The 61,289-nt window shown below is 47.1% G+C and overlaps 16 pseudogenes; 6 read left to right on the top strand and 10 right to left on the bottom strand.

Annotated features, from left to right (window-relative positions):
* Positions 1 to 12,590: 12,590 nt before the first annotated feature.
* Positions 12,591 to 12,709, bottom strand: LOC143932092 (5S ribosomal RNA; annotated as a pseudogene).
* A 58-nt stretch (positions 12,710 to 12,767) lies between these two features.
* LOC143931514 (5S ribosomal RNA) lies at positions 12,768 to 12,887 on the bottom strand (annotated as a pseudogene).
* A 95-nt stretch (positions 12,888 to 12,982) lies between these two features.
* On the bottom strand, positions 12,983 to 13,101 carry LOC143931386 (5S ribosomal RNA; annotated as a pseudogene).
* Positions 13,102 to 23,609: 10,508 nt separating this feature from the next.
* On the top strand, positions 23,610 to 23,728 carry LOC143931385 (5S ribosomal RNA; annotated as a pseudogene).
* A 92-nt stretch (positions 23,729 to 23,820) lies between these two features.
* Positions 23,821 to 23,940, top strand: LOC143931513 (5S ribosomal RNA; annotated as a pseudogene).
* Positions 23,941 to 43,440: 19,500 nt separating this feature from the next.
* On the top strand, positions 43,441 to 43,559 carry LOC143931619 (5S ribosomal RNA; annotated as a pseudogene).
* Positions 43,560 to 44,228: 669 nt separating this feature from the next.
* Positions 44,229 to 44,347, top strand: LOC143931157 (5S ribosomal RNA; annotated as a pseudogene).
* Positions 44,348 to 44,446: 99 nt separating this feature from the next.
* LOC143932097 (5S ribosomal RNA) lies at positions 44,447 to 44,565 on the top strand (annotated as a pseudogene).
* A 160-nt stretch (positions 44,566 to 44,725) lies between these two features.
* LOC143932636 (5S ribosomal RNA) lies at positions 44,726 to 44,844 on the top strand (annotated as a pseudogene).
* An 11,394-nt stretch (positions 44,845 to 56,238) lies between these two features.
* Positions 56,239 to 56,357, bottom strand: LOC143932591 (5S ribosomal RNA; annotated as a pseudogene).
* Positions 56,358 to 56,457: 100 nt separating this feature from the next.
* On the bottom strand, positions 56,458 to 56,576 carry LOC143931258 (5S ribosomal RNA; annotated as a pseudogene).
* A 321-nt stretch (positions 56,577 to 56,897) lies between these two features.
* LOC143932339 (5S ribosomal RNA) lies at positions 56,898 to 57,016 on the bottom strand (annotated as a pseudogene).
* Positions 57,017 to 57,116: 100 nt separating this feature from the next.
* LOC143931934 (5S ribosomal RNA) lies at positions 57,117 to 57,235 on the bottom strand (annotated as a pseudogene).
* Positions 57,236 to 57,335: 100 nt separating this feature from the next.
* LOC143931442 (5S ribosomal RNA) lies at positions 57,336 to 57,454 on the bottom strand (annotated as a pseudogene).
* Positions 57,455 to 57,774: 320 nt separating this feature from the next.
* On the bottom strand, positions 57,775 to 57,893 carry LOC143931698 (5S ribosomal RNA; annotated as a pseudogene).
* Positions 57,894 to 57,992: 99 nt separating this feature from the next.
* Positions 57,993 to 58,111, bottom strand: LOC143931760 (5S ribosomal RNA; annotated as a pseudogene).
* Between the last annotated feature and the right edge of the window lie 3,178 nt (positions 58,112 to 61,289).

Genomic DNA, 61,289 nt, shown 5'->3' with positions numbered 1-61,289 from the left:
GCTTATCAACTTCGTCACTTTCTTCTGGCCATACAAAGGGCCCCCTACACTCCTAGAGTCCTGACGCCCTATGAATCCATCTGTCACAAAAGGGAACCTGTGCGACACACCCTCTCCCTCCTGTACAACCTATTGAGTAGTCAGGAGGAGGAGTCGACCCCCACCATTTATCCACAAATGGGAGAGGGACTTAGGCATCATATTTACCCCACAACAGATAGGGAAGATCCTGACAATAGTACATAAAGCTTCCATCGCAAACCAATATCAAGAATCAGGATACAAGATAGTCTCACGCTGGTATAGAGTCCCATACCTTCTGAATAAAATGAATAGATCGATTCCGGATGTTTGTTGGAGGTGCAATTCAGATACAGGGAAAAAAGGGGAAACATTTTCTGGGCATGCCCGGCCTTGAGGAACTTTTGGGTGGAGGTGACCGGGACGATAAAAACTCTCAGAAATGTAGATATCGCAGACAACCCAGCAGCGTGCCTTCTACACTTGACCGGACAGCCTGTTCGAAAATACAAAAAAACCCTCACGATGCAACTCCTGAACGCCACCCGGGCCGGCATTCCCACACTGTGGAGGCAGCCTCAGCCCCCATCCAAGGAGCTGTGGTATTCCAAAGTCAATCATATTCTCCGGATGGAAGATTTGACCGCCACCCTTCACAACACTGAAGAGGCATTTAGTGTTACATGGAGGCCCTGGAGGTATTTTACTGGTACTTGAGACTACATTCGGGAGGTGAGCAGCGCCCCTTTTTAGGCTTTTAGGCTCTTTCAGGGTGATTTGGCTGTAGGCACTCTCTTTGGGCACTCTGAAGCCTCTTGACAAGAGCCAAGATGGTCACCTTGGGAAACAAGCTAAAAAAAACAGGTCAAAGCCAACAACATAAAAAGAAGCCTACGGCATCCAGTATTCCCAGGCTATCTCCCAATCAAGACACTAACCAGACCAGATCCTTCTATGGCACCTGGTCTTCCCAGGCAGTCTCCCATCCAGGTACTAACTAGGCCTGACGCTGCTTAGCCTCTGAAATCAGACGAGATTGGGTGCTTTCAGGTTGATGTGGCCATAAGCGTTCTCTTCAAGACACGCCCAACCCTGTTGACAAACGCCAAGATGGTCGCCTTGAGAAACAAGGAAAAAAAACAGGTCAAAGCCAACAACATAAAAAGAAGCCTATGGGCTTACATCGGACCTTAAAAGATGGGACCCACTAGCTCTGTCATGGTTCAGACGCTGTAATGTGTTGAAGATGAACGCAATGCCACGACTTCTGTACCTACTACAAGCCTTACCTATCAAAATACCCCAGACTTTCTTTCATGCGGTTCGCTCAATCTTTATCAAGTTCCTCTGGCGCGGAAAACATATGCGTATTGGTAGGGCAATGCTATTGCGACCGAAATTGCGGGGAGGTATTGGCTTCCCGGACCCTGCTCTATATTAGACAGCGATGCACATGACACCGGTGGTTGACTGGTGCAGGTGTTCTGCCATATACTGTCCGGCCATGATATAGTGTCCGCGATGTACTGCGCATGCGCAATACGGAGCAGACGAAGCTTCGGAAAATCTCCGAAGCTGAACGGCGCCTGCGCGGTGAGTTGAGGTGGTAGCCCCACCATCCAAGCGGACATAGGGTTTTGAATATTAGAGGGCCCCTCGCAGGCGAGCTTGGCTCGCCACGCTTCGGGCTCGGCCTCGCTGCGCTCGGCTCTTTTATATTCTGACTCTATGTCCACTTGGATAGTGGGGATAGAACCTGGACTCAGTGCGCAGGCGCCGTTCATGCTCGGCAATTTTCGGAATCTGTGTTGCTGTGTACTGCGCATGCGGAAGTTAGAGTGGGTGTTGTGTGCCTCCTGCACAGTATACACCTTATTGCTGGTGTTCTGTTTCTGTAATACAGGAACCTAGCACTGTTACAGTGCTAGGGTGTACAGAGAAGCTGGTATATATGGAAGACCACAGCATACAGAAGAAAGGCTAGTGAATACAGAATACAGACTCGTGTATGCAGATAGGCTTGAGTATGCTAGAGTAAACAATGAGGCTGGGGTACACAGAGAGGCTAGTTTAAAGAGAAGCTAGATGTTAGTGTATATAGAGAGGTTAGTGTATAGAGAGAGTCGAGTGTATACAGATAGGACAATGCATATAGAGAGACTAGTGTATACAGAAAACAGGCTTGGGTATATATCCAAGCTGACAGTGTATACAGAAGACTGGGTAGTGTATACAGAGAGTCTAGTGGGTACAGAAGACAGGCTGGTGTATTCTAGCTAGTTTTTACAGTCTAGAGTATACAGAAGACAGGCTGTGGTATACAAAGGGTTTTGTGTATTACAGAGATGCAGGGGTGTACAGAGAAGCTAGTATATATAGAAGACTACAGCATACAGAAGAAAGGCTAGTGAATACAGAATAAAGGCTGGAGGAGAGGCTAGTGAATGCAGAACACTATCTAGGGTATATAGAGAGGCTAGATTATACAGAGAGGCTAGTGCATAGAGTGAAGCTATTGTATATAGAAGCCTGGTTAGTGTATACAGAGAAGCTAGTGTGTACAGAAGAAAGGCTAGACAGGCTATGAAGAGAGACATGTTTTTACAGAAGACAGTTTGGGGTATACAGAGATGCTAGTTTATACAGAGAGACTAATGTATACAGAAGACAGGCTAGGGCATATAGAAGACAGAAGACGGGCTAGTGTATTCAGAACATAGGCTAGTGTATATCGAAGACAGGCTATTGTATGCAGAAGACCGGCTAGTGTAAACATGCTGGTGTATATAGAGAGGCTAGTGAATTTAGAGGGTAGGCTAAGTGATAACAGAAGACAATCTGGGCTATACAGAGACATTTCATCATTTCATCTAGCTCACATCTCTAATGGAGTATGTCTCATTGCCATGTTATGCCTTTTCATTCTTATAGATAACTACACGATTTTAATCATCCACATCAAGCATGCAATAAAACTATCATACATCAAAATAAACCATGTACTCTTTTGCTCTATTTTGCATATTTGTAATTCTCCACATCAACTGTCACATTGAGTATGTGACAGTCCTGACACACCATCCTGACTTATTTTTCTTTATTTCTTATTAGAAATAGAGAGTACTATCTCAAAATCCGGTTAAATCTATTCACTTCGATGAGTTCTACCGCTACTTGTACGTTAATGCAAAATGTTCACAAAACCATCCATTTGCTACCAGACATGCTGCACATACTAAGAGTAATGTAACTATCGCTCGCTAACGATGTAAACAGTTTTATTGCTTTTCTGACATTAACCGAGTATCTCTGACATTAACTGAGTATCTCTCTGCACTATGATCTTAATAATAATAATAGGATTGTGTAATGCAAAGATCAACTAGTCTAATATAAGCTTTCTCATTGGTACCGGCATATCCTTTAAATTTCGACTAACGCAACTATTTCTCGGCAATATACAAGCTAAGCTTTCAATCTCTTACCTTTGAACAGCGATACTTCCTCCCTACAATATTAAGCCATTTAAATGTCCTATTGGTCGCCTATATTATACAACTCTCTGAAAAGCCTATATGTAGAGAATAAAACTAGTCTTACATCTTAATAAAACAGTTTTATTGCTCAACCAGTATCAGCTGTCATGACAAATAAACGCTTCCACTGTTTGACTCTATTTTCTGTATTACTTCTTTTTCTCCACCTTAACTGTCACAGTTAAAACACAGTGACAAAACATTTCTTTTTACCGCAGCAAAATGTGAGAAAAGCAGTGTAAGCCGTCTTTCTGCCATATGCTTCAGAAAATTAATGTACCGCTTTTAAATCCATATCAATTCCACATAACCGTGAACCGTCTTACAATTTTAATATTTACTGATAGCAATTACTGATATTAAATTATGACTATACCAGTGGAAAAGGACCGCGTAATGGAACTGTGAAATTAATCATAATCTCAGCGTTAACTTAGCTGATAAATTTACGATTTACTCAACGATTTACTCAACGATTTAAACTTAGATTTTTTTCATTCTAAGTCTATTTAATCTTAAATAATTTATACTATATTCTACTGTACTCTTAAATTATGTACTGTTGTTCTGTATTTTAGCCGTGCTCAATTTCGTTTTATGTTGCAACCATCGAATCTCATTGCTATTCCGACATTCTGCCTTAAGAGTAATGCAACCATCTCTCGCTACCTCTATGCAATAGGATTCTCTTTCTAAATCTATTTTGTGTATTACTTCCTCTCCACATTAACTGTTAACCATTTGTAACACATAACACTTGCAACACGTTTTTTAACAGCAGCAAAATGTGAGAAAAGCAGTGGGACGGTTTACTTGATTGAGAAGTGGTTGCAGTAGCAAAGCATAGCAATACAGTTTGATTACATTAATAACACATAATGCAACTATTTTACATTCACATCATGCATACATCCTAATGTGAGCTGTCTATCACTATTAATGTTCATGGTTACTGATACATTATGCCAATAACCAGTGGAAACGGAATACAATCATTGTAAGCCGTCTTCGTGCGTAACAAAATTAATGGAACGATTTACACGTTGGAATTTTCAAGCTACGTCAATTTACTCTTAAAATACCCTTTAGCTGCTTAGCTCACACTTTGCTGTATGTAGCCGCGTTTACATGTAAGTAACCAATAGGGATTGACATTTCATGTCCATCTCACATCTCTAATGCAATTTGTCTCCTTGCCATGTCATACTTTGCCAGTTATTATACTTTCTCATCCGATAGAAACCTAGTCGTTGCTGATATTTCATGATTACAGCAATCATCCCATCTAATTGCTATTCCGACATTCTGCCATGGTATTACTTTGCAACGCTCTATTGAACAATGTAAAGGTAAGCTATATATTTTGTGTATTTCCACTTAAACTCGACCTGTAGTTTGCTATGTCTAAATCCAAGTTACCTACTCACCTTTATTACGTATACTGCTAATTTTAGGATAATACAAAACCATCTTATTGCTTCTTTACACGCTGCACATATTAAGAGTAATACAATGCTACCGATGTGAACAGTTTAATTGCTCTTCTCACATTTAGCTGGTATCTCTCTGCTATAGGAAACTGAATTTGTACCACAACGATCACTCATCTAATATCAGTCCACTCAGTGCTGCCGGGATAACTTTTACATTTATAGTACTGAAATTATTTCTCAGTCATTTTGGATCTACTGCAACTAACGCTTCCGATCTCTTTTAAACTGCAATTTTCTAAATTTCTGCAATATTAAGTAATATTTAGCTGCTTAGCTCACACTTTGCTGTATGTAGCCGCGTTAACTGTATTAATGGTTACATGTAAATAACCAATGGGGAATGACATTTCATGTCTACCTCACATCTCTAATGCAATTTGCCTCTTTGCAATTGTCATACTTTGCCAGTTATTATACTTACTCATCCTTAAAGACACGTAAGAATCCTGAAAAACGATAGAAACCTCGTCACGTCGTTGCTGATATTTCATGATTACAGCAATCATCTCATCTAATTGATATTCCAACATTCTTCTTTGGTATTACTTTGCAACGCTCTATTGAACAATGTAAAGGTAAGCTAGATATTTTGTGTATTTCCACTTAAACTCGACTTTTATATACTGTCTCAATATTATCCGTTCTAATTTTGCTAAATTAGATTGTAGAGTTTGCTATGTCTAAATCCAGGTTACCTACTGACCTTTATTACGTATACTGCTAATTTTAGGGTAATACAAAACCATCTTATTGCTTTTTTGCACGCTGCACATATTAAGAGTAATGCAATGCTACCGTGAACAGTTTAATTGCTCGTCTCACATTTAGCTGGTATCTCTCTGCTATAGATAACTTTCGACTGCAATACCTAATCTCTGCTATTGCACAATATTTAGCTGCTTAGCTCACACTTTGCTGTACGTAGCCGTGGGGATTGGCATTTCATCTCTAATTCATATTCACATTTCTAATGCAGTTTGTCTTTTTGCCATGTCATCCTCTGTTAGTTATTATGCTTTCTCATCCTTGTGCTATATTTGGGGTATATTCACTACATGATTGAAGACACGTAATGAACCTGATTGATAAAAACCTACACACGTCGTTGCTGTTATTTCGTGTATTTCCATTTAAACCCGACCTGTATATACTGTCTCAATATTAATTTTAGAGTTATTTTGCTATATTTATTATTAGTATGAACAGATTACTATCTCTAAATCCTGGTAAACCAGCTCACACTAAACCATCTAATTTCTACCTTACACGCAGCACATATTAACATATTAACATTTAGCCGGTATCTCTCTGCAATAGTAAACGAAATGTGTAGATCACTCATCTAATATCGTCTTTTTAGTGCTACCGGAACAACTTTTAAATTTAGAGTAATGCAACGATTTCTCAGTTTTATGAAGCTACTGCAACTAACGTTTTGGATCTCTCTCCTGATAAATTACGCTCTGCATTATTAAGCCATGTAAATTGTCCTATTTGTCTGCTAACAATGTTATGTATAATAATACAAATCTTTCAAAAGCAATATCGTCTCTATCACTTAGCACTCTTTTGCTCTATTTTGTATAGTTGTAGTTCTCCACATTAACTGTCACATTGATATCACCACTGACAACACATCACTTTTTAACAGCACCAAAATATGAAAAAAGCACTTTACATGTTTCAGAAGTAGTTGCATTAGCAAAAAATAAAGTCCTGTCTTCTTTACACGCTAGCTTTTCTGTATACATTAATCTCTCTGTGTACACCAGCCACTCAATATAGACTGTCTTCTGTATACACGTGCCCGTAATCTATATACACTAGCCTGCCTTATTTTTACAATAGTTTCGGTGTCCCAGCCTCTCTGCATACACTAGCCTGTCTTTGGTACAAATTAGCTTCTCTGTAGCCGGTCTTCTGTATACACGAGCTTCACTGTCTACTCTTGGTTGTCTTTTGTATACACTAGCATCTCTTTATACATTAGCTCTCTGTATACCCAAGCTTCTCTGTATACACTAGTCCACCGGTATACACTAGCAAGTCTGCATACACTAGCCTCTCTTTGTAACCCAACTTCTCTCTCTGTATACCTTAGCCTCCATCTCTGCATACCCAGGACGTTCTTCTCTATAATCTAGCCTATGTGTATACACTAGCCAGTCTTCTGTAGACATTAGCCTCCCTGTATAAACTAGCTGGTCTACTGTATACACTAGTCCGTCTGTATACACTAGCAAGCCTGCATACACTAGCCTCACTGTGTAACCCAGCCTCCATCTCTGCATACCCAGGACGTTCTTCTGTATAATCTAGCCTATCTGTATAATCTAGCCGATCTGTATACACTATCCTGTCTTTTGTACACATTTGTCAATCTGTATAAACTATAAACACTAGTCCGCCTGTATACACTAGCAAGTATGCATACTCTAGCCTCTCTCTCTGTATACCCTAGCCTCCACATCTCTGCATACCCAGGACGTTCTTCTGTATAATCTAGCCTATCTGTATACACTAGCCTGTCTTTTGTACACATTAGCCTCTCAGTATAAACTAGCCGGTCCTCTGTATACACTAGTCCGTCTGTATACACTAGCAAGTCTGTGTAACCAAGCCTCTCTCTCTGCATACCCTAGCCTCCATCTCTTGCATAACCAGGACCTTCTTCTGTATAATCTAGCCTATCTGTATACACTAGCCTGTCTTTTGTACACATTAGCCTCTCTGTATAAACTAGCCGGTCTACTGTATACACTAGTCCATCTGTAAACACTAGCAAGTCTGCATACTCCTGCCTCTCTGTGTAACCCAGCCTATCTCTCTCTCTCTCTCTGTATACCCTAGCCTCCATCTCTGCATACCCAGGACGTTCTTCTGTATAATCTAGCCTATCTGTATAAACTAGCCTGTCTTTTGTACACATTAGCCTCTCTGTATAAACTAGCTGGTCTTCTGTATATACTAGTCCGTCTGTATACACTAGCAAGTCTGCATACTCTAGCCTCTCTGTGTAACACAGTCTCTCTCTCTGTATACCCTAGCCTCCATCTCTGCATACCCAGGACGTTCTTCTGTATAATCTAGCCTATCTATATACACTAGCCTGTGTTTTGTACACTTTAGCCTCTCTGTATAAACTAGCCCGTCTTCTGCATACACGAGTTTCTCTGTATACCCTTGGATGTCTTTTGTATACACTAGCTGCTCTTTATACATTAGCTCTCTGTATACCCAAGCCTCTCTGTATACACTCGTCCGTCTGTATACACTAGCAAGTCTGCATACACCAGCCTCTCTGTGTAACCCAGCCTCTCTCTCTGCATACCCAAGATGTTCTTCTCTATAATCTAGCCTATTTGTATACACTAGCCTGTCTTTTGCACACATTAGCCTCCCTATATAAACTAGCCGGTCTTCTGTATACACTAGTCCGTCTGTATACACTAGCAAGTATGCATACTCTAGCCTCTCTCTCTGTATACCATATCCTCCATCTCTGCATACCCAGGACCTTCTTCTGTATAATCTAGCCTATCTGTATACACTAGTGTATACAGACAGACTAGTGTAGGACCAACTAATGTGTACAAAAGACAGGCTAATGTATACAGATAGGCTAGATTATACAGAAGAACGTCCTGGGTATGCAGAGCGCTCAGCTTCAAGGTATGGCCAACGTGAGTAATATGAGGGACACTCCTCACCCCCGCCCCAACTTACCAAATCTGACTTTCATCCCCTTGCCCTCTCTGCCCCGGTCATCTGGTGGCAGTTTTATGCACTCCCTGGCCCCCACCCATTCATAATCCTTACCGACCTTTACTTCCGCTGCTCACAGGAACACACTGGATGACTTGTCTAATTAACCAACTTGTACAAGACACCGCTATCCTCCTGTCTGACACCGGTCCCCCTTGGAGGCTTTACCCCTCACTGTTTGGGTGGTCCCTGCCTCTCCCTGGATGCTCCACATATACCACAACGACATTGTCAGAGGGGCACCACTTGACAGGACACAGGGCTGTCATGCCGGTGGCATCTCCCATTGGAGGAAGGGATGATGGCCCCAACCCCTTGGCAGCAGGTTCTTTCATGTACAGACCAGGGCGGCTCATCTTCCCTTCTGGAGTCTTGACCTTAGATGGGGGAGTTGCACTTTGGGGGGTCTGAGTGATACCTAGTGCACTGTACTGGAAGGGCTAGACATTCCCGCATATGTGTCCCCTCCCCCTGGTTGCGCCCCTCGCCCCCCCCTCTGGCTCCCACCTACTCTTTGCCGACATTGCCTTCTGCAGCTTTCGGGGACCCTGATGACTTATTTATTGAGCCTATTGGTACAAGACACTGCTTCCCTCCAGTGTGACTCTGGACCCCCCTGGAGGATTTACCCCTTACTGGATGCTCTACACAGCCCCCGATGGCGATGCAGGAGAGACACTAATTGGCGGGCCCCAGGACTGCTGCTCGGATGAAGTCTCCCGTTGGATGGAGGGATGGTGGCCCCAGCCATTTGCCTGACGGATTTTCCATGCACCGACCAGGGCTGCTCCTCTTTCATCTTGATGTGGTGACCATGGAGGGGAGGAGTTGAAATTTATGGGGTCCGGGTGTTTGCTGGTGGGAGTGCGCTAAAGGACTTGACATATCCGCATGTTTGTCCCCTCTCCCCTGTTTCCCCCCTCCCTTTCCCCCCCTTCCCACCCTTCCCTCCTTTACCTCCCCCTTTCCCCCCTTTCACTCCCCCTTTCCCCCCTTCCACTCCCCCCTCCCCCCCTTCCCTGCCCCTTTTCCCCCCGGGGCGTGGGCGGGGGAGAGGGGGTAAGGAGCGGACAATCTGCCAAAGGGAGAAATGCATTTGTTCGGTGACTGCATGTACTTTAGGGGTATGGGACGGGGGTCGTGGATCCCATTCTGTGATGCCTTTTCTGTTGCTACGGGCTCCCTCATGCATGCCTATGTTTAGGGCGAGCCGAGGAGACCCCTCAGTGCTGACAGTTATATGCTCTACCTCTGTTTTGGTTATACTATTGTTTTTTGGTTCTATGATGTTACTGATTGTCTTTTATTTGCATACTGGTATCAGACGTGACATTTACCACTGCCGGGACTGGGGGGACTAGGATTCGGGGGCTCCCTCTTGACCTGTCTACCCACCAACCCAAGTAGGACAGCGCTTTAAACCCAGTGTACATCTGGTAAGCGCTATAGCATAATTGTGCTGTTTTAGTATACCCTTCCTGTACTGTTGAGTGCGGACAACCCTTAATTTCCCTCTCCCCCTGGGGTTGAAGTGCCCAGCCTTTTTTTCCCTTTATCTTTCCTTCCATTTGCCCTTCCTTTCTCCCCCTTAGTTCCCGCCATGCATTACCTACCCAAAACCTACCTTGGTTCAACTTTCTTTGCTTTTCTCTGACGTCCCCCTCCCCCTCCCAGAGGAGCGATGGCAGACTCAGTCAAGGTCACCTCTCTAAACGTTAAGGGACTGAACTCCCCTGAAAAACGGTGGATCCTCCTGTGAGAACTGAAGACTTCCTGTACTGATGTGGCCTTTATACAAGAAACACATTTTAAAAATACTAGCCTCCCCTTTCTATGGTCGAGATCCTTCCCTAAGGTCTACCACTCTACTAACCCCTCCTCTAAGACCAAGGGAGTCTCCATTCTGATCTCTAGCAGGCTCCCCTGGGTTCTCCAGGATTCTTTGGTGGACCCTGGGGGCCGATATCTTTTTCTTAGGGGCCACATTGGAGAGCGCCTTTTTACATTTGCCACTGTGTACGCTCCCAATGATCACCAAGACACGTTCCTCAGAACTACCCTGCACAGATTATGTGACTTTCGGGAGGGCCAGTTGATATTAGGTGGGGACTTTAATGTCCCCTTTCGCCATCGGTTGACACTTCTGCCTCTTTCTCCTCGCTCCTCATTTCCTCTAGAAAGCGGATTACTAAGTGTTTACTGAATGACCAATTAGTTGATGTCTGGCGTCTGCAACACTCTGGGGAAAGGGACTACTCTTTTTGCTCTTCCCCTCACAAATCATACTTGAGGATAGACTTCTTCTTGATTCCACATGACCAACTGCACTTGGTGAGCTCTTCCTCCATCGGCCATATTACTTGGTCCGACCACACTCCTGGGGCGCGTATTGGACTGGAATCGAAACAAACTTTCTAAGTTCACTCCCGAATTCCGCTAAGAAGTGCCATGTGGTGCTATAAGTATTTACCCACAGAATTTATGTCACATCCCACTATAGGGGCTTAGTTGAAAGTCAGTCACCTGATCGCTACCCAAAACACACTCACGTCTTTGACTTCCCCCCTATTCCCTATACGTGGCCATCCAACCTTTGAACTGGGGACCCACTTAGAAATTCCAACCTAGACAATGCGTCTAAATTTGTCATTGATGGAAAATCAACCCTAACAGATCCGACAGGGCTTTTCCAACTGCCTTTTTGGAGAGCGGCGCAACGACATCATTTTCTCCATTCCATCCCCAATCCTCAAACGTTCGCGCGCCCTCAGACGGAGTTTGAGACTCTATGCAGGAGCGAAGGCCCTTTGGCCCACATTCTCTCTCAAACAGATTACCCACACTTAACCTGTCTGTCCAACTGGGAAAAGGACCTTAATTGCTCATTTTCCCCAGCACAGAGACAACTCATTATCACTTTGGCTCTCAAAATGTCGCTGTGCACGAAGATACAGAAGACGAATTTTAAACTTCTCACCAGGTGGTATTTGACACCATCAAAGCTGCAGAAATGTTTCCCCTCTTCCTCGAACATATGCTGGAGGTGTGGAGAAGAAGAGGGCACGTTGCTGCACATTTTTTGGTCCTGCCCCAGCTTGGTGGACTTCTGGACAGAGATCCGATGCATAACACAAAAATTCACAGACTTCTCCATCCAGGAAGAGGCTGCATTCTTTTTCTTGCACCATTCACAGATTCCCATTAAGAAGTACAAAAAAATCAATTTCACGGCATGTGATAAATGCGGCGAAATCCTGCATCCCTCTCTATTGGAAAAAATGTTCCCCCCCTTTCATTACTCAAGAAGAATTTTTTAAACAAACCTGAGACATCTGGAATACCTTTATAATCTTGCTGGAAGGATGCGCCTGCTATCGCCTTAGTGCTCTGAGCTTTCCTTGACTGGCCCCTTGGACATCGTGTCTCGTCCCCTCTTCTCCTTTTCTCATCTTTCAATCCTTCTCTTTTCTGCCTTCCTCCCCTATCTCTCACCCCCTCCACCCCCTCTCTCTTTTGGAAAAAGTGGAAAATTGGGAATGACGGCCCCACACCCCCCTCTGGATGGATTATGCTGGAGGGACCTGGGGTTTGTGTGACCCTAGATCTTGGTACAGTACTTTATCCGTGCCTCGAATCATTGTGATTGATGGAAGGCAGACTCACAGTTGCGAATATACCTGTATCAAGTATTGTTCAGCTGCTTTTTGCTCTGTATTTCTCTGTTGCATTATGTACTTCCCTATTGGATAAAAAATTATATTTGAAAAAAAAAAGAAGCCTACGACACCTGGTATTCCCAGGAGGTCTCCCATCCAGGCATTAACCAGGCCCGCCCCTGCTTAGCCTCCAAGATCAGATGAGATGGAACAGATTCAGGGTGATGTGGCTGTAGGCACTCTCAACTCTCTTGACAAACACTAAGATGGTCACCTTGGAAACAAGCGGAAAAAATAGCCTACGGCATCTGGAAATCCCAGGCGGTCTCCCATCCAGGTACTAAACTGGTCCCAACCCTGCTTAGCCTCTGAGATCAGATGAGATTGGGCTCTTTCAGGGTGGTGTGGCCGTAGGAGATTTCTTCAGGCACTCTCAACCTTGACTAACGCCAATATGGTCACCTTGGGAAACAAACAAAAAAATCAAGTCAACGCCAACAACATGAGAAGAAGTCTACAGCACCTAGTATTCCCAGGTGGTCTCCCATCCAGGTATTAACAAGGCCCGACCCTGTTTAGTCTCTGAGATCAGACGAGATCTGGTGCTTTCAGGGTTATGTGGCCATAGGCGAGCTCTTCAGGCACTCTCAACCCTCTTGACAAACACCAAGATGGTCACCTTGGTAAACAAACAAAAAAAAAAAAAAAAGTCAACGCCAACAACATAAAAAGAAGCCTTCAGCACCTAGTATTCCCAGGTGGTCTCCAATCCAGGTACTAGCAAGGCCCGACCCTGTTTAGCCTCTGAGATCAGAGGAGATCGGGCGCTTTCAGGCTTATGTGCCCATAGGCAATCTCTTTGGGCACTCTCAACCCTCTTGACAAATGCCAAGATAGTCACCTTGGGAAACAAGCGAAAAAAAAACAGATCAATGTCAACAACATAAAAAGAAGACTACGGCAGATGGTATTCCAAAGCCATCTCCCATCCAGGGACTAACTAGGCCCAACCCTTCTTAGCCTCAGAGATGAGAAGAGATAGGGCTCTTTCAGGGTGATGCTGCTGTAAGCGAACTCTTTGGGCACTCTCAACCCTCTTGACAAATGCCAAGATGGTCACCTTGGGAAACAAGCGAAAAAAAAAAAAACGAATCTTGGACTGTTTCCCCATCACTAATGGGACGAGGCAGGGGTGCCCTCTGTCTCCCCTAATTTTTATTCTGACACTGGAACCACTTATGTGTCACGTTCGGAATGACCCGAATATTACTGCCATATCCAAACCCTCAGCACACCACAAAATTGCGGCGTGCGCTGACAATCTAATTTTTTTCGTCTCCAATCCACACATTTTGCTTCCCAATATACTCGCGGCTCTCCGGCGATACGGCAGCCTATCAAACAATAAAATCAACTGCACCGTCGGCTGTATTGAATATATCGGTCCCGGATGGTGAGGCCAAGAGGCTACGCTCCGCTTTTCCATTCTACTGAGCTGAAAAATCTATACGTTACCTGGGCGTTGACATTGCAGCGGATTTGGCGCAATTGTACCCGCTTAATTTTGTCCCTCTCCTGAATAGACTGAAATCTGATTTGGGAAACTGGCATGCTTTAAAACTGACCTGGTTCGGGCGCTGTAATGCATTCAAAATGACAGCCCTCCCGCGGATCTTATACTTGTTCCAGACATTACCGATCCGGTTACCCCCAATTTTTTTCAGACAACTGCAGGTGCTGCTCCGGGACTTTATTTGGGCGCGCAAACCGCCCAGAGCCCGTTTGCAATTGCTTGCCAGACCAAAGGACAAGGGGGGTCTGGGTCCCCCAGATCTCAGACAATACTACAGAGTGACTCTGCTAGCGAGAGTCGTTGATTGGCATTGTAATGGCCCACACAAGCAGTGGGTGGAGATGGAGATTGAGGATGGATCCATTCCCCTATTGACCTCCCCGTGGCTCCTGTCCACCCTACCAAAAGACCTCAGAGGTCACCCCGTAGTGGGAGCTATGTTGGCTGTTGTGCGGAGGTTGTTCCGCTGCACACACATTGCTCCCCTGCTGTCACCAATGACTCCGGTTATAGGTAATTCAGACTTCCCACCGGGATTTACCAACAAGAAACTGCAACAGTTGACAGTGGTGGGGAAACAGCGTCTGGGAGAGGTGTGGCCCTCGGGAGGGCTCCCGACCACGCAAACTGTCGCCGAGCTTCTGACCCTCCGCTTGACTTGTTTAGTGCTTATCAACTTCGTCACTTTCTTCTGGCCATACAAAGGGCCCCCTACACTCCTAGAGACCTGACGCCCTATGAATTAATCTGTCACAAAAGGGAACCTGTGCGACACACCCTCTCCCTCCTGTACAACCTATTAAGTAGTCAGGAGGAGGAGTCGACCCCCACCATTTATCCACAAATGGGAGAGGGACTTAGGCATCATATTTACCCCACAACAGATAGGGAAGATCCTGACCTTAGTACATAAAGCTTCCATCGCAAACCAATATCAAGAATAAGGATACAAGATAGTCTCACGCTGGTATAGCCTCTATATACCACAGCCTGTCTTCTGTATACGCTAGACTGTAAAAACCAGCTAGAATACACCAGCCTGTCTTCTGTACCCACTAGAATCTCTGTATACACTACCCAGTCTTCTGTATACACTGTCAACTTGGATGTATACCCAAGCCTGTCTTCTGTATACACTAGTCTCTCTATATGCACTTTCCTTTCTGTATACTCTCGACCCTCTCTATACATTAACCTCTCAATATACACTAACATGTTTGCATATACTAGCCTCTCTTTAAATTAGCCTCTCTGTGTACCCCAGCCTCACTGTTTACTCTAGCATCTCTATATACTCAAGCCTATCTACATAAACGAGTCTGTATTCTGTATTCACTAGCCTTTCTTCTGTATGCTGTAGTCTTCTATATATACCAGCTTCTCTGTACACCCTTGCATCTCTGTAAACACTGTGTAAACTAGCCAGTCTTATGTATACACTCGCCGACTGTATACACTAGACTCTCTGAATACACTAAACTCTCTGTATACCACAACCTGTCTTCTGTATACACTAGACTGTAAAAACTAGCTAGAATACACCAGCCTGTCTTCTGTACCCACTAGACTCTCTGTATACACTACCCAGTCTTCTGTATAGAATGTCAGCTTTGATGTATACCCAAGCCTGTCTTCTGTATACACTAGCTTCTCTATATGCACTGTCCTTTCTGTATACACTCGACTCTCTCTATACACTAACCTCTCTATATACACTAACATCTTTGTATATACTAGCCTCTCTTTAAACTAGCCTCTCTGTGTACCCCAGCCTCACTGTTTACTCTAGCATCTCTGTATACTCAAGCCTATCTACATACACGAGTCTGTATTCTGTATTCACTAGCCTTTCTTCTGTATGGTGTAGTCTTCTATATATACCAGCTTCTCTGTACACCCTAGCACTGTAACAGTGCTAGGTTCCTGTATTACAGAAACAGAACACCAGCAATAAGGTGTATACTGTGCAGGAGGCACACAACACCCACTCTAACTTGTGCACTGCAGATGCATGTATTGCAGAAATTGAACACCAGTAATAAAGGGTAGCTTCAGGTGTGTACTGTGCAGGAGGCACATAACACCCACTGTAACAGTGCTAGGTTCCCAAGCAGTAAAGACACTGTCCCTGCCTATCGTCCTCTTTCCCTGACCACCGCAACACACTATACATGGCCGCCGCGCTGGCGGCCTTATCTAGTGTGGGGTGTGTACTAAACCCCCCTGAGCTATAATTGGCCACAGGAATCCTGCCTGTGGTGAATTGTGGCTCTCCTCACAGAGGATGTCACATCTGTTCTTATTATATAGAACCTATTATGCTCCTTGTAAACTTTTTCAGTTTGGCCGAACGGCCGCACGCAAGTTGCCCCCGGTGCGGGAACATGGGGGGAGACATGATGCACATGTTTTGGAGATGCCCGAAGTTGATCCGCTACTGGACAGAGGTGACAGGAACCATTGATCGGGTGTTTGGAACCTCCACCGGGATGGAGGCGAAGTATTGTCTCCTGGGATTAGTTGAAGGAGTTGGAAACCCAGGAAGCAGCCAGATGGCAGTTCTGAGTTGCCTATTTCAGGCAAGGAAACTGATTGCCCAACCCTGCTTAGCCTCCAATGTTGGCAATGACTTGGTTTTTTTCGCTTGTTTCCCAAGATGACCATGTTGGCGTTTGTCAAGATGGTTGAGAGTGCCCGAAGAGATCGCCTATGGCCCCATCACCTTGAAAGTGCCTGATCTTGTCTGATCCCGGAGGCTAAGCATTGTCGGGCCTGATTAGTAACTGGATGGGAGACCAACTAGGAATACCAGGTGCCGTAGCATTCTTTTTATTTTGTTGGCGTTGACATGTTTTTTTTTTTCCGCTTGTTTCCCAAGGTGATCATCTTGACATTTGTCAAGAGGGCTGAGAGAGCCCAAAGAAATCTCCTACAGCCACATCCCCCTGAAAGCGCCCGATCTCATCTGATCTCAGAGGCTAAGCAGGGTCCGGCCTGGATAGTACCTAATTACAGGTGCCATAGGAATCTTTTTATATTGTTGGCTTTGACTTGTTTTTCTTTCGCTTGTTTCCCAAGGTGACCATTTTAGCATCAGTCAAGAGTTTTGAGTATGTCCCGAAGCGTTCGCCTGAGGTCACATCACCCTGAAAGCGCCCAATCTCAGAGGCTAAGCAGGGTCTGGGTCAGATGGGAGACCGCCAGGGTCTATGTTGTTGGCGTTGACCTGTTTTTTTTCACTTGTTTCCCAAGATGACCATCTTGGTATTTGTCAAGAGGGTTGAGAGTGTCTAAATAGAACACCTATGGCCACATCACCCTGAAAGCGCACAATCTCATCTGATCTCGGAGGCCTAGCAGTGTACGGCCTGGTTGAGAGTGCCCAAAGAGATTGCCTATGGGCACATCACCCTGAAAGCGCCCAATCTCCGCTGATCTCAGAGGCTAGAAAGGGTTGTTAATACCTGTATGGGAGACCATCTGTGAATACCAGGTGCCGTAGGCTTCTTTTTATGTTGTTGGCGTTTACCTGTTTATTTTCGCTTGTTTACCAAGGTGACCATCTTGGCGTTTAACAAGAGGGTTGAGAGTGCCCAAAGAGATCACCTACGGCCCCATCACCCTGAAAGCGCCCAATCTCATCTGATCTCAAAGGCTAAACAGTGTCGGGCCTGGTTAGTACCTGGATGGGAGACTGGGAATACCGGATGCCGTAGGATTCTTTTTATGTTGTTGGCTTTGACCTGTTTTTTTTCCCTTGTTTCCCAAGGTGACCATCTTGGCATTTGTCAAGAGGGTTGAGAGTGCACAAAGAAATTGCCTACGGGCACAACACCCTGAAAGAGCCCAATCTCGTTTGGTCTCAGAGCCTAAGCAGGGTTGGTCCTGGTTTGTACCTGGATGGGAGACCGCCTGGGTTTTCCAAATGCCGCAGGCTTCTTTTTATGTTGTTGGCGTTGACTTGTTTTTTTTGTTTGTTTCCCAAGGTAACCATCTTGGCGTTTGTCAAGAGGGTTGAGCATGCATTTGATCTCAGAGGCTAAGCAGGGTTGGGAGCTGGTTAGTACCTGGATGGGAGACCGCCTGGGATTTCTCGATGCCATAGGCTTTAGTTTTAAGTTGTTGGCATTGACTTATTTTTTTTATTTTTATTATTCTTTTATTAAGTAGAACATAAATATAACAGTCAACCATACAGCATGACCCAGGGTCACAATTACATGGTAACAAAAAATAGGCAGCCAAATAACTCTGGGTTCTCAGAGGGGAGTCCTACAGTTTCATGCAGAAAAGAGAAAAACCCCACCTCCGACATGTAGTACAGTAGTACTGAGTAACGGAGTAGTGCAGCTCCGTTGAGACAAATGTAATCATGGAGAACAACTGGGACCACAGCGAGCCAGCTTATCATGACCTACGTGAACCAGAGTAAAATATGAGCCGGTCATGTCCAGAACCCTGGGGTTCTTCTGGGTCACCGAAGGCTAGTAAGGAGACAAGGCATAGTCAAAAGGGAGGACGGGGGAAGAAGAGAGTGCAAAGACGGAGAGAGAGGAGGTGGGGGGATGGCGGCGGGGAAAAAAAGAAAAATAAAGACAAAAAGGGAGGGGGGGGAATGCCACCCAGGGCAGACATGGCCTACGTAGGTAAACGTTAGATGTTCAGTCGTTTTCTGGGACAGAGGCACTGCTCACCTCCCGAATGTAGTCTCGAGTACCAGTAAAATACCTCCAGGGCCTCCATGTAACACTAAATGCCTCTTCAGTAATGTGAAGGGTGGCGGTCAATTCTTCCATCCGGAGAATATGATTGACTTTGGAATACCACAGCACCTTGGATGGGGGCTGAGGTTGCCTCCACAGTGCGGGAATGCAGGCCCGGGCGGCGTTCAGGAGTTGCATCGTGAGGGTTTGTTTGTATTTTCGAACAGGCTGTTCGGTCAAGTGTAGAAGGCACGCTGCTGGGAACCCAAAAGTTCCTCAAGGCCGGACATGCCCAGAAAAGGTGTCCCATGGTCCCCGTATCTGAATTTCACCTCCAACAAACATTCGGGATCGATCTATCCATTTTATTCAGAAGGTATGGGACTCTATACCAGAGTGATACTATCTTGTATCCTGATTCTTGATATTGGTTTGCGATGGAAGCTTTATGTACAAAGGTCAGGATCTTCCCTATCTGTTGTGGGGTAAATGTGATACCTAAGTCCCTCTCCCATTTGTGGATAAATGGTGGGGGTCGACTCCTCCTCCTGACTACTCAATAGGTTGTACAGGAGGGAGAGGGTGTGTCGCACAGGTTCCCTTTTGTGACCGATGGATTTATAGGGTGTCAGGTCTCTGGGAGTGTAGGGGGCCCTTTGTATGGCCAGAAGAAAGTGACGAAGTTGATAAGCACTAAACAAGTCAAGCGGAGGGTCAGAAAGCTCGGCGACAGTTTGCGTGGTCGGGAGCCCTCCCGAGGGCCACACCTCTCCCAGACGCTGTTTCCCCACCACTATCAACTGTCGCAGTTTCTTGTTGGTAAATCCCGGTGGGAAGTCTGGATTACCTATAACCGGAGTCATTGGTGACGGCAGGGGAGCAATGTGTGTGCAGCGGAACAACCTCCGCACAACAGCCAACGTAGCTCCCACTATGGGGTGACCTCTGAAGTCTTTTGGTAGGGAGGACAGGAGCCACGGGGAGGTCAATAGGGGAATGGAACCATCCTCAATCACCATCTCCACCCACTGCTTGTGTGGGCCATTACAATGCCAATCAACGACTCTCGCTAGCAGAGTCACGCTGTAGTATTGTCTGAGATCTGGGAGACCCAGACCCCCCTTGTCCTTTGGTCTGGCAAGCAATTGCAAAAGGGCTCTGGGCGGTTTACGCGCCTAAATAAAGTCCCGGAGCAGCACCTGCAGTTGTCTGAAAAAAATTGGGGGTAACCGGATCGGTAATGTCTGTAACATGTATAAGATCCGCGGGAGGGCCGTCATTTTGAATGCATTACAGCGCCCGAACCAGGTCAGTGTTAAAGCATGCCAGTTTCCCAAATCAGATTTCAGTCTATCCAGGAGAGGGACAAAATTAAGCGGGTACAATTGCGCTAAATCCGCTGCTATGTCAACGCCCAGGTAACGTATAGATTTTTCAGCCCAGTAGAATGGAAAAGCGGAGCGGAGCCTCTTGGCCTCACCACCTGGGACCAATATATTCAATACAGCTGACTTGGCGCAATTGATTTTATAGTTTGATAGGCTGCCGTATCGCTGTAGAGACACAAGTATATTGGGAAGCAAAATGTGTGGATTGGAGACGGAAAAAATTAGATCGTCAGCGTACGCCGCAATTTTGTGGTGTGCCGAGGGCTTGGATATGCCAGTAATATTCGGGTCATTCCAAACGTGACACATAAGTGGTTCCAGTGTCAGAATAAAAATTAGGGGAGACAGAGGGCACCCCTGCCTCATCCCATTAGTGATGGGGAAAGAGTTCGAGCACCACTCGTTCACCCGTACCGCTGCCGACGGCGTGGAGTAAAGCGACATTACCCAGCTCATCATGTTGGGGCCAAGACCTATATGTTCCAGGGTGGTCTGCATAAAGTGCCAGGCCACCCTGTCAAAGGCCTTCTCCGCATCCGTTGTCAACATAAGCAAGGGCCTTCCCTGTACATGCGCCGCATGGATTAAATTGAGGACTCGGGCCGTATTGTCTCTAGCTTCCGACTTATTTTTATTTTTTTTGCTTGTTTCCCAAGGTGACCATCTTGACGTTTGTCAATAGGGTTGAAAGTGCCTGAAGAGATTGCCTACGGGCACATCACCCTGAAAGCACCCAATCTCGTTTGATGTTGGAGGCTAAAAAGAGTCGGGCCTTGTTAGTACCTGGATGGGAGACTGCCTGGGAATACCAGGTGTCATAGACTTCTTTTTATGTTGTTATGTTGTTGGCGTTGACCTGTTTTTTTTTCGCTTGTTTCCCAAAGTGACCATCTTGGTGTTTGTCAAGAGGGTTGAGAATGCCTAAAGAGATAGTAGTCACACAGGGCTCCAATGGCCTCCCCGCCCAAGGCAGACCAGCCAGTGAATCCCACGCCATCTCCTGCTCTAGCTTGACCCATAGCTTCAGTTCCCCATGCCGGTGTCTTATCACATATGGTCCCCCATCGGATAGTGTCCGCTGTGTACTGCGCATGCGCAGTACACAGCAACACAGATTCCGAAAATTGCCGAGCATGAACGCCACCTGCGCACTGAGTCCAGGTTCTATCCCCACTATCCAAGTGGACATAGAGTAAGAATATAAAAGAGCCGAGCGCAGCGAGGCCGAGCCCGAAGCGCGGCGAGCGAAGCTCGCCTGCGAGGGGCCCTCTAATATTCACAACCCTATGTCCGCTTGGATGGTGGGGCTACCACCTCCACTCACCGCGCAGGCGCCGTTCAGCTTCAGAGATTTTCCGAAGCTTCGTCTGCTCCGTACTGCGCATGCGCAGTACGGCGCGGACACTATATCATGGCCGGACAGTATATGGCAGAACATCGGCACCAGTCAACCACCGGTGTCATGTGCGTCGCTGTGTAATATAGAGCAGGGTCCGGGAAGCCAATACCTCCCCGCAATTTCGGTCGCAATAGCATTGCCCTACCAATACGCATATGTTTTCCGCGCCAGAGGAACTTGATAAAGATTGAGCGAACCGCATGAAAGAAAGTCTGGGGTATTTGAGTAGCTTTATGTACTAATGTCAGGATCTTCCCTATCTGTTGTGGGGTAAATGTGATGCCAAAGTCCCTCTCCCATTTGTGGATAAATGGTGGGGTCGACTCCTCCTCCTGACTACTTAATAGGTTGTAGAGGAGGGAGAGGGTGTGTCGCACAGGTTCCTTTTTGTGACAGATGGATTCATAGGGCGTCAGGTCTCTAGGAGTGTAGGGGGCCCTTTGTATGGCCAGAAGAAAGTGACGAAGTTGATAAGCATTAAACAAGTCAAGCGGAGGGTCAGAAAGCTCGGCGACAGTTTGCGTGGTCGGGAGCCCTCCCGAGGGCCACACGTCTCCCAGACGCTGTTTCCCCACCACTGTCAACTGTCGCAGTTTCTTGTTGGTAAATCCCGGTGGGAAGTCTGGATTACCTATAACCGGAGACATTGGTGACGGCAGGGGAGCAATGTGTGTGCAGCGGAACAACCTCCGCACAACAGCCAACGTAGCTCCCACTACGGGGTGATCTCTGAGATCTCTGTATTGTTTCAGATCTGGGAGACCCAGACCCCCCTTGTCCTTTGGTCTGGCAAGCAATTGCAAACGGGCTCTGGGCGGTTTGCGCACCCAAATAAAGTCCCGGAGCAGCACCTGCAGTTGTCTGAAAAAAATTGGGGGTAACCAGATCGGTAATGTCTGGAACAAGTATAAGATCCACGGGAGGGCCGTCATTTTGAATGCATTACAGTGCCCGAACCAGGTCAGTGTTAAAGCATGCCAGTTTCCCAAATCAGATTTCAGTCTATTCAGGAGAGGGACAAAATTAAGCGGGTACAATTGCGCCAAATCCGCTGCGATGTCAACGCCCAGGTAACGTATAGATTTTTCAGCTCAGTGGAAAAGCGGAGCGTAGCCTCTTGGCCTCACCATCCGGGACCGATATATTCAATACAGCCGACGGTGCAACTGATTTTATAGTTTGATAGGCTGCCGTATCGCCGGAGAGCCGTGAGTATATTGGGAAGCGAAATGTGTGGATTGGAGACGAAAAAAATTAGATCGTCAGCGTACGCCGCAATTTTGTGGTGTGCCGAGGGTTTGGATATGCCAGTAATATTCGGGTCATTCTGAACGTGACACATAAGTGGTTCCAGTGTCAGAATAAAAATTAGGGGAGACAGAGGGCTCCCCTGCCTCGTCCCATTAGTGATGGGGAAAGAGTCCGAGCACTCTGAAAGCACCCAATCTCATCTGATCTTGGAGGCTAAGAAGAGTCAGGCCTAGTTAGTACCTGGATGGGAGACCACCTGGCAATACCAGTTATTGTAGGCTTCTTTTTATGTTGTTGGCGTTGATTCATTTTTTTTTTTTCGCTTGTTTCCCAAGATGACCATCTTGGCATTTGTCAAGAGGGTTGAGAGTGCCCAAAGAGTTCGCTTACAGCAGCATCACCCTGAAAGAGCCCTATCTCTTCTCATCTCTGAGGCTAAGAAGGGTTGGGCCTAGTTAGTTCCTGGATGGGAGATGGCTTTGGAATACCAGGTGCTGTAGTCTTCTTTTTATGTTGTTGACATTGACCTGTTTTTTTTTCGCTTGTTTCCCAAGGTGACTATCTTGGCATTTGTCAAGAGGGTTGAGAGTGCCCAAAGAGATGCCTATGGGCACATAAGCCTGAAAGTGCCCGATCTCCTCTGATCTCAGAGGCTAAACAGGGTCGGGCCTTGCTAGTACCTGGATTGGAGACCACCTGGGAATACTAGGTGCTGAAGGCTTTTTTTTATGTTGTTGACGTTGACTTGTTTTTTTTTTTTTGTTTGTTTACCAAGGTGACCATCTTGGTGTTTGTCAAGAGGGTTGAGAGTGCCTGAAGAGCTCGCCTATGGCCACATAACCCTGAAAGCACCAGATCTCGTCTGATCTCAGAGACTAAACAGGGTCGGGCCTTGTTAATACCTGGATGGGAGACCACCTGGGAATACTAGGTGCTGTAGACTTCTTCTCATGTTGTTGGCGTTGACTTTTTTTTGTTTGTTTCCCAAGGTGATCATATTGGCGTTAGTCAAGGTTGAGAGTGCCTGAAGAAATCTCCTACGGCCACACCACCCTGAAAGAGCCCAATCTCATCTGATCTCAGAGGCTAAGCAGGGTTGGGACCAGTTTAGTACCTGGATGGGAGACCGCCTGGGATTTCCAGATGCCGTAGGCTTCTTTTTATGTTGTTGCCGTTGACCTTTTTTTTTCCGCTTGTTTCCAAGGTGACCATCTTGGTGTTTGTCAAGAGAGTTGAGAGTGCCTGAAGATATTGGCTACGGCCACATCACCCTGAATCTGTTCCATCTCGTCTGATCTTGGAGGCTAAGCAGGGTCGGGCCTGGTAAATGTCTGGAAGGGAGACCGCGTGGGAATACCAGGTGTCATAGGCTTCTTTTTTTTTTAAATATAATTTTTTCTCCAAATAGGGGAAGACGGTCCCCCGAGTACTTGATACAGGTATATTCGCAACTGTGAGTCTGCCTTCCATCAATCACAATGATTCGAGGCATGGATAAAGTACTGTACCAAGATCCAGGGTCACACAAACCCCAGGTCCCTCCGGCATAATCCATCCAGAGGGGGGTGTGGGGCCGTCATTCCCAATTTTCCACTCTTTCCAAAAGAGAGGAGGGGGTGAGAGATAGGGGAGGAAGGCAGAAAAGAGAAGGGTTGAAAGATCAGAAAAGGAGAAGAGGGGGCGAGACACGATGGCAGCCACTGTCCAAGGGGCCAGTCAAGGAAAGCTCAGAGCACTAAGGCGATAGCAGGCGACATCCTTCCAGCGAGAATATAAAGGTATTCCAGATGTCCCAGGTTTGTTTAAAAAATTCTTGTTTACCTTGTGATGTGAGGATCAAGACCTCCATTTTTTTTTATGTCCTCTATTTTCCTAAGCCAGTGAGTAATGAAAGGGGTGGAACATTTTTTCCAATAGAGAGGGATGCAGGATTTCGCCGCATTTATCACATGCCGTAAAATTGATTTTTTTGTACTTCTTAATGGGAATCTGTGAATGGTGCAAGAGAAAGAATGCAGCCTCTTCCTGGATGGAGAAGTCTGTGAATTTTTGTGTTTTGCATCGGATCTCTGTCCAGAAGTCCACCAAGCTGGGGCAGGACCAAAAAATGTGCAGCAACGTGCCCTCTTCTTCGCCACACCTCCAGCATATGTTCGAAGAAGAGGGGAAACATTTCTGCAGCTTTGATGGTGTCAAATACCACCTGGTGAGAAGTTTAAAATTCGTCTCCTGTATCTTCGTGCACAGCGACATTTTGAGAGCCAAAGTGATAATGCGTTGTCTCTGTGCTGGGGAAAATTAGCAATTAAGGTCCTTTTCCCAGTTGGACAGACAGGTTAAGTGTGGGTAATCTGTTCGAGAGAGAATGTGGGCCAAAGGGCCTTCGCTCCTGCATAGAGTCTCAAACTCCGTCTGAGGGCGGGCGAACGTTTGAGGATTGGGGATGGAATGGAGAAAATGATGTTGTTGCGCCGCTCTCCAAAAAGGCAGTTGTAAAAGCCCTGTCGGATCTGTTAGGGTTGAGAAAGAAGGCCATTTTCCTTTAATGACGAATTTAGACGCATTGTCTAGGTTGGAATTTCTAAGTGGGTCCCCAGTTCAAAGGTTGGATGGCCACGTATAGGGAATAGGGGGGAAGCCAAAGACGTGAGTGTGTTTTGGGTAGCGATCAGGTGACTGACTTTAAACTGAGCCCCTATAGTGGGATGTGACATAAATTCTGTGGGTAAATACTTATAGCACCACATGGCGCTTCTTTTTTTTTTTTTTTTAACAGCACAAGTTTATTGAACAACTCAGTTATAACAAGATATTACAGTAGGTACAAACATTAGCCTCTTCATAGGTGACGGACAGTAATACATCTTACATTAAGGAAAATTCCTGACAATGATAGTATAGACTCCAATATAGCTCACTCCACACACGTATGCAGATTTTCCACCCACCTATCCCATATTTTGTGGTATTTGGCTGGACACCCACGATTTCTATACACCAGTTTAATCAAGGGTAGCTTACTATTAATGCCCATTACCCATTCCCGCATAGTAGGCATGGTTGGACGCATCCAGTATTTAGCCACAAGCTTTCGTGCGGTAAACAGCGTAGAGTGCAAAAATGTAGCCAAGTATTGATCAACAGAGGTATCAGGAAATATACTAAGTAGGTCAAGTTGAAGGGGTGAACCCATGTGGTCATGTAGAAACCTGACAATCTGCCCCCAATACTCCTGGACCAATGGGCATTGCCAGAGAAGATGGTAGAAAGTACCAGTCGTACAAGAGCAACGGGGACACTTCGGGTTATAGTCAGGATGATACTTAGCTATCCGGATAGGGGTGGGATAGGACCTGTGTATCACATAGTACTGCGTTAGTCGGTCAGGTAGGCTAAGCGAAGCCTGTTGAACGTTCTCAAGGGCATCCTCCCATTCCCCCCCATCAAAGGGACCTATGTCCTCTTCCCATCTCAACCTGGCCCGTTCAGTGGTTTGCGCCACCAAGCGGGCCCGGAGTAGGCCGTATAGAGTCGAGATCAATTTAGCCGGTTCGTCTCCCATAATTACATCTGTCAAAGCCAGCGACTGTACATTCGGAAAGTCCTGAGCAAATTGCGCGTGTCGCAATTGCAAGTAGCGAAAGTGCATATGAGGGGGTATGTTAAATTCCACTTGTAGGGAGGGAAAATCCCTTACGCCCATAGGAGTCACCACCTTATACAGAAAAAGTATCCCTCTAGAAGCCCACAAGTCTACATCTGGTAAGCCAGACAACTCACGAAGCAGGGGGTTGCGCCATAGCAGTGTATGTGAGTGGTAATAGTCAGCTCCCAGTAATCTAAGGGCTAGTTTCCGAATACTCCGGTGGTGTGGCAGGATCCGGGACCGGGCATCCCTAACCCCACCACCCCGAAAAATCATCTGAAGGGGAGTATCAACAAGGGATTCAGCCCCCCCGCCCACCAAGGCCTGATATCTGTGACTATCCGCTCTATGGAGGTGATAAAAATTGGAAATCTGGGCTGCTATGTAGTATGTGTGGAAATCAGGGAGAGCCAGTCCCCATAGAGGTCGGGTTTTTAAGTGTGTTCCATGCCAATTTATGTCTAGATGGGCCCCAGATAAAGGTGTTTAAGACACCGTCTAATGTTTTAAAGAACGCCACGGGGACCATGACAGGGGAATGCCAAAGTACATAAAGGAGTTTCGGCAGGAGGATAATTTTAGTAATATTGATCCGTCCCATAACCCCAATGGGGAGACGGGACCATGCCTTAGTCTTCTCCCACACATACAGAAGCAGTGGTTCAAGATTAAGATGAATATACTCCCCAGGTTCCCTCGTAACCTGTACTCCCAAATACTGAATGGAGGATACCCTGGAGAGTGGGAGAGAAGCTGCATCCCGGTCCGGGGAGAACAAGTCAATGGGTAGAACCTGCGACTTGGTCCAATTAATACGCAGACCGGAATGACCACCAAACTCCTCTATGACCCCCAGGGCAGACTCCAACGACCGACCCGAGTCCTCTAAATACAGTAAAGTATCATCCGCATAAATACTTACCGATTCCACCAGAGAACCGCGTCAGAGGCCTACTACAGCCGGGTGTGCCCGAAGTGCAGCAGCCAACGGTTCTGCCGCCAAAGCATATAACATAGGAGACAACCCTGACATGTGCCACGGCCCAGCTGAAAGGGGTCCGACACCCATCCGTTAACCGCTACTCTAGCCATTGGGCGATAGTATAGGAGAGTAATCCATTTAACAAAATTGGGGCCAAACCCAAATTTACCCAAGCATTCCCAAAGATAATTCCACTCAATGGAATCAAATGCCTTAGCGGCATCCAGTGACACCACCACCCTCGAGCCTACTCTGTCATGCTCAGCCTGGATATTCATATATAACCGGCGGATATTAATGGCCGTGTTTTTCCTGGGCATAAATCCAGTTTGATCCGGGTGAACAAGTGATAGGATGACTCCACTCAGACGGGTGGCAAGAACTTTAGCCAAAATTTTAATATCTGCTTGGAGCAGCGAGATGGGGCGATAGGAATCCGGGGAGTGGGGATCCTTTCCTGGCTTGGGTATCACTATAATAACTGCCTGCCGTAGAGTATCAGGTAGGGACCCGGAGTCAAATATGTGTGTATATACATTCAACAATTCTGGCACTAGTGTCTCAGAGTAGTGGGCATAGAAATCCAGGGGAATACCATCCAGTCCAGGGGCCTTAGCCGTTGCAAGGGATGCCACCGCTAGCCTAATCTCATCTGCTGATATCGGGGCCTCAAGAGACTCAACCTGAGCCTCAGACAGGTGGGGAAGAGAGATATCTCGGAGGTACGCCCCCGTCTCAGTCCTCGGCCTATGTACCTGCGACTCATAAAGGGCAGCATAGTAAGCACGAAACATGGTGGCCACTGTTGGCGGATCAGTCACCTCCTCACCCCCATTGTCAGTCAACGAAACCACCACCGGGGGCTTGGAGTCCCGATGCGCCAAGTAGGCCAGCAACTTTCCCGCCCTCTCTCCTTGTTCAAACACCCGTTGCTTAACAAAAAACAACTTTTGCTTAGCCTGTTCAATGTGGAGGTGATCTACTAGCCTTGTGTGGTGTCGTAATACCTGGGCCTTAGCAGGTGTGGGGTCAGTAGTGAAGTCAGTGGTCACTGAGTCCAGCTCCCGTTGGGCATTAGATAGCAAAGTCTTGGAGGTACGCTTCAACTGGTTAATCCGGTGTGTTAAAGGGGAGCGTACGTGCAGTTTAAAAGCCTCCCAGGTACAGTCAACCGGAGCCGTCCCCTGATTAGTAGTAAAGAAAAACCCCCATTCATCCCCTAAGTCTTCGCTGTCACTCAAGGCGGTTAAACAGAAGGGGTGAAGCCGCCATGGTTTCCGTCCAGTAGGTCGGGTCAAGGAAAAAGTTGCCCAGCAAGGAGCGTGGTCTGACAATGATCTAGCATAATAGCCCGTGTCTACTAGCCTGGGTAACAACTGGGCGGACACAGCAATATAATCTATACGTGACATGGTGGAGTGAGTTGCAGAGAAACAGGAGTAAACACGTTTAGCCTGATATTTAAATCGCCACAGATCTGTAAGAGAGAATTCCTGAAACGTGCGACCTAGGCCAGTATCTCCCGGTAAATGATCCCCTCGAGTAGAGCCCATTCTATCCACCCCCGGATTCAAAACCATATTAAAATCACCCAGCCAAATTGCTGGGACATTAGGGTGTTGAGCCATAAAAGATAATCCCTCTGTACTTAGTCTATGATCGTAAGGCGGGGGTACATAATAGGCGAGAATAATGTACTGTTCTCCGTGCAATAAGCAGTGTATAAATATATATCTGCCCTGCGGGTCTGTCTGCAAAGAAACCAAGGAAAACTGTGCAGTTTTAGATATCAATACAGACACCCCGCGAGAATAGGACGTATGAGTGGCGTGGTAAGCCCATCCAATCCACGGGCGACGCAAAGCTATTTGCAATCTCCCAGTTACATGCGTCTCCACCAGGACTGTGATATCCGCTCTATACGTTTTGAGACACCCAAACACTGCCGCCCTCTTAATTTTATCCCGAATCCCCCTGACATTCCACGTCAGCAACTTCAGGGTACCCATGGCGTGGTCTCAGCCAATATCACAAGGAGGAAAATAGTATCCAAACCACCCGTCGAAGCAGTATCCATTCCCATATTCATCAGAGTATACATGAAAAAGAGACATTTGTCTGTTCCATAACCAAATAAAGCTTGTGCCATAAACTAAGCATAAAACATGACATACTATAACATAATAACTACAACCCATCCGCACCTTCCCTGCTCTCAGCCACCCCAACTTGGCTGGAGCTCCCTTCCCAAAACAAACCATAGAACACTAGGCAATGTCAATAACAATAAGCCACGGGGGTGGACTTTGCCAGATATGGACCCAGTGACAAGACCAAGTCTTCTCCCGTCATAACCCGGCTTGTAGGCCGGAGCCGGACCATGTGTCCCATTGGTGCGGTGCCCAGTTCAGCAGTGGGACATAACAGTCCAGTAAAGGGCATGTATCAGGAGAAAGTCAAAGTTCTGCAGTCCCATGCAGCAAGTCCAGATGACCCGCGTCCCCCCTACCCCCCCAGGGAAAGGGCCCAATAGAGCCCGCCAAGCGGGTCCCCCAAACTAAGAGGGAGGGGGAGGGGTATTGTGTAACGAACCAGGGGGATGCCCGCAGAGCGTGGCTATAGGCAGCAGTACATGTTCAGTCAACAAGAGCAACGGCCATCCATCTTAGAGAGGGGGAACAGAAGCATCAATTCAGGGACTGAGGATAATGAACCACGCATAGGCAGTCCAACAGCGATCTGCTTGCACACGGGCAAATAGAAAGGGGGGAACAGATAGAGTACTCACAAATCTTCCAACGATTTTAGTCTCGAGGTGGCCGATTTCGAGACGCGTCTCTCTGGTCCAACCAGGAAACCGCCATCTCAGGATCTTCAAAAAAGTAGGCCCTATCTTCCCCCACTACGCGGAGTCTGGCTGGGTACAACATGGCGTACTTGAGGTGATGTGCCCTGAGGCGCCTCTTGACTTCCACGAATCGGGAACGACGTTTTTGAACTTCTGCGGAGCAGTCGGGAAACACTGAGATATGTCCGTTCTGAAACGGGATGTTGCCTTTTTCACGAGTAAGGCGAAGGATGACATCCCTATCCCGGTAATTTAGCAGCTTAGCAATGCACGTGCGAGGAGGTGCCCCCTCCGGCGGCGGGCAGGCAGGCATTCTGTGGGCCCTTTTAATAATAAATGAGGTAGAAAACGCCTCCCTACCGTAGGCCTTAATCAGGAGAGATTCCAAAAATGTCGCCGGGTCAGCCCCCTCGGAGCCCTCCGGCAGGCCGATAAAGCGGAGGTTTGATCTGCGGGCCCTATTCTCAAGGTCGTCCTGTTTCTGGGCCAGCTGCTGGAGCTGCCTTTGCACATCCTCCTGGGCATGCTGCAGAGGGAACAGGACATCTTCGGCCTGACTGATCCGGGTTTCAGTTTCCTTCACTCTGTCACGCAGTTTAGCCATGTCCTGTCGGATAAGTGAGACATCCACCTTAACCTCCTCAAGCTTAGTTGTCAGTGTGGTCTGGCAGGTAGAAATCGCCTCAAGCACCTTCGCCGTGTCTGAGGTAGCAGGTTCTGCAGCCAGAGTGGACTGTCCGCCATGTTGGCCCTCATGGTCCCGCCGGAACTTTTCAAGAGATGCCGCCGCTGCAGACTGCTTCTTTGTCTGAGACATCGTCCCAATGTATGCACGAAAAATAATCGGATATTACACCGGTAAGATCGTAGGTAAAATAGTCAGTGGGCACCCAGGATCACTACAGGAGATCGCGGTAGGAGCGGAGCTCAGGTCACAAGCGTCCTACTCCATTGCTGTCCAGGCCACGCCCCCACCCCACATGGCGCTTCTTAGCGGAATTCGGGAGTGAGCTTAGAAAGATTGTTTCGATTCCAGTCCAATACACGCCCCAGATGGGAGGCCAGGTAGTAGCGTCGCAAGTCAGGGAGAACCAACCCTCCCTGTTGTTTAGACAATGTCAGCTGTGACCGCTAAAGTCTGGGATTTTTGTGGGCCCAGTTAAATTGAGTGAGCAAGGATTAAGCTTGCTTAAAAAACGGGACTGGAATCTGGATCGGGAGAGCTTGGAAAAGATAAGTAAATTTAGGGAGTATGTTCATTTTAATGAGATTGCATCTCCTGAACCAGGAATGGAGGCCAGAATGCCACCCGTGAAGCAAACTGCGGATCTTAGTGACAAGGGGTGGGGGGAAGTTCAACATAAACGTACGCGCGATGTCCGGTGGAATGTAAGTACCTAAGTACTTAAGGGCTGTATGGGTCCATTTAAATCGAAAATTGGACTGCAAGTCTATTAACGTTTGCGGGGGGACTGTAACCCCCCATGGCCTTTGATTTCAAGAAGTATCCCGTATATCTGGAATTCCCGAAAGAGATTTGGCAAGGAAACTCTGGGATTTGTCAGCGAGAACAGCATGTCATCCGCGTAGGCAGATATCTTGCACTCAATAGTACCCATTTGGAGTCCCGTTATGTCTGAGTTTTGTCGAATTGTGGAGAGAAAGGGTTCCAATGACAGTGCGAATAATAGGGGCGACAGGGGGCAACCCTGTCTCGTCCCATTCCCGATGTCAAGGGGAGATGAGAGAACCCCATTCGCTTTGACTTGAGCTGAAGGGCGTGAGTATATCTTACTTATCCATGCCAGCATCCGTTCACTCAGACCTATATGGCGAAGGACCGAGAACATTAATGTCCATTTGACCCGATCAAAAGCCTTCTCGGCATCAGTACTCATGAAAAGACAAGGGGTCCCAGATGACTTTGCTTTATGGATCAGGGTAAGCACCTTAATGGTGTTGTCCCTATCTTCCCTGGTGGGAATAAAACCTAACTGGTCAATATGTATAAGGGACTGCAAGTGATGTGCCAATCACGTGGCGAGGATTTTAGAGAATAGTTTTAGGACCGAATTTAGGAGGGAAATGGGTCTGTAGCTCCCACATAGGCCCGGGTCTTTGCCCTCCTTAGGTATCAACGAGATTTGGGCTCTAAGGGTATCCTCAGGAAAATCCCCATTTGAGCTCAGAGTATTAAATAAATTCACCAAGCGCGGGCCGAGAATAGGGAGGAAGGTCTTAAAGTATTGTGCGGTATATCCGTCAGGGCCCGGAGCCTTACCCACCTTCGGAGGTCCCACGGCTGTCTGGACTTCTTCCAGTGTGATCGGGTCCTCCAAGTACTCCCGTGATTCCGATGAGAGGGTTGGTAGACCAGAACCGGTTACATATTGTCCTGTCCAAACCTTGAATCGGGCAGGTTGTAGAGATCAGAGTAACATTTTTCAAAGACTTCGGCTATTTGGTTTGGGGTAGAGGCCCTCTGGCCATTCTCATCTATCAACTGTGGTATGTAAGAGCCAGATTTCAACTCCTTTACCGACCTGGCTAAGATTTTTCCGCATTTGTCCCCTGACTCCTACGTCAGTTTACGACAAAACTGGAGTGCCGCTTTCGCTTTATAATGGAGTAGGTCAGCAATATGGGTACGGAGTGTCCCCAATTCAATCTCTAAGGTCCGTGAGGGGGCATGTTTATGTTTCGCTTCCACAGAGGCAAGTTCACGAAACAGATTAGCAAGCTGTTCCTTCCGTGTTCAGTTGATGGGCACCCCGTGCCTGATAAGTACCCTGCGGAGTACTGACTTGTGAGCCTTCCAAATTATCCCAGGGTCACAGTCCTGCGTTTAGTTTTCTTGGAAATAAAGGTCCAATTCCCTGGTTACATCTGCTAAAACTTCCGGTATCTGGAGGAGGCTCTCATTAAGGTGCCAGAATAGAGACCTAGGTGAGGGGTTCCTAGAGAGGGTGTAGGTAAGGGCTACAGGAGCGTGGTCGGACCAAGTAATATGGCCGATGGAGGAAGAGCTCACCAAGTGCAGTTGGTCATGTGGAATCAAGAAGAAGTCTATCCTCAAGTATGATTTGTGAGGGGAAGAGCAAAAAGAGTAGTCCCTTTCCCCAGAGTGTTGCAGACGCCAGACATCAACTAATTGGTCATTCATTAAACACTTAGTAATCCGCTTTCTAGAGGAAATGAGGAGCGAGGAGCAAGAGGCAGAAGTGTCAACCGATGGCGAAAGGGGACATTAAAGTCCCCACCTAATATCAACTGGCCCTCCCGAAAGTCACATAATCTGTGCAGGGTAGTTCTGAGGAACATGTCTTGGTGATCATTGGGAGCGTACACAGTGACAAATGTAAAAAGGCGCTCTCCAATGTGGCCCCTAAGAAAAAGATATCGGCCCCCAGGGTCCACCAGAGAATCCTGGAGAACCCAGGGGAGCCTGCTAGAGATCAGAATGGAGACTCCCTTGGTCTTAGAGGAGGGGTTAGTAGAGTGGTAGACCTTAGGGAAGGATCTCGACCATAAAATGGGGAGGTTAGTATTTTTAAAATGTGTTTCTTGTATAAAGGCCACATCAGTACAGGAAGTCTTGAGTTCTCACAGGAGGATCCACCGTTTTTCAGGGGAGTTCAGTCCCTTAACGTTTAGAGAGGTGACCTTGACTGAGTCTGCCATCGCTCCTCGGGGAGGGGGAGGGGGACGTCAGAGAAAAGCAAAGAAAGTTGAACCAAGGTAGGTTTTGGGTAGGTAATGCATGGCGGGAACTAAGGGGGAGAAAGGAAGGGCAAATGGAAGGAAAGGTAAAGGGAAAAAGAGGCCGGGCACCTCAACCCCAGGGGGAGAGGGAAATTAAGGGTTGTCCACACTCAACAGTACAGGAAGGGTATACTAAAACAGCACAATTATGCTATAGTGCTTACCAGATGTACACTGGGTTTAAAGCGCTGTCCTACTTGGGTTGGTGGGTAGACAGGTCGGAGAGGGAGCCCCCGAATCCTAGTCCCCCCAGTCCCGGCAGTGGGGGAAAGGGGAGGGAAAGGAGGGAAGGGAAGGGTGGGAAGGGGGGAAGGGAGGGGGGAAACAGGAGAGAGGGGACAAACATGCGGAAATGTCAAGTCCTTTAGCGCACTCCCACCAGCAAACACCCAGACCCCATAAATTTCAACTCCTCCCCTCCATGGTCACCACATCAAGATGAAAGAGGAGCAGCCCTGGTCGGTGCATGGAAAATCCGGCAGGCAAGGGGCTGGGGCCACCATCCCTCCATCCAACGGGATACTTCACCCGAGCAGCAGTCCTGGGGCCCGCCAATTAGTGTCTCTCCTGCATCGCCATCGGGGGCTGTGTAGAGCATCCAGAGGGAGGCTGGGACTGCCCAAACAGTAAGGGGTAAATCCTCCAGGGGGGTCCAGAGTCACCCTGGAGGGAGGCAGTGTCTCGTACCAATAGGCTCAATAAATAAGTCATCCAGGGTCCCCGAAAGCTGCACAAGGCAATGTCGGCAAAGAGTAGGTGGGAGCCAGAAGGGGGGACGAGGGGAGCAACCAGGGGGAGGGGACACATATGCGGGAATGTCAAGCCCTTCCAATACAGCGCACTAGGTATCACTCAGACCCCCCAAAGTGCAACTCCCCCATCTAAGGTCAAGACTCCAGAAGGGAAGATGAGCCGCCCTGGTCTGTACATGAAAGAACCTGCTGCCAAGGGGTTGGGGCCATCATCCCTTCCTCCAGTGGGAGATGCCACCGGCATGACAGCCCCGTGTCCTGTCAAGTGGTGCCCCTCTGACAATGTCGTTGTGGTATATGTGGAGCATCCAGGGAGAGGCAGGGACCACCCAAACAGTGAGGGGTAAAGCCTCCAAGGGGGACCGGTGTCAGACAGGAGGATAGCGGTGTCTTGTACAAGTTGTTTAATTAGACAAGTCATCCAGTGTGTTCCTGTGAGCAGTGGAAGGAAAGGTCGGTAAGGATTATGAATGGGTGGGGGCCAGGGAGTGCATAAAACTGCCACCAGATGACCGGGGCAGAGAGGGCAAGGGGATGAAAGTCAGATCTGGTAGGTGGGGGCGGGGGTGAGGAGTGTCCCTCATATTACTCACGTTGGCCATCCTTTGAAGCTGAGCGCTCTGCATACCCATTACGTTCTTCTGTATAATCTAGCCTATCTGTATACATTAGCCTGTCTTTTGTACACATTAGCCGGTCCTCTGTATACACTAGTCTGTCTGTATACACTAGTGTATACAGATAGGCTAGATTATACAGAAGAACGTCCTGGGTATGCAGAGGTGGAGGCTAGGGTATACAGAGAGAGAGGCTAGAGTATGCATACTTGCTAGTGTATACAGACGGACTAGTGTATACAGAAGACCGGCTAGTTTATATAGGGAGACTAATGTCTGCAAAAGACAGGCTAGTGTATACAAATAGGCTAGATTATAGAGAAGAACATCTTGGGTATGCAGAGAGAGAGGCTGGGTGTATGCAGACTTGCTAGTGTATACAGACGGACTAGTGTATACAGAGAGGCTTGGGTATACAGAGAGCTAATGTATAAAGAGCAGCTAGTGTATACAAAAGACATCCAAGGGTATACAGAGAGACTCGTGTATGCAGAAGAGTTTATACAGAGAGGCTAAAGTGTACAAAACACCGGCTAGTGTATATAGCTAGGCTAGATTATACAGAAGACCGTCCTGGGTATGCAGAGATGGAGGCTAGGATATACAGAGAGAGAGAGGCTGGGTTACACAGAGAGGCAGGAGTATGCAGACTTGCTAGTGTATACAGATGGACTAGTGTATACAGTAGACCGGCTAGTTTATACAGAGAGGCTAATGTGTACAAAAGAGAGGCTAATGTGTACAAAAGACAGGCTAGTGTATACAGATAGGCTAGATTATACAGAAGAAGGTCCTGGTTATGCAAGAGATGGAGGCTAGGGTATGCAGAGAGAGAGGCTTGGTTACACAGACTTGCTAGTGTATACAGACGGACTAGTGTATACAGAGGACCGGCTAGTTTATACAGAGAGGCTAATATGTACAAAAGACAGGCTATTTTTTACAGATAGGCTAGATTATACAGAAGAACGTCCTGGGTATGCAGAGATGGAGGCTAGGGTATACAGAGAGAGAGAGAGGCTGGGTTACACAGAGAGGCAGGAGTATGCAGACTTGCTAGTGTATACAGATGGACTAGTGTATACAGTAGACCGGCTAGTTTACACAGAGAGGCTAATGTGTACAAAAGACAGGCTAGTGTATACAGATAGGCTAGATTATACAGAAGAAGGTCCTGGTTTATGCAAGAGATGGAGGCTAGGGTATGCAGAGAGAGAGGCTAGGCTTGGTTACATAGACTTGCTAGTGTATACAGACGGACTAGTGTATACAGAGGATCGGCTAGTTTATACAGAGAGGCTAATGTGTACAAAGGACAGGCTAGTGTATACAGATAGGCTAGATTATACAGAAGAACGTCCTGGGTATGCAGAGATGGAGGCTAGGGTATACAGAGAGAGAGGCTAGAGTATGCATACTTGCTAGTGTATACAGGCGGACTAGTATATACAGAAGACCGGTTAGTTTATACAGAGAGGCAAATGTGTACAAAAGACAGGCTAGTGTATACAGATAGGCTAGATTATACAGAAGAAGGTCCTGGTTTATGCAAGAGATGGAGGCTAGGGTATACAGAGAGAGAGGCTAGGCTTGGTTACATAGACTTGCTAGTGTATACAGACGGACTAGTGTATACAGAGGATCGGCTAGTTTATACAGAGAGGCTAATGTGTACAAAGGACAGGCTAGTGTATACAGATAGGCTAGATTATACAGAAGAACGTCCTTGGGTATGCAGAGATGGGGGCTAGGGTATACAGAGAGAGAGGCTAGAGTATGCATACTTGCTAGTGTATACAGATGGACTAGTGTATACAGAGGACTGGCTAGTTTATACAGAGAGGCTAGATTATGCAGAAGAACGTCCTGGGTATGCAGAGATGGAGGCTAAGGTATACAGAGAGAGAGGCTAGAGTACGCATACTTACTAGTGTATACAGATGGACTAGTGTATACAGAGGATTGGCTAGTATATACAGAGAGGCTAATGTGGGTATGCAGAGATGGAGGCTGGGTTACACAGAGAGGCTAGTGTATGCAAGCTTGCTAGTGTATACAGACGGACTAGTGTATACAGTAGACCAGCTAGTTTATACAGGGAGGCTAATGTCTACAGAAGACCGGCTAGTGTATACACATAGGCTAGATTATAGAGAAGAACGTCCTGGGTATGCAGAGATGGAGGCTAAGGTATACAGAGAGAGAAGTTGGGTTACAAAGAGAGGCTAGTGTATGCAGACTTGCTAGTGTATACCGGTGGACTAGTGTATACAGAGAGGCTTGGGTATACAGAGAGCTAATGTATAAAGAGATGCTAGTGTATACAAAAGACAACCAAGAGTAGACAGTGAGGCTCGTGTATACAGAAGGCTAATTTGTATATTTGTGTATACATATAGGCTAGATTATACAGAGGAAGGTCCTGGGTATGCAGAGATGGAGGCTAGGGAATCCAGAGAGAGACTGTGTTACACAGAGAGGCTAGAGTATGCAGAAGACCGGCTATTTTTTTTACAGATAGGCTTGTGTAGACAGAAGACAGTCTGGGGCTAGTGAGGCTAGTGTATGCGGAGAGGCTGGGACACCGAGACTATTGTAAAAATAAGACAGGCTAGTGTATATAGATTACGGGCACGTGTATACAGAAGACAGAGAGGCTAGTCTATACAGAGTGGCTGGTGTACACAGAGAGATTAATGTATACAGAAAAGCTAGCGTGTAAAGAAGACAGGACTTTATTTTTTGCTAATGCAACTACTTCTGAAACATGTAAAGTGCTTTTTTCATATTTTGGTGCTGTTAAAAAGTGGTGTGTTGTCAGTGGTGAAATCAATATGACAGTTAATGTGGAGAACTACAAATATACAAAATAGAGCAAACGAGTGCTAAGTTTATTTTGTTAAGTCATTGACTGAGAGACGTTAAGTAATTGGCCGTTATTTGTTTGGCAGTACATGGTTTATTTTGATGTAAGATAGTTTTATTCTCTACTTATAGCCGAGTTTTAGACGACTTTATTATTAGCATTATTCGCATTATTCCTATTTATTATGCAGAGTGTAAATATTGCAGTGAGACGATATTGCTTTTGAAAGATTTGTAAAATTATACATAGCATTGTTAGCAGACCAATAGGACAATTTACATGGCTTAATATTGCAGAGCGTAATTTATCAGGAAAGAGATCCAAAGCGTTAGTTGCAGTAGCTTCATAAAACTGAGAAATCGTTGCATTACTCTAAATTTAAAAGTTGTTCCGGTAGCACTGAAAAGACGATATTGGATGAGTGATCTACACATTTCGTTTACTATTGCAGAGAGATACCGGCTAAATGTTAATATGTGCTGCGTGTAAGGTAGCAATAAGATGGTTAAGTGTGAGCTGGTTTACCAGGATTTAGAGATAGTAATCAGTTTATTCTAATAATAAATATAGCAAAATAACTCTAAAATTAATATTGAGACATTATATACAGGTCGGGTTTAAGTGGAAATACACGAAATAACAGCAACGACGTGTGTAGGTTTTTATCAATCAGGTTCATTACGTGTCTTTAATCATGTAGTGAATATACCCCAAATATAGCATAAGGATGAGAAAGGATAATAACTGGCAGAGGATGACATGGCAAAAAGACAAACTGCATTAGAAATGTGAAAATGAATTATAGATGAAATGCCAATCCCCACGGCTACGTACAGCAAAGCAGCTAAATATTCAGCTAAATAGTCTGCAATAGCAGAGATTAAGTATTGCAGTTGAAAAGAGATCGGAAGAATTACTTGCAGTAGCTTCAAAATGACTGAGAAATCATTTCAATACTATAAAAGTAAAAGTTATCCCGGTAGCACTGAGTGGACTGATATTAGATGAGTGATCGTTGTGGTACAAATTCAGTTTCCTATAGCAGAGACATACCAGCTAAATGTGAGAAGAGCAATTTAACTGTTCCCATCGGTAGCATTGCATTACTCTTAATATGTGCAGCGTTCAAAGAAGCAATAAGATGGTTTTGTATTATCCTAAAATTAGCAGTATACGTAATAAAGGAGAGTAGGTAATGGATTTAGACATAGCAAACTCTATAATCTAATTTAGCAAAATTAGAAAGGATAATATTGATACAGTATATACAGGTCGAGTTTAAGTGGAAATACACAAAATATCTAGCTTACCTTTACATTGTTCAATAGAGCGTTGCAAAGTAATACCAAGGCAGAATGTCGGAATAGCAATTAGATGAGATAATTGCTGTAATCATGAAATATCAGCAACGACGTGACGAGGTTTCTATCGTTTTCAGGATCCTTACGTGTCTTTAAGGATGAGTAAGTATAATAACTGGCAAAGTATGACATGGCAAAGAGACAAACTGCATTAGAAATGTGAATGTGAATTAGAGATGAAATGTCAATCCCCATTGGTTACTTACAGGTTACCATTAATACAGTTAACACGGCTACGTACAGCAAAGTGTGAGCTAAGCAGCTAAATATTACTTAATATTGCAGAGATTAAGTATTGCAGTTGAAAAGAGATCGGAAGCGTTGTTTGCAGTAGCTTCAAAATGACTGAGAAATCATTTCAATACTCTAAATGTAAAAGTTATCCCGGTAGCACTGAGTGGACTGATATTAGATGAGTGATCGTTGTGGTACAAATTCAGTTTCCTATAGCAGAGAGATACCAGCTAAATGTGAGAAGAGCAATTAAACTGTTCACATCGGTAGCATTGTATTACTCTTAATATGTGCAGCGTGTAAAGAAGCAAATAAGATGGTTTTGTATTATCCTAAAATTAGCAGTATACGTAATAAAGGTGAGTAGGTAACTTGGATTTAGACATAGCAAACTCTATAATCCAATTTAGCAAAATTAGATATGATAATATTGAGACAGTATATACAGGTCGAGTTTAAGTGGAAATACACAAAATATCTAGCTTACCTTTACACTGTTCAATAGAGCGTTGTAAAGTAATACCAAGGCAGAATGTCGGAATAGCAATTAGATGAGATGATTGCTGTAATCATGAAATATCAGCAACGACAAGGTTTCTATCGGATGAGAAAGTATAATAACTGGCAAAGTATGACATGGCAAAGAGGCAAATTGCATTACATGAATTGTCAATCCCCATTGGTTACTTACATGTAAACGCGGCTACATACAGCAAAGTGTAAGCTAAGCAGCTAAAGGGTATTTAAGAGTAAATTGACGTAGCTTCTAAAATTCCAACGTGTAAATCGTTCCATTAATTTTGCTACGCACGAAGACGGCTTACACTGACTGTTTTCCGTTTCCACTGGTTATCGGCTTAATGTATCAGTAACCATGAACATTAATAGTGATAGACAGCTTACATTATGATGTATGCATGAGGTGAATGTAAAATAGTTGCATTATGTGTTATTAATGTAATCAAACTGAATTGCTATGCTTTGCTACTGCAACCACTTCTCAATCAAGTAAACCGTCCCACTGATTTTTCTTGCTGCTGTTAAAAAATGTGTTGCAAGTGTTATATGTTACAAATGGTTATCATTGTGACAGTTAATGTGGAGAAGAAGTAATACACAAAATAGAGTCAGAAAGAGAATCCTATTGCATAGAGGTAGCGAGAGATGGTTGCATTACTCTTAATGTGCAGTGTGTAAAAGGTTTTAAAAAGATGGTTTTGTGTGACTTTTGCTTTAACGTAAAATTAGCTGTAGACATTATAACTTATTACCATGATTTAGAGATAGTAATCTCTATAAAATAATAATAATAAGTATAGCAAAACTTTTCATGACATCTGATACTGGTTGAGCAATAAAATTGTTTTATTAATATGTAAGACTAGTTTTATTCTCTACATATAGGCTTTTCAGAGAGTTGTATAATATAGGCGACCAAAAGGACATTAATATGGCTTAATATTGTAGGGAGGAAGTATCACTGTTCAAAGGTAAGAGATTGAAAGCTTAGATTGAAAATGGCCGACAAATAGTTGCGTTAGTCTAAATTTAAAGGATATGCCGGTACCAATGAGAAAGCTTATATTAGACTAGTTGATCTTTGCATTACACAATCCTATTATTATATTATTAAGATCATAGTGCAGAGAGATACTCAGTTAATGTCAGAGATACTCGGTTAATGTCAGAAAAGCAATAAAACTGTTTACATCGTTAGCGAGCGATAGTTACATTACTCTTAGTATGTGCAGCATGTCTGGTAGCAAATGGATTGTTTTGTGAACATTTTGCATTACCGTACAATTAGCGGTAGAACTCATCGAAGTGAATAGATTTAACCGGATTTTGAGATAGTACTCTCTATTTCTAAATAGAAATAAAATAAATAAGTCAGGATTGTGTGTCATATTGTCACATACTCAATGTGACAGTTGATGTGGAGAATTACAAATATGTAAAATAGAGCAAAAGAGTACATGGTTTATTTATATGTATGATAGTTGATGTGGATGATTAAAATCGTGTAGTGAGTATAATCTATATTTAGCATAAGAATGAAAAGGCATAACATGGCTATGAGACAAACTCCATTAGAGATGTGCGCTAGATGAAATGATGAAATGTCTCTGTATAGCCCAGATTGTCTTCTGTTATCACTTAGCCTACCCTCTAAATTCACTAGCCTCTCTATATACACCAGCATGTTTACACTAGCCGATCTTCTGCATATAATAGCCTGTCTTCGATATACACTAGCCTATGTTCTAAATACACTAGCCCGTCTTCTGTATGCCCTAGCCTGTCTTCTGTATACATTAGTCTCTCTGTATAAACTAGCATCTCTGTATACCCAAAACTGTCTTCTGTAAAAACTTGTCTCTCTTTATAGCCTGTCTAGCCTTTCTTCTGTACACACTAGCTTCTCTGTCTCTCTGAATACACTAAACTCTCTGTATACCACAGCCTGTCTTCTGTATACACTAGACTGTAAAAACTAGCTAGAATACACCAGCCTGTGTTCTGTACCCACTAGACTCTCTGTATACACTACCCAGTCTTCTGTATAGATTGTCAGCTTTGATGTATACCCAAGCCTGTCTTCTGTATACACTAGCTTCTCTATATGCACTGTCCTTTCTGTATACACTCGACTCTCTCTATACACTAACCTCTCTATATACACTAACATATTTGTATATACTAGCCTCTCTTTAAACTAGCCACTGTTTACTCTAGCATCTCTGTATACTCAAGCCTATCTACATACACGAGTCTGTATTCTGTATTCACTAGCCTTTCTTCTGTATGCTGTAGTCTTCTATATATACCAGCTTCTCTGTACACCCTAGCACTGTAACAGTGATAGGTTCCTGTATTACAGAAACAGAACACCAGCAATAAGGTGTATACTGTGCAGGATGCACACAACACCCACTCTAACTTCTGCACTGCAGATGCATGTATTGCAGAAATTGAACAGCAGTAATAAAGGGTAGCTTCAGGTGTGTACTGTGCAGGAGGCACAGAACACCCACTGTAACAGTGCTAGGTTCCCAAGCAGTAAAGACACTGTCCCTGCCTATCGTCCTCTTTCCCTGACCACCGCAACACACTATACAAGGCCGCCGCGCTGGCGGCCTTATATAGTGTGGGGTGTGTACTAAACCCCCCTGAGCTATAATTGGCCACAGGAATCCTGCCTGTGGTGAATTGTGGCTCTCCTCACAGAGGATGTCACATCTGTTCTTATTATATAGAACCTATTATGCTCCTCGTAAACTTTTTCAGTTTGGCCGAACGGCCAGACGCAAGTTGCCCCCGGTGCATGTTTTGGAGATGCCCGAAGTTGATCGGCTACTGGACAGAGGTGACAGGAACCATTGATCGGATGTTTGGAACCTCCACCAGGATGGATGCGAAGTATTTTCTCCTGGGATTAGTTGAAGGAGTTGGAAACCCGGGAAGTAGCCAGATGGCAGTTCTGAGATGCCTATTTCAGGCAAGGAAACTGATTGCTCAACCCTGCTTAGCCTCCAATGTTGGCAATTACTTGGTTTTTTTCACTTGTTTCCCAAGATGACCATGTTGCCTATGGCCCCATCACCTTGAAAGTGCCTGATCTTGTCTGATCTCAGAGGCTAAGCATTGTCGGGCCTGATTAGTAACTGGATGGGAGACCAACTGGGAATACCAGGTGCCGTAGGATTCTTTTTAAGTTGTTGGCGTTGACATGGTTTTTTTTTTCCGCTTGTTTCCCAAGGTGATCATCTTGGCATTTGTCAAGAGGGCTGAGAGAGCCCAAAGAAATCTCCTACGGCCACATCCCCCTGAAAGCGCCCAATCTCATCTGATCTCAGAGGCTAACCAGGGTCCGGCCTGGATAGTACCTAATTAAAGGTGCCATAGGAATCTTTTTATATTGTTGGCTTTGACTTGTTTTTCATTTGCTTGTTTCCCAAGGTGACCATTTTAGCATCAGCCAAGAGTTTTGAGTATGTCCCAAAGCGTTCGCCTGATCTCAGAGGCTAAGCAGGGTCTGGGTCAGATGGGAGACCGCCAGGGTCTATGTTGTTGGTGTTGACCTATTTTTTTTCACTTGTTTGCCAAGATAACCATCTTGGTATTTGTCAAGAGGGTTGAGAGTGTCTAAATAAAACACCTATGGCCACATCACCCTGAAAGCGCACAATCTCATCTGATCTCGGAGGCCTAGCAATGTACGGCTTGGTTAATACCTGTATGGGAGACCATCTGTGAATACCAGGTGCCGTAGGCTTCTTTTTATGTTGTTGGCGTTTACCTGTTTATTTTCGCTTGTTTACCAAGGTGACCATCTTGGCGTTTAACAAGAGGGTTGAGAGTGCCCAAAGAGATCACCTACGGCCCCATCACCCTGAAAGCACCCAATCTCATCTGATCTCAGAGGCTAAACAGTGTCGGGCCTGGTTAGTACCTGGATGGGAGACCGCCTGGAAATACCAGGTGCCATAGGCTTCTTTTTATGTTGTTGGCTTTGAACTGTTTATTTCGCTTGTTTCTCAAGGCGACCATCTTGGCGTTTGTCAAGAGGGTTGGGCGTGTCTTGAAGAGAACGCTTACGGCCACATCACCCTGAAAGCACCCGATCTTGTCTGAATTCAGAGGCTAAGCAGTGTCAGGCCTGGTTAGTACCTGGATGGGAGACTGCCTGGGAAGACCAGGTGCCATAGAAGGATCTGGTCTGGTTAGTGTCTTGATTGGGAGATCGCCTGAGAATACTGGATGCCGTAGGCTTCTTTTTATGTTGTTGGCTTTGACCTGTTTTTTTTAGCTTGTTTCCCAAGGTGACCATCTCGGCCTTTGTCAAGAGGCTTCAGAGTGCCCAAAAGGAGTGCCTACGGCCAAATCACCCTGAAAGAGCGCAATCTCATCTGATCTCGGAGGCTAAGCAGCGATGGGCCTGGTTAGTACCTGGATGGGAGACAGCTTGGGAATACCAGGTGCCGTAGGCTTTTCATTATGTTGTCGGCGTTGACCTGTTTTTTCTCCCTTGTTTCCCAAGGTGACCATCTTGGCATTTGTCAAGAGGGTTGAGAGTGCACAAAGAATTTGCCATTTGGGCACAACACCCTGAAAGCGCCCAATCTCGTTTGGTCTCAGAGGCTAAGCAGGGTTGGGCCTGGTTTGTACCTGGATGGGAGACCGCCTGGGTTTTCCAAATGCCGCAGGCTTCTTTTTATGTTGTTGGCGTTGACTTGTTTTTTTTTGTTTGTTTCCCAAGGTGACCATCTTGGCGTTTGTCAAGAGGGTTGAGTGTGCCTTTGATCTCAGAGGCTAAGCAGGGTTGGGACCTGGTTAGTACCTGGATGGGAGACCGCCTGGGATTTCTCGATGCCATAGGCTTTCATTTTAAGTTGTTGGCATTGACTTATTGTTTTTTAATTTTATTATTCTTTTGTTAAGTAGAACATAAATATAACAGTCAACCATACAGCATGACCCAGGGTCACAATTACATGGTAACAAAAAATAGGCAGCCAAATAACTCTGGGTTCTCAGAGGGGAGTCCTACAGTTTCATGCAGAAAAGAGAGAAACCCCACCTCCAACATGTAGTACAGAAGTACTGAGTAACGGAGTAGTGCAGCTCCGTTCAGACAAATGTAATCATGGAGAACAATTGGGACCACAGCGAGCCAGCTTATCATGACCTACGTGAACCAGAGTAAAATATGAGCCGGTCATGTCCAGAACCCTGGGGTTCTTCTGGGTCCCGAAGGCTAGTAAGGAGACAAGGCATAGTCAAAAGGGAGGACGGGGGAAGAAGAGAGTGCAAAGACGGATAGAGAGGAGGTGGGGGGATGGCGGCGGGGAAAAAAAGAAAAATAAAGACAAAAAGGGAGGGGGGAATGCCACCCAGAGCAAACATGGCCTACGTAGGTAATCGTTAGATGTTCAGTCGTTTTCTGGGACAGAGGCACTGCTCACCTCCCGAATGTAGTCTCGAGTACCAGTAAAATACCTCCAGGGCCTCCATGTAACACTAAATGCCTCTTCAGTGTTGTGAAGGGTGGCGGTCAATTCTTCCATCCGGAGAATATGATTGACTTTGGAATACCACAGCACCTTGGATGGGGGCTGAGGCTGCCTCCACAGTGCGGGAATGCAGGCCCGGGCGGCATTCAGGAGTTGCATCGTGAGGGTTTTTTTGTATTTTCGAACAGGCTGTTCGGTCAAGTGTAGAAGGCACGCTGCTGGGAACCCAAAAGTTCCTCAAGGCCGGGCATGCCCAGAAAAGGTGTCCCATGGTCCCCATATCTGAATTTCACCTCCAACAAACATCCGGGATCGATCTATCCATTTTATTCAGAAGGTATGGGACTCTATACCAGCATGAGACTATCTTGTATCCTGATTCTTGATATTGGTTTGCGATGGAAGCTTTATGTACTAAGGTCAGGATCTTCCCTATCTGTTGTGAGGTAAATGTGATGCCTAAGTCCCTCTCCCATTTGTGGATAAATGGTGGGGGTCGACTCCTCCTCCTGACTACTCAATAGGTTGTACAGGAGGGAGAGGGTGTGTCGCACAGGTTCCCTTTTGTGACAGATGGATTCATAGGGTGTCAGGTCTCTAGGAGTGTAGGGGGCCCTTTGTATGGGCAGAAGAAAGTGACGAAGTTGATAAGCACTAAACAAGTCAAGCTGAGGGTCAGAAAGCTCGGCGACAGTTTGCGTGGTCGGGAGCCCTCCCGGGTGCCAAACCTCTCCCAGACGCTGTTTCCCCACCACTGTCAACTGTCGCAGTTTCTTGTTGGTAAATCCCGGTGGGAAGTCTGGATTACCTATAACCGGAGTCATTGGTGATGGCAGGGGAGCAATGTGTGTGCAGCGGAACAACCTCCGCACAACAGCCAACGTAGCTCCCACTACGGGGTGACCTCTGAGGTCTTTTGGTAGGGAGGACAGGAGCCACGGGGAGGTCAATAGGGGAATGGATCCATCCTCAATCTCCATCTCCACCCACTGCTTGTGTGGGCCATTACAATGCCAATCAACGACTCTCGCTAGCAGTAGTATTGTCTGAGATCTGGGAGACCCCCCTTGTCCTTTGGTCTGGCAAGCAATTGCAAACGGGCTCTGGGTCCCGGAGCAGCACCTGCAGTTGTCTGAAAAAAATTGGGGGTAACCGGATCGGTAATGTCTGGAACATGTATAAGATCCGCGGGAGGGCCGTCATTTTGAATGCATTACATCGCCCGAACCGTTAAAGCATGCCAGTTTCCCAAATCAGATTTCAGTCTATCCAGGAGAGGGACAAAATTAAGCGGGTACAATTGCGCTAAATCCGCTGCGATGTCAAAGCCCAGGTAACGTATAGATTTTTCAGCCCAGTAGAATGGAAAAGCGGAGCGGAGCCTCTTGGCCTCACCATCCGGGACCGATATATTCAATACAGCCGACTTGGCGCAATTGATTTTATAGTTTGATAGGCTGCCGTATCGCCGTAGAGACGCAAGTATATTGGGAAGCAAAATGTGTGGATTGGAGACGGAAAAAATTAGATCGTCAGCGTACGCCGCAATTTTGTGGTGTGCCGAGGGTTTGGCTATGCCAGTAATATTCGGGTCATTCCGAACGTGACACATAAGTGGTTCCAGTGTCAGAATAAAAATTAGGGGAGACAGAGGGCACCCCTGCCTCGTCCCATTAGTGATGGGGAAAGAGTCCGAGCATCACTCGTTCACCCGTACCGCTGCCGACGGCGTGGAGTAAAGCGTGGTCTAGTTATTAAAAGTTGGGACCCAGGGGGGCGTGACCGGAAGTCGACCCGGATGGCAGCCTAAATCTCCTGCTCTCCCTCCAGCCTCTGCTACACCGCACCTACGGGGAAAATCCAGCCCCATCCAATGGGGAAATCTAGGGCCACACGGTCCTCCAGCTCCAGGGGACCTCCCGCAGCCTCGTTGGGCACAGCCACGGACCTCCGGTCCTTCTTCTCCACGACGGAGCTCCCGACCGACGGACCTCCCAAAATGGCGCGGGCTCCTTCTCCGGCCCGCAGGGCCCATCCGAACCTCCAGCACGGACCGGGGGATCGAGGGACACCGCGGCTGACATCCCCGGGCCTGGAGGCCTCCGGTGCGGTGAGTCGATCCCCGGTCCCGCCCACCTCTGAGGCCGTCCAGCTAGACCTGCGGCCTACCACACCGCCCACGCCGCCGCCAGGACACAAGACTAGGCCCCCCCTGGGACCCTCTCTATCCCTGTGCTGCTCGGCACCGCAGTGCCCCCTCCGCACTCCTGCAGCTCTGGACGCCGGAGGGGAGTTCCTGTGCGGGACTGGACGGATCGGGGAGGGGGGTGGACTAGGCCTGGGGCCCTCTGGCAGTAGGTCCCCCCCTCCTACGGACACTCAGTGCTCTTTGGCCTTGCCCAGGATGCTCCGGACGCCCCCAGACTCCAGTGCTGTGTCCGAGGGGTCCCCCCTTTCTTTTGCGGCTGAGGACTTCCCTGCCCTCCCCCCCCTGAGGAGCCCCTGTCCTGGGCGTACCGGGGGCCCGGGGGAATGGACGGACCCCTGCTGAATCCTGACTCGGGGTCGCCCCCACCTAAGTCTCAGAGGCTGGGCACCTCGGGGAACCCCTTCCCCCCACGCGGTCACGGGGGACGACCAGGGGTGTCGGCTTACCCAGGGGGACCCGTAGCCCTTCCACCCCAGGATACCAGGGGACGACACCAGCCACCTCCCTTGGCTCATACTTCAGAGTGGCCGGGGGTCTGGGATTCTCCCCCTGAGCATGCCCCCGCCTCTCGCACTGCTGGACCCGTGGACCCTAGGCCACTGTCGCCACGTCATCGCATAGACCGGGACAACCCGGGAGACATGACCACAACACCACTGCACCCTCAGTGGCAATTATACTTACAAGCGATCCCTACCAAAGAGGATTTTAAACAATTGATTGAAGATGTCAAATCCACGTGTCGGGCGGAAATACAAATGCTCCACTCTGGCCTTAAGCACCTTGCGGACAGGGTGGAGATGGCTGAAGAGGAGATACAAGAGGCCAAAATTGCGGTCCACAAAATCCAAACGCAAGGGGCTGAACACCATCTGCTCCTGAGAGATATGCAGCGCCATGTGGAGGACTTGGACAACAGGGGGCGCCGGCACAACATCAGAGTGCGAGGGGTTCCGGAGTCGGAGGGCCCGGAGGACGCTCAGATTATCTTGCAGGAACTATTCAACACTCTCCTCGGAGAACCCCCCACTAAATTTATTGAGATGGATAGAGCTCATAGGGCCCTACGCCCCAAAAATGCTACTTCTGGCCCCAGGGACTTTATTTGCAGAGTCAACTCGTTCCACCTTAAGGAGGATATCCTGCGACAAGCCCATTTAGCCCGTGAGGTGTCTTTCCGGAACCACCCAGTGCAACTTTTTCCGGACCTCTTCTGGATTACGCTGCAAAAACGTAGACTTCTCCAACCCTTGCTCCGTACCCTGCAAGACGCCCAGATCCCTTACCGCTGGGGTTTCCCATTTAGCCTCACTGCCAAACATCAGGGCAAATCGGCCTCTCTGCGGTATCCTGAAGATCTGCCGACTTTCTGTGAAGATCTGGGCATCCGCCCCCCCCCCCCCCCCGGCTCCCCGATTGGGACCTCATCGCTACTCAACCCTCACCTCCTACGCTTTCCCCTTTGGTGCCTTTTCAATAACTTACTGCACTTAGGCTGCTGGTTGGGAGATTCGGGAGAGTGGGTTCCCCCTTGCTCTCACGACTCTCCCCCTAACCCTTTTTTTGGGTTGTTTTTCTTTTTTCTTTATTTTATTCATCTTATTTATATTTTAGTGATTTTGCTCCTGTTCAAGTTTTTACACATTTTACGCTCCTCTATTCCTCCTTAGGACCTGAATGAGGAGACCTGGACTCCTATGCGGCCGCCAGGCCCACGCCTCGTGCGCTGGGTCTGGTGGCCCCCTGGGAATCCGTGCAGTCCCGAATGACTTTTTTACCCGGGGCCGAATATTGCCCTATGTTTGGTCCGATTATGGGCCCATGTTTTCATTGCGATGCCTTTCTAACGTTGTACTAACGTTTTTCTCCCTTCTCTCACTTTCTATCTCCCCCTCTCTTCTCTCCTCTGTCTTCCTTCCGCTGCCTGCAGGGATCGGACACGTAGTGGCGGGGCCCTACGACTGGAATGCGTCTGCTCCTGGCTCCTGGCGGTCCCTCTTGGACGTTGTTACCGGGTAAGATTTATTAGACACAGACCGCTCTCCTACCCCCCCCCAGACTTGACTGATGGCTAAGATTCTATCTCTGAATGTTCACGGCCTAAATTCAAACAGGAAACGGCATCTGGCACTAAGGGAGTTTAAACAGTCGGGAGCAGATATTATCTTGGTTCAGGAGACGCACTTTGACAGGGGGGGATCTTTTGCCTTCGCCTCCAGGAGCTTTCCGCTTGCGTATCTATCCTCGGGGTCCCATAAGAGGGCGGGGGTGGCTATCCTGATCCGACAAGGAGCACCCTTTACCTATGTTGATCATTACAGCGATCCCCGGGGGGGCTTCCTGATACTTAAGGGTACGTGGCAATCACGGCCGATCACCCTGTGTGCGCTATACGCCCCTAATGTCCATCAGCATAGCTTCCTCTCCAGGGTTTTTGCACGTCTATTTAAGGATGACCACGGTTATTTGGTGGTGGGAGGAGACTTTAATCTGGCTCACTCGGCCACGGCTGATCGTCAAATTGTCAATTTGCGTATGGCGCTTGCGGACCTGGCGCTTCGCCGTGTTGAGAAAGCCCTGCTGAGGATCAAACAGACATACTATGATAGGGGCAATAAAGCACACTCCCTCCTAGCGCGGAAGCTCAAAGACAAAACCCTTCTCTCTGCTCCACACCAGATAAAAACTAGATCTAATGCAGTTGTTTCCCACCCCAAAGACATAGTTGATACGTTTGCTGGCTTTTATGTGGAGCTCTATAATAGTCCTGACATCCCTAGCAACCCTGTGTCGGTGGAGGTTTCACAGCGTATACAGCAGTACCTGTCCGACAGCGCCATCCCCAAAATTAGAGATTCGGACTTGCTCATTTTGAACATGCCCGTCACGGAGGACGAAGTGGAACGGACCATTAAATCCCTCCCCGCACATAAATCCCCGGGTCCAGACGGTCTGCCCTACGAATACTACAAAGCATTTTCCCCCCTCTTAACTCCGCACATGAGCAGCCTCTTTAACGCTTTTCTACAGAAAACACCCGTCCCCTCAGATATGCAACGTTCCTTCCTTACCTTAATACCCAAGCCAAATAAGGACCCCATCCTTTGCGCGAATTATAGACCCATTGCGTTGTTGAACGCAGACCTAAAAATTTTTTCTAAATTGTTATCTCTGCACCTTAACAAGGTCCTACCCTCTTTGATCCACAAGGACCAAGTGGGCTTTGTCCCCCTCCGCCAAGCAGGGGATAACACCCGGAGGGTGATAGACCTGGTCGACGTGGCGAACAGGGAGGGAATGCCGTCCCTGCTCCTGAGCTTGGACGCAGAAAAAGCATTTGATAGATTGGGTTGGCCCTTCCTGTTCGCCACGCTGACCCACATAGGGATGGAGGGACCTTTTTTGCGGGCCATACAACATCTTTACTCCAACCCGTCTTCTCAAGTGAAGACCCCCTTTGCCACCTCCTCGCCCTTTTCCATCTCCAATGGTACGCGTCAGGGATGCCCGCTGTCACCCCTACTATTCGCCCTCTGTATTGAACCCCTGGCGGCGTCTATTAGGCGGAACCAGGCTATAAGAGGGGTTCCGGTGCGAGGCCAGGAGTTTAAGATTTCGCTATTTGCGGACGACGTAATTCTTACTCTTACCCAACCCAGGATATCCCTGCCCAACTTGCATATGGAGTTAGACCGTTACAGTGCGCTATCGGGCTACAAACTTAATGCGTCGAAGTCCGAAGCCCTCCCGATTAACATTCCACCGTTGGAGGTGGAACATCTACGATCCAACTTTCCCTACCACTGGGGGTCCACCTCCCTTCGATACCTGGGGGTAAACATCACCCCAACCTATACCTCCCTCTATCAGGCAAACTACCCATCCCTTTATGGAGATATTAGGCGTCTGTTGCTACAGTGGCGGAAACACCAAATCTCTCTGCTTGGTAGAATAGCCTCTGTGAAGATGGCTATCCTCCCGAAACTCCTTTATCTTTTTCAGACCCTCCCCATTCCAGTCCCCTCCTCCCACCTGAAAAAATTGCAAAGGGACATACTTCGATTCGCATGGAACTATAAAAGGCACAGGATACCTCGCTCGGTCATGACCGTCTCCCGATCGGATGGGGGGTTTAGCGTTCCCGGATCTAGTCAGGTACTATCAGGCTGCCCAACTCTGCGCGGTCGCTTCTTGGACTACCTAGTGGCCTCACAATCGCTGGTCGGAAATTGAATCCCAGTGGTTGGCCCCTATATACCCTAATAGTATGCTCTAGAGTGCGGCGGCAGTGGTTCCCCAGTCCCAATTGTTGGGCCCCATGTCCCACCTGCAGAACCTATGGCGTAGGTCTTCCAAGGCGTTTGCCCTGACCTCGGCTAAATCGCTCCTGACCTCTTTTATATCCAACCCTCTAGTGCCAGATAGCCTATCTCGCCAGATGCAACACCCCTGGTCCTCCCGGAACCTCTTCCATCTGAGATCTCTGGTGGACCCCAGATCTAGGAGACTACTGACTTACACTGAACTCCAATCCCGGTTTGACCTCCCCCGGCAGAGCTTCTATAGTTACTTACAAATCCGTCACTTTGCCCAGACCATCTCATCAGACCTCCGTTTCTCCCTGCCTACCTTGTTTGAAATAGTTGTCTCAGCAGGTACGGCACAGAGGGGGATGATCTCGGATATTTATAAAATAATTAACGCCTTTCCTATGGGTCTTAACGGCAAACATGCATATATGCTTAAATGGGAGGAGGCTCTGGGTGAAGTGTTCACGGAGGAGCAATGGCGGGTGATTTGGTCACAGGCATCTAAGAGCTCCATGTGTACGCTCTACCGGGAGAATGCATACAAAATATTGTTCTTCTGGTACATGACCCCGGATGTCCTGCACGCTATTTATCCTTCTACAACAGACCGGTGCTGGCGCTGTGTGGGGCATAAGGGCACCCTCTTGCATATATACTGGCAATGCCCTCGTATAGTCCCTTTCTGGACGGAAGTCCGTACGCTCTTGGCCTGTGTCCTGGACCAATCCCTGGACCTGAACCCAAAGCACTTTTTACTGGGAGTCCCTTTCCCCAAACTGTCCAAATCCCTACAGAAATTATCCCGCCATATCTTGACCGCAGCGAGGTGTCTTGTTGCACTCCATTGGAAAAAAACGCACCCCCCCTACCCCGGACGCATTATACGCTCGCATTAGAGACGTGGAGCTTATGGAGAGGATGACCGCCAGGATACAGGACCGGCTGGAAGCGCATGATGTAGTCTGGAATCCCTGGAATCTTAAGGGCGATCGACCCTGACAGGCAAGCGGAAGTTTTCGGATGACTACCCACCCCTACTCCCTCCTTTTCCTCTCTACCTTTCTTTCTACCCTTTGGTATCCCTTTCTTCTCTTTTTTCTCTTTTTCCCTTCTTCCTTTCTCTTATTTATATCTTTCTTCCAAACCCCCCCGAGGGGGGGGGGTGTTTGATTGGGTTAATGTGTACTACAAGTATCTTACACTATTAGTCGACACCTGTATCCTCGGATTGCCACTCTTGACTGGCTGTTGAGTTTTGAGGACTGGTTTATTATTGGTTGGACTTTATCCCTGACTTACATGTGTTGCAGAACATGCTGTCTGTGAATAGCTCTACCTGGCCGGGCTTGTACCTGCTTCAGGTGGCTATATTATGTAGGCCAATATGCTCTTATGGTATGTTCTCCCCTGTAATTTTTCTTTTCTCTTTCTTTCGCTCCCCCAATGCTGTACTGAAGTGTCTGACGTGTAATGTTTCACTTTATACTAATAAAAAGTTATTTGAAAAAAAAAAAAAGTTGGGACCCACTAGCTCTGTCATGGTTCGGACGCTGTAATGTGTTGAAGATGAACGCGATGCCACGACTTCTGTATCTACTACAAGCCTTACCTATCAAAATACCCCAGACTTTCTTTCATGCGGTTCGCTCAATCTTTATCAAGTTCCTCTGACGTATTGGTAGGGCAATGCTATTGCGACCGAAATTGCGGGGAGGTTTTGGCTTCCCGGACCCTGCTCTATATTACACAGCGACGCACATGACACCGGTGGTTGACTGGTGCTGGTGTTCTGCCATATACTGTCCGGCCATGATATAGTGTCCGCGCCGTACTGCGCATGCGCAGTACGGAGCAGACGAAGCTTCGGAAAATCTCCGAAGCTGGACGGCGCTTGCGCGGTGAGTGGAGGTGGTAGCCCCACCATCCAAGCGGACAAAGGGTTGTGAAAATTAGAGGGCCCCTCGCAGGTGAACTTCGCTCGCCACGCTTCGGGCTCGGCCTCGCTGCGCTCGGCTCTTTTATATTCTTACTCTATGTCCACTTGGATAGTGGGGATAGAACCTGGACTCAGTGCGCAGGCGCCGTTCATGCTCGGCAATTTTCGGAATCTGTGTTGCTGTGTACTGCGCATGAGCAGTACACAGCGGACACTATGCGATGGGGGACCATATGTGATAAGACACCGGCATAGGGAACTGAAGCTATGGGTCAAGCTAGAGCAGGAGATGGCGCGGGTTCCACTGGCTGGTCTACCTTGGGCGGGGAGGCCATTGGAGCCCTGTGTGACTACTCACCCGTTAATTGTCCCCTCGCTCGCCGAGATGGATAGTTTTTTTCACCTTTCCCACCTGACTAACTTCCCTTCTCCTATGACCCCAATTATTGGACATCCTAGATTCCCTCCGGGCCTGTCTGACCAGGCCTTTACCAGGCAAGCCCCGAAAGGGCTTCTGAGAGCAGCCCTATTTCTTGGACCCACGGGCTTGATTCCCATGGGGACCATACTGCTAGAGCAAGTACCTGTTGCATTGGATAGCTGGAGAGCTAGACAGCTAATCCATTTCCTCGGATCACTACCTAACCATTCTTTCTTCTCTAGACAAGTCCACCCCTTCAAGGAACTTTGCCTGGATGATGGCCCAATTCGTGGTTCCCTCTCTAGGTCCTACCAAATCCTGACAGACGCACAATCCTCCACGGATCCACCCTTCCTAGCTAAATGGAAAAGGGACTTACAAATTACATTCTCCAAACCACAGAAGGACAGAAAACTCTTTTTCGCCCATAAGTCGTCACTCTGCAGTAAATATCAGGAGATCTCATATAAGCTGATCACACGCTGGTATCGTACACCGGTGGTGTTGGCCAAAATATTCCCCGGTCAATCTGACCACTGCTGTCGCTGTGGGCAACAGGCTGGCACCATTCTCCACATTTTCTGGGAATGCCCTAAATTACAAACATTCTGGCAGCCTGTCCTGAGACTCATCCACAAGTTCACAGACATTTCCTTAGCCAATGATCCCGCAGCAGTTCTTCTCAATCTAACTCCTATGTCGAGAAAGCGTTATCATAAGTCCTTACTTAAACATCTCCTCAATGCAGCTAGGGCCTGCATCCCAAGTCAGTGGAAAGAGCAATCTGCTCCAATGGTGACCCAGTGGTTCGCAAGGGTAAATGATATTGAATGAATGGAAGACCTGACTGCCACAATGAGGGATAAAACGGAGGAGCATGGGAACAGATGGTTCTACTGGACCCAGTTTCGCTTTTCGGAAGAATACCTCCGCGAGACATAGTAAGCTCATGGTGATCATTGGAGATCGCTGTTCCAAACGTTGGACAGCTGATGAGCTGGTGAGCCGAGGGCGTCTCTTGCTCCCTGGGAGGGGACCCCACCCTATCCACTCTACCCACGACACCCCCTTACCCCTTCTTTTCCTTTTCTGCCATTTCCTTCCCCAATCTTCTCTTTCCCCTTCTCCCTCCTTTCAGTTCTACTATTTCCCTTCTTAACTCAAAAAAGGGAAAAGAAAATGGTATGTTCCGACCCCATTTGACTACTGCACAATACTCTTCCCCTATCTATGGATATCTAAACTCTTCGAGGGTAGGTGGGCTAGTATCAATAATATTTTAAGAGGTAGAGGATCCCAACGAGATGGAGCTTTAATCTCATCTTGATATGACCGCAAAGCTGTACACGTGCTATTCTCCTCTGACTTCTTACCATTGGCTCTGATATCCATGCAATATGATCGTTTGTTTGTAACTATTTGTATCACACATTCTGTGAAGTTGCCTTTGCATTGTATGTCGCATACTACTAAATAAAAAAAAAAAAAAAAAAGAAGCCTATGGCACCTGGTATTCCCAGGCGGTCTCCCATCCAGGTACTAACCAGGCCTGACACTGTTTAGCATCCGAGATCAAACGAGATTGGGCGCTTTCAGGGTGATGGGGCCATAGGTGATCTCTTTGGGCACTCTCAACCCTCCTGACAAACGCCAAGATGGTCACCTTGGGAAACAAGTGAAAAACAAACAGGTCAAGGCCAACAACATAAAAAGAAGCCTACAGCACCTAGTATTCCCAGGTGGTCTCCAATCCAGGTACTAGCAAGGCCCAACCCTGTTTAGCTTCTGAGATCAGAGGAGATCGGGCGCTTTCAGGGTTATGTGCCCATAGGCAATCTCTTTGGGCATTCTCAACCCTCTTGACAAATGCCAAGATAGTCACCTTGAGATACAAGCGAAAAAAAACAGGTCAATGTCAACAACATAAAAAGAAGAATACGGCACCTAGTATTCCAACGCCATCTCCCATCCAGGTACTAACTAGGCCCAACCCTTCTTAGCCTCAGAGAAGAGAAGAGATAGGGCTTTTTCAGGGTGATGCTGCTGTAAGCGATCTCTTTGGGCACTCTCAACCCTCTTGACAAATGCCAAGATGGTCACCTTGGGAAACAAGCAAAAAAAAAAAAACAAATCAACGCCAACAACATAAAAAGAAGCCTACAATAACTGGTATTCCCTGGTGGTCTCCCATCCAGGTACAAACCAGGCCCGACTCTTCTTAGCCTCCAAGATCAGATGAGATTGGGTGCTTTCAGAGTGATGTGGCCATAGGCAATCTCTTCAGGCACTCTCAACCCTCTTGACAAACACCAAGATGGTCACTTTGGGAAACAAGCGGAAAAAAAACAGGTCAACGCCAACAACATAAAAAGAAGTCTACGACACCTGGTATTCCCAGGCGGTCTCCCATCCAGGTACTAACAAGGCCCGACTCTTCTTAGCCTCCAACATCAAACGAGATCGGGTGCTTTCAGGGTGATGTGCCCATAGGCAATCTCTTCAGGCACTTTCAACCCTCTTGACAAACGCCAAGATGGTCACCTTGGGAAACAAGTGAAAAAAAAACAGGTCAAGGCCAACAATATAAAAGGAAGCCTACAGCACCTAGTATTCCCAGGTGGTCTCCAATCCAGGTACTAGCAAGGCCCAACCCTGTTTAGCTTCTGAGATCAGAGGTGATCGGGCGCTTTCAGGGTTATGTGCCCATAGGCAATCTCTTTGGGCATTCTCAACCCTCTTGAAAAAAGCCAAGATAGTCACCTTGAGATACAAGCAAAAAAAAACAGGTCAATGTCAACAACATAAAAAGAAGAATACGGCACCTGGTATTCCAACGCCATCTCCCATCCAGGTACTAACTAGGCCCAACCCTTCTTAGCCTCAGAGAAGAGAAGAGATAGGGCTCTTTCAGGGTGATGCTGCTGTAAGCGATCTCTTTGGGCACTCTCAACCCTCTTGACAAATGCCAAGATGGTCACCTTGGGAAACAAGCAAAAAAAAAAAACGAATCAACGCCAACAACATAAAAAGAAGCCTACAATAACTGGTATTCCCAGGTGGTCTCCCATCCAGGTACTAACCAGGCCCGACTCTTCTTAGCCTCCAAGATCAGACGAGATTGGGTGCTTTCAGAGTGATGTGGCCATAGGCAATCTCTTCAGGCACTCTCAACCCTCTTGACAAACACCAAGATGGTCACTTTGGGAAACAAGCGAAAAAAAACAGGTCAACGCCAACAACATAAAAAGAAGTCTACGACACCTGGTATTCCCAGGCGGTCTCCCATCCAGGTACTAACAAGGCCCGACTCTTCTTAGCCTCCAACATCAAACGAGATCGGGTGCTTTCAGGGTGATGTGCCCGTAGGCAATCTCTTCAGGCACTTTCAACCCTCTTGACAAACGGCAAGATGGTCACCTTGGGAAACAAGCAAAAAACAATAAAAATAAGTCGGAAGCTAGAGACAATACGGCCCGAGTCCTCAATTTAATCCATGCGGCGCATGTACAGGGAAGGCCCTTGCTTATGTTGTCAACGGACACGGAGAAGGCCTTTGACAGGGTCTGGGTGTTTGCTGGTGGGAGTGTGCTAAAGGACTTGACATTTCCGCATGTTTGTCCCCTCTCCCCTGTTTCCCCCCTCCCTTCCCCCCTTCCCACCCTTCCCTTCCCTCCTTTCCCTCCCCCTTTCCCCCTTCCACTCCCCCTTTCCCTGCCCCTTTTCCCCCGGGGCGTGGATGGGGGAGAGGGGGTAAGGAGAGGACAATCTGCCAAAGGGAGAAATGCATTTGTTCGGGGACTGCATGTACTTTAGGTGTATGGGACGGGGGGTGGTGGATCCCATTCTGTGATGCCTTTTCTGTTGTGACGGGCTCCCTCGTGCATGCCTACGTTTAGGGCGAGCCGAGGAGACCCCTCAGTGCTGACAGTTATATGCTCTACCTCTGTTTTGGTTATACTATTGTTTTTTGGTTATATGATGTTACTGATTGTCTTTTATTTGCATACCGGTATCAGACGTGACATTTACCACTGCCGGGACTGGGGGGACTAGGATTCGGGGGCTCCCTCTCCGACCTGTCTACCCACCAACCCAAGTAGGACAGCGCTTTAAACCCAGTGTACATCTGGTAAGCGCTATAGCATAATTGTGCTGTTTTAGTATACCCTTCCTGTACTGTTGAGTGCGGACAACCCTTAATTTCCCTCTCCCCCTGGGGTTGAGGTGCCCGGCTTCTTTTTCCCTTTACCTTTCCTTCCATTTGCCCTTCCTTTCTCCCCCTTAGTTCCCGCCATGCATTACCTACCCAAAACCTACCTTGGTTCAACTTTCTTTGCTTTTCTCTGACGTCCCCCTCCCCCTCCCCGAGGAGCGATGGCAGACTCAGTCAAGGTCACCTCTCTAAACGTTAAGGGACTGAAATCCCCTGAAAAATGGTGGATCCTCCTATGAGAACTGAAGACTTCCTGTACTGATGTGGCCTTTATACAAGAAACACATTTTAAAAATACTAGCCTCCCCTTTCTATGGTCGAGATCCTTCCCTAAGGTCTACCACTCTACTAACCCCTCCTCTAAGACCAAGGGAGTCTCCATTCTGATCTCTAGCAGGCTCCCCTGGGTTCTCCAGGATTCTCTGGTGGACCCTGGGGGCCGATATCTTTTTCTTAGGGGCCACATTGGAGAGCGCCTTTTTACATTTGTCACTGTGTACGCTCCCAATGATTACCAAGACACGTTCCTCAGAACTACCCTGCACAGATTATGTGACTTTCGGGAGGGCCAGTTGATATTAGGTGGGGACTTTAATGTCCCCTTTCGCCATCGGTTGACACTTCTGCCTCTTGCTCCTCGCTCCTCATTTCCTCTAGAAAGCGGATTACTAAGTGTTTACTGAATGACCAATTAGTTGATGTCTGGCGTCTGCAACACTCTGGGGAAAGGGACTACTCTTTTTGCTCTTCCCCTCACAAATCATACTTGAGGATAGACTTCTTCTTGATTCCACATGACCAACTGCACTTGGTGAGCTCTTCCTCCATTGGCCATATTACTTGGTCCGACCACGCTCCTGTAGCCCTTACCTACACCCTCTCTAGGAACCCCTCACCTAGGTCTCTATTCTGGCACCTTAATGAGAGCCTCCTCCAGATACCGGAAGTTTTAGCAGATGTAACCAGGGAATTGGACCTTTATTTCCAAGAAAACTAAACGCAGGACTGTGACCCGGGGATAATTTGGGAGGCTCACAAGTCAGTACTCCGCAGGGTACTTATCAGGCACGGGGCGCGCATCAAACGAACACGGAAGGAACAGCTTGCTAATCTGTTTCGTGAACTTGCCTCTGTGGAAGCGAAACATAAACATGCCCCCTCACGGACCTTAAAGATTGAATTGGGGACACTCCGTACCCATATTGCTGACCTACTCCATTATAAAGCGAAAGCGGCACTCCAGTTTTGTCGTAAACTGACGTAGGAGTCAGGGGACAAATGCGGAAAAATCTTAGCCAGGTCGGTAAAGGAGTTGAAATCTGGCTCTTACATACCACAGTTGATAGATGAGAATGGCCAGAGGGCCTCTACCCCAACCCAAATAGCCGAAGTCTTTGAAAAATGTTAGGCCGCGTACACACGCGGGGACTGTCGGCCAACTTTGTCCGCTGAACAGTGTTTCGGCGGACAGTCCGCCCGTGTGTGGGCTTTCAGCGGACAGTTTCAGCGAACAGTCCGCTGAACAAGGTTTTTCGGAAATTACGAAAAACTGTCCGCTGAAACTTTGTTTCAGCGAACAGTCCCCTCGTGTGTAGGCTTGTTCGTCAAACTAAGTTCCGCGCATGCTCAGAAAGGATTTACACGCCGAAAGTTATAATGCAGTGTATAGGACGTCGTATTTTTCGTCCCATCGTACGTGCCGTTCACGTCATCGCGCACGGTTTCAGCAAACTGTTCGTTCGTCGTGTGTGGCCATGTCCGTCCATGCTAATTTTGAGCGGACTGTTTGCTGAAACTGTTTGACGGACAAAGTTGGGCGAACAGTCCCCGCGTGTGTACGCGGCCTTACTCTGATCTCTACAACCTGCCCGATTCAGGGTCTGGACAGGACAATATAGACAGATATGTAACCGGTTCTGGTCTACCAACCCTCTCATCAGAATCACGGGAGTCCCTCCGGGGTAAATCTGAGTTGGCAACGAAGATCTGGGCCTGTTGGGTTGCATTTAAATATTCCTCTAGTTATGCAGCCATAATGTCTCAACCAGTGTGATGTGTTCATAATTCTTGTTCTTACTATGTCTACTGTACTTTTGCAATTGATTGTCTGAGGGTGGTCTGCCCCCCCCCCCCATCCCCTCCTCCCCCCCCCCCTTCTTTCTTTTTTTTTCTCTCTCTTTCTGTTTATTTTCCTTTTTCTTTACTCCCCCTCTATTTCTGTCCACTATATTCCCTCTTTAATAATAGAAGAGGTGGGTGTATTGGTCTATGCCATGGTAACTGACGATATACTGTTGCTGCCCTTGAAAAAAAAAGAATCACGGGAGTACTTG

Source organism: Lithobates pipiens, unplaced genomic scaffold (assembly GCF_037356315.1).
Source record: "Lithobates pipiens isolate NorthernLeopardFrog02 unplaced genomic scaffold, aLitPip1_a1.2 Scaffold_25, whole genome shotgun sequence".
In the NCBI taxonomy this organism is placed as follows: domain Eukaryota; kingdom Metazoa; phylum Chordata; class Amphibia; order Anura; family Ranidae; genus Lithobates; species Lithobates pipiens.
This window is presented reverse-complemented; position numbering and strand designations above follow the sequence as displayed.